Here is a 72,089-nt window from a genome sequence, read left to right on the forward strand (position 1 = left end):
CCAGGCCTCCTGTCTCAGAAAGGAGTGTATCACCCGAACCCCCACAGTCTAAATCTCACGGCCTGGAGACTGACCGGGAGAATCTGACAGAAATGGGGCTTTCATCAGAAGTTATTAATACCTTGCTGTCAGCTAGACACCCCTCAATGGTCAAAGTATATAACAGAGTTTGGACCCTGTTTACCTCCTGGTGCTCTAAAAATTCAGCAAACGTGGTTTCTCTGACTACTATCCTGCAATTTCTTCAGGAGGGCTTCAATAAAGATTTGAAGCTAAATACCCTTAAGGTGCAGTTCACAGCAATCAATGCCCAATTTCAAAATCGTTTCTCCAACCAGCAGTTGGTGAAGACCTTCTTCAAGGCTTTAAGAATCCTTAGCCCAGTATCTCAGGTACCCTCTCCTTCCTGTGACCTTTCAGTAGTGGTGTCGGCTCTTACAAAGCCACCATTTGAACCCATGCAAGAGTCGTCCATCAGATTTCTCTCCTTCAAGGCCTTCTTCCTTGTGGCAATCACGTCGGCCAGGCGCATAAGCGAGCTTCAGGCCCTCTCCTTCAAAGAACTATATTTGAGGGACCTAGGAGATTGTCTTCTACTACGTACCATGCCTAGGTTCTTGCCTAAAGTTCCTTCCTTCAGGAACATAAACCAAGAGATATTATTGGCAGTTATTTTCCCTCATAGCCAAGGTGAAAATCAGGAGAATTGGCATACACTGGACGTGAGAAGAGCAGTTCTCACCTATATTCAAAAGACAAAGGCTTTTAGGAAAGCAGAAAATATGTTCCTTCAACATGCTGCTCCTAATAGGGGGCAAAAAGCAAGTAAAGCCACTCTAGCCAGGTGGATTAGGTCAACTATTGAAAAATGCTATCATCTCATTGACCTTCAATCTCCTCTGCAGATCAGAGCACATTCCACATGCTCTACAGCTACCTCATGGGCAGAAGTCGGGCAAATCCCCCTGGATCAACTCTGCAGAGCTGCTACGTGGGCATCCGCATCAATCTTTGTCAAGCACTACAGGCTCGACTCACTGGCATCAGAGGGTTCTCTATTTGGCAAAAGAGTGCTTGAAATGGCGTCTGCTATCCCGCACATATAGCTATTGCTTGGCAAGTCCCATATGTGTTGTGCTGCCAAGGACGATCAGGAAAATGAAAATTTGCTCACTTAAATTTTTATTTCCTGGAGTGCGTGGGCAGCACATGCGTCCCCCCTGGCAGAACTTATGACTATTGCTTCGTAAAAATACGCTGGGGCCCGTTTGCTGGTACATACTTATAGGGGAAGTCTTAATTGTTTAATTGCTTAATGCTTATTGCTAATTAACCTGTCTCTGCTTGACTGTACTTAGGGGACTAAAACCCATGTGTGTTGTGCTGCCTACGGATTCTGGGAAATAAAAATTTAGGTGAGAACATTTTCGTTATCTCTTCCACTTTGCTGGTACTGTATTTGCTGCGGATTTTCTGCAACAAATTAGGTTGCGGAAAAACCGCAGTATTTACGCAACATGTGAAGTGACCCAAATAGTTACAAGTGCATGCAATTGTGCAAGCTACAGTATAGAATCTTCTTGCTGACTTTTAAAGGAACAGTGTCATCACAATTTTTTTTTTAATATGTTAAAGATGTTAGTGCTTTATTAAAAACGTTTATATTTATTTGTGTGTTTGTGTTTTACTTTTTCTTATTTTACACTTTTTCTTCCCTATGGGGGCTGCCATTTTTTTTTCCATTTCTGTATGTGTCGATTAACGACACATACAGACATGGAATACGGCAGCCACAGTCCCATAGGGACTGCGAACGGGGCCCGTTCCATCCACTAACATGTACGCCGTCTGTGTGAGAACTGCGCATGCGCCGCTCCCACACAGTCCAATTTGAAATGCGCGCCGTCCGGCGCCATTTTCCTGTGGACCGGAAGTCGCGGCCGGACAGTAAGATTACTACTTCCAGTCGCGGCTTCCGGACTTGTGCACTTGGACCAGCGGCAGCAGACGGAGCGGACGGGCCGGAGGGAGCCGCTGCGGCAGGAGCAGGTAAGAGATTTCTATGTATGTTCGTGTTTGTGTACTTTTACTACTGTATGTAAACCTACTACACTGTGTGTTAGCTCAAAAAATGGCGACACACAGTGTAGGAGGTTAGACCGTTCAAACCCCTCGTTTATCCCGGCACTAGCCAGGATAAAGGAGGGGGGGGATGCTGAGAGCTCAGTAGAGCGAGGGCTTTTTACCCAATTTTGCAGCATAAAGCAATGTGGTTGCTTTACCACATGCAATGCTGCAATTTTGGGAATAGCTCCATCTAGTGACCAGCAATGGGAAATATTATAAATTAGAATTAATTTATAATATTTCCTGACTCGTGAAAAAAATAAAAAAAATTTGAACAATGTTTAATCACCTACACACTAAATGTTTAATTAAAAAAAAACACATGTTTTTCTGGCAACACATTCCCTTTAAAGGGTGGAGATTTTGAGCCCTTAGCTTTAATTTATGTAAGGCCTCATTTACACGAGCGTGTGCGTTTTGATGCTCTGTATGCGTGTATGATGCTCTGCTGCGTGATTTTCGCGCAGCCACCATCATAGAGATGAGGCTAGTCGACGTCAGTCACTGTCCAGGGTGCTGAAAGAGTTAACTGATCGGCAGTAACTCTTTCAGCACCCTCGACAGTGAATTCAGATCACAATATTTAGCTACCTGTGAATAAAAACAAGACGTTCATACTTACCAAGAACTTCCTGCTTCCTCCAGTCCGGTCTCCCGGCCGTTGCCTTGGTGACGCGTCCCTCTCTTGTCATCCGGCTCCACCTCCCTGGATGACGCGGCAGTCCATGTGACCGCTGCAGCCTGTGATTGGCTGCAGCCTGTGCTTGGCCTGTGATTGGTTGCAGCTGTCAGTTGGACTGAATTTTCATCCCGGGAGGTCAGACTGGAGGAAGAAGCCGGGAGTTATCGGTAAGTCAAAACTTCTTTTTTTTTTTACACGTTCGTGTATATTGTGATCGGAAGTCACTGTCCAGGGTGCTGAACCAGTTTAACTCTTTCAGCACCGTGGACAGTGACTGTCTCCTGACATCGCGTACCGGAAATTTTTGGGCCGGGTTCGGTCAAAATGAGTTCGGCCGAACCCGGTGAAGTTCGGTGCGCTCATCTCTAATTTGACACTCTGTTTGGATGTTTGTAAACAGAAAAGCACGTGGTGCTTTTCTGTTTACATTCATCCTTTTGACAGCTCTTGCGCGAATCACGCAGTTCACACGGAAGTGCTTCCGTGCGGCATGCGTGGTTTTCACGCACCCATTGACTTCAATGGGTGCGTGATGCGCGAAAAACGCACGATTATAGAACATGTCGTGAGTTTTACGCAACGCACTCGCGCTGCGCAAAAATCACGCATTGTCTGCACTGCCCCATAGAGTAATATAGGTGCGTATATTACGCTTGTGTAAATGAGGCCTAAATCCAGTACTTATGAACAGATATAATAAAACAAGGACATAAGGGATAGAACTGAATCTAACATAAGTAGGGAAGATACAATATTATATTATAATATGGTATTTGAAATGTAAAGATATTTCTAGTTAGTAAAGGATGCCATCTTGTATTCCAATTCTGAATGTATTATTGTCCTTGATCTTTGCGTTAATTTGCTCATGTAAATACAATGTGCCCACCTGCTTCTTTCTTTTCATTAAAACCATAGCCAGCCTTGAGTTTGTACTTTCTTCTGTCACTTATGAAGAATTAAAAGCACTAGTGTATTTTCTTTGTAGTCTTCAATATAACCAATGAAACAAAGATAAAAATGCCATACTGTTTGGGGCTGTTTTCTCTATTGCAGTGCAGTGCAGAATGCAAACCATATTTCCATCATACTGTTGCTTTACTAGTAAAATAATACATTGCCTTGTAAATATTATTTTTACTCCTTTGTTTCATAAATAACATGTAATTATAATATTAAACAATGCATTATATAAAATATCTAGCTTTCACAATTGAACTTGTCCATCATCAACAATACTTGCTTCAGGAGAAAAGAAATAGGAAACAATGCTGGAGCTTATATGTATTATATTAATTGAGGCAGATTTAATAGTCAATTTAATAGTCGATTTGCAACAAATTTATTCGGACAAAATATAATTTGACGGCTGGTTTGCCTAATTTGGACCCCAAAGAATTTCGGGAAATTCGCTCACATCTAGTGTAAGGTAGTATGTTCTTTACTATGAACTGCCTCACAGAAGTATATGAGGTTTTCTGATGAGATTACCAGGTTGCAGTTCTTAAATGTTATGAAATTAGATGTGATCAATAACAGGTAGATCCTGAATGTCAGGGACACGCAGGACCCGCTGTCACCGAAGCCATCAGTCCTGCTGATCTGACAGATTCGGTTCTGAGCACAAGATCCAGGATACATAGAAGCTGTATCTCAAAAAGTAAAAAAAACATTTTTTTATCAAAACCAATTAAAAAGTTGGTTAACCCATTCGCACACCACGACATGCTATTACATCCTGGCGCGGGTGGGGGTGATGTATGGAGCGTGTTCCATACACTGCAGGTGTCAGCTGGGTTTTACAGCTGACACCCGGGACTAAAAGTAAAAAAGTTACACATATTTGGTATCGCCGCGTCCGTAACGACCCCAACTCTAAAGCTATTATGTTATATAACCTGCTCGGTGAACGCCGTAAAAAAATAAAATAAAACAAAAAACAATGGCAGAATTGCTATATTCTGTTTATCCTGCCTTAAAAAAAAATTGATAAAAAGTGATTGGGTCCCGGTGCTGCACTAAGTCTGACATACACTGCATTGTATTGTCACATGACACGTCACGTGTCAGTTTCAGTGCAGCGCCAGCACCGAACCAGAGAAGAACCGCCCGGGCCGGAAGGCAGCTACAGAGTTGCCGGGTGGTTTTAGACAAAGTATGGCCCTGGGCAAAGATAAAATTGGGGCTCAAATGCTGAATTACTGTATCAATAATGTATTCAATTCAGAAAGCTGATTTCTACCATGTCTAGGAGTGTTGCAAGCCCAAAGCATATGTCCCCCCTCTCTCGCAAAAAAAAAAAGAAATATATATATATATATATATACATATACTGTAACTAAATAATACCACCACACCATAACCACATAGTAACTGAATAATACCCCCATACTGTTACTGAATAATACCACCACACCATGACCACATAGTGAATAAATAATACCCTCATCCTGTTACTGAATAATACCGCCACACCATGACCACATAGTGACTGAATAATACCTCCATACTGTTACTGAATAATACCACCACACCATGACCACATAGTGACTGAATAATACCCCCATACTGTTACTGAATAATACTTCCACACCATAACCACATAGTGACTGAATAATACCCCCATACTGTTACTGAATAATACCACCACACCATGACCACATAGTAACTGAATAATACCCCCATACTGTTACTGAATAATACCACCACACAATGACCACATAGTGAATAAATAATACCCTCATCCTGTTACTGAATAATACCGCCACACCATGACCACATAGTGACTGAATAATACCTCCATACTGTTACTGAATAATACCACCACACCATGACCACATAGTGACTGAATAATACCCCCATACTGTTACTGAATAATACTTCCACACCATAACCACATAGTGACTGAATAATACCCCCATACTGTTACTGAATAATACCACCACACCATGACCACATAGTAACTGAATAATACACCCATACTGTTACTGAATAATACTGCCACACCATGATCACATAGTGACTGAATAATAGCACCATACAGTTACTGAATAAAAAAACACTAAACAAAGACCAATATTACCTCCATATAGTTATCATATAGTGGTAGATGTCAATTATAAACAGTAGCTCTGCAGACAATATAAGTGATTACAGCACATTTATATCCAGGGATTCACAAGTGATGTTTTCTCTGATTAGAGTCTTTAACTTTCCCTTTTTTTCTCCATCCGGCGCAGACTACCTTATTCCAGCCACGACTCCTCTCTGCAGAATTTGACACACAGATATGCTGGTTTCTCGCTTTTTTAGCATCAGTGCCCCATCGGTAACCATGCCAGACACAATTCCCCCAACCCAGTTTTAGATACACAGCCCTCCTTGTAGATAGTGCCACACAGCAATCCCCCCATTTTAGATACACAGCCCCCCAAAACATTTTTTTTACCTACCCAGCCCCGTTCCCGAGCTCCACTCCACGGCCTCCACACTGGAAAATTTGCAGACCAGCATGATGCAGTGACGTCATCACGCCATATGGTGCTATGGACGCCACCGGGCAGCCCAGCTCATAAATGTTATGTGCCAGGCTAGGGGGCGCCATCATGCCACGGGCCCCGTAGTGCCGGGCGCTTCAGAAACGCAAGGGGAGGGAAGCCAGCGCAGCGCCCCCTTGCTCTTGCTGGAGTGATGCACACTCTGCGATCGCACAGATCGCACACCCGAATAGCTGGCCCTGGTAATTATAAAGTTGGCGATACGCGTGGGGCTTTCTATCCCTTTTCTCCCCCATATAGCTTGAGACACAGGACATGCTGATCTGATGCCTAACTGATGCAACATTTTCACACACTCTTTTCAAGATTATATGCATTGCATGCCTGCTCTGGGGGCTTAGGTGAGTGTTAGGAGGTAGCTATTTGCTAGCCACTTATCATGGTGGTATTCCCCCTTCAGTGATCTATATATGGCATTCTTTATGCTATTTTAAATGTTTTTAACTTCTATGTAGTGTTTTTGTATTCAATAAACGGAATTTTTTTTGTATACTCATATGGCTATTCCTTGATAGTTATACCTTTTGCCTTATACATACCCATTTGTTTGGTTTTATTCATAGTAGTGTCTGGGGCAAATAGACAGGATACTCCTGGAATTGTCAGAGACAAAAGTTCAAAGGGATTTTTGTTTTTGCAAGAGGGATATACTGAATTCCTCAGTAGGAGAGCGTTTCTTGATGTTCTCCAAATCACAGATCTGGGCCAGAAATGTTGTCACTGCTAACGGTTCTTTCTAATTTAAGCCACAAATCATGTTTGACTAAACTTTTCCAGAGCAGCACTAAAAACTTTAAGATGCACAAATATATACATTAAGGGGATAAGCGTGGACCTAGACCTAGAAGGCAATACAAAGCCAACCGTTCCAAGAGAGAGGGCTTGAGAAAGTGTTGTACGCAAAACAGCTGATTCCTGACACTGTCTTCATCTCCCACCCCCACACCTTTTTTACAAGCATTAAAAAAAAATCTACGTACCGGGTGAGTGTGGCTTTTTCTTCTCTACATGCATGGTGGCCAACAGTTCAATGTTTTGCACAGTATGCCAGTCATAATAGATATATAATAATAAAAAATAAAAATAAGGGGGGGGGGGCATTTATACAGTATAAACCTTGTCAGCAATGATACTAACACTCTGAATGCTAATTGATAAGCCCGATCTACCAAAGACCATATATATGAAGTGTGAAGAGAAAAGGTATGAGTATTTTGCCATGAGTGTAAGATGTTGTAGAGACGTCATAGTTAAGTTTAGCTGATAGCAGCATGGAAATCCTCGTAAATGGTGGGAGAGGCATAAAGTCATACAAAGCATGACCTGCATCAGTATCAAATATTGAGCTATAGTGAGCAATAGCATAAATTTACATAATAAGTGATGGGATGGGGTGTGGGGTGGAGGGAGTTGAAGAGATCACAATGAGGGAGAAGCAATAGCACAATGCATAGTAGTACCTGGGTTGGAGAACGATGCAACAGCCAATAACAAAAATCATAGTTAATATTAAAACCAGACCTACCCATGAACACACGTCTGAAAGTGGTGTAACTATAAGTTAGACGCAAAATAGTGTCAAACGGCATTATGGGAAAGTCTGGTAGGGCTAAAACACGTATTATCGTAATGTGTAAGAGGCCATGTAGAACAAGGAAATTTATAGCGGACCCAAGAAGCAAACAAATGTCTATAGGAGTTAGCCGGAGAAGACATTGAGGCATGCTAGGAAAGCTCAGCACCCACGATGAAGTGAGCACATGTCCATCTGGATGAAAGTATAGCCACCTAACAGAAGACCTGTCCGTCTCTAGAAAAAGAAGCAAGGTGCAGCACCGGTAGGGGGCGAGAGAAGAGGAAAAAAAAAACAAGACTGTCCATTAATTCTTAGAATATATGGGCATGGATGACTGGATCAGGACAAGTTAGTTTGGTATGGAGAAATAGTTCCACTGCTTGACCTAGTGAGCAAGAACACAGACCATGGTAGTCAGGAATAAGCACTTCATGGTATGTTCCAATGAACAGTGCTCAAGCCTCCAAAGGCAGGCTGGCAGAGAGATCGGAGTGTGGTGATAATTGTCCACGTTGAATGGGGCGGTCACATTTCCTGGCCCGATAGAGTTGAGGAGAAGAACGGTCAGCAGACAGCCAATTAGGAACCAAAATTGGAAAAGTTCAGAGGAACGCCCTGCAGTGCATGGTACTGTAGTAATAATCCCTCCTGATTTCTCACTAGTACGACCTCCAGAAGACTGCTCGGTCTCCAGGTGTTCCAACCATGTCAAACTCACTGTGTTTCCTCAAAGAAACAATCAAGTGAAACAGATGACTCCAGCGATATGTTGCACTTAGATCATTAATCTTGGAGAGAACAGGTTGCAGCAGTAAAAAGAGTGCGGCTTGAGACATCACAGTATAGTTTAAGTTCAAATCCCTCAAGCAAAACCGGGCCATGCATCTAAGCTTCACTCAAAATACCTTCCTTGTTGCTGTAATAGTGCAATCTGCACAACACATCTCGAGGCTTAGCTGGGTCTGGGGAGCCGGCCTTGGACACCCTGTGTACAGTATCTATGATGTAGGATGCATCTAGAGGCCTGTGTTGAAAATGGTTGCCACATGGTTATGGAGGTCTGCTTGGGATATATTTTCAGGGAGCCCTTTCAGGCGCACAATGATAGCCACCCTCTGTTTACCTGATAATCTAGGAGTAAGGTTAGGGACTATATTTGAGAACAAATCTGCATCCCACTCTAAGGCCATTACCCGTCAGGTAGGTGGTGCAACCCCAGTAGAAGATGATCTAGTGGGCAGTTGGTCAAACTCACTTCTCAAAGTATCGAACGCCTGTTGCTGGTTCTGCTCTTGTTGTTGAACCCGTGGGCCCAGGTCATGCTTACTGCAGCTTTGATTGTACAGCAGGTGCCATGAAAGATGGTGGTGATGGACTGCCTCTGAAAATATCTGGAGTAGCTGCCAAGTACTCCAGGGGTGGAGGGAAAAGCAAAGAGGGAGGAAGAGGCGTCAAATTGTCTGAGTTTGAGCTGGCCACGGCTTCGCCAAATGAGCAAATATATCAGCCTATGCTGCAACTGTGGTCAATAAGCCATGTGGAAGAGAAAGGAGTTAATCATATACCTTCTCTCCTGCATCTGAACATCACCAGAGGCAGATATAGTCAGGGAATTAAGTAGTGATCACCCATTGCTGCGGAGCTCCAAAGGCACACGTCTTCACAACGTCATGGCTATGCTCCCCCCCCGCCAATATATTGTAAAATGTTACCCTGTGACCTGACATTCAGATTAAGACATGTTCCTGACTAGCTCCTCCAGGGCCTACATCATCCGAGGCATTCTGCTTGCTTTCCTGCAACCATTGACAGCCTGTAGACTGCTTCCATTAATTCCCTTTTCTAGGGGCAGCGTTCACTGCATAGAGCTGGCATTCTAGTTTAATGGTACTTGCTAAACTTGCAAGGCATGCTACACACTGCCAAGCTGTAGCATCATGTACCAGTGTGGCTACTGGTGGCCTGAAACCTACATAAATAGTCTTCACCTTAAAAAATAGATTAGCTACTGCATTCATGCTATGATCCGCCCATCTTTATTGAAGGACATAAAGAATTTAGCTGTAAAATCATCTCCATTATCCACCCTCCAGTAGAGAATAAATTATAAACAGAAGTTCTACCACTAAAAAAGGTTCTTCCAGTACTGAAAAATCTTCTGCCCAGAGGGTAAGGCAAGGGGTAAATGTTCCATAGTTTAGTCAGTGGGAGAGTCACAGGGATGTTACAATGGTGGGGACTTTAAATTCGTACTTTCATAAATTGTTTTATATTTGCCACCATTCGGAAAGTACACCCTGTAAAAGGTAGAACAGGCAATCTTCTTATCAAATGCTTTATTCACGAACTATCCTTTCCAATCCGAGCTGCTGTTATGTCACGTAAAACGCACTGTTTGACAGTCCAAATCCTACAACGTCTGTGGTTTAGACCAGAAGTCACTTTCATTATGCATTCCTTTGAGACTCACATTGAGCGTCTTACAAAAATGTATCGAGGTGTAGTGAAATCGACGTCCGGCTCACAAAGCAGTGCAGGCTATTTGACAAAGCGGCTGATGGAAAGTTTGGCAATAGATTACCTGTCCTACCTTTTACTGGATGTACTTTCAAGACAGCATATATGGACAGTGCTGCAGCCCACAGGCAGAGCGCTAGCTGATGATCTGCTCTTGGACTCGAGTGATCGGAAACTCCTGAAGTCATTGTCCATTTATACCGCCAGGAGCAGTGCAGGAGTCCCGGGGAAGAGCCTAACTGTTGCTCTGACTCCAGCGCTATGGAAGCTCCTGACGTCACTGTCCGTATATCTGCAGTCACGTCAGGAGCAGGGCCGTTGTTAGGGGGGCAAACTGAGAAAATTGCCCAGGGCCCCATCCTATCAGGGCCCTCTGTGAACTACAGCCACCATAGCGGCTGCTAAGAGGCCAAACATGAGGGAGCCCACGCCGCCTGGCACATAACATTTATGGGCCGGGCGGCACGGTCCCCCTCATGCCCGGTGATGTCGCTAGCACCGGGGGCATTGGCCAAGGTGCTAACGACTGCCACATTCAATTGTATCTGCATCCTCAGGACACTGATACATTGAATAGTGTAGGCTGCAGGCCACGTCAGGCCCGCAGCCTATAAGACACTGGGACGGATTCCCTGCGCAGGCCGACGTGATGACGTCATTGCGACATGCTGGCCTATGCAAGGGTTTTGTGGTACAGCGGGGGGACGGACGACGACTGTGTAGCACTATCTACAAGGGGGAGGGCTGTGTGGCACTATCTACAAGGGGGACTGTTTGTTGGGCACTATCAACAGGGGGCTGTCTATGGGGCTTTTTACTGTGAGCTGTGTGTGGCGCTATCTACATGGGGCACAAAGGGGGCATTATTACTGTGTGGGGGCACAAAGGGGGCACAGATACTGAGGGGGCACTTTTATTGTGTTGAGCACTGAGGGATTATTATTACCATCTGAGGCACTGTGGATTACGAGTTTCTTTAGAGGATGGGGTATAGGTGCTGGAAAAGCGAGAATCCAATATGTTGGATTGTGTCAAATTATGCAGAGACGAGTCGTGGCTGGAATAAGTCATCAGAGTGGTCTGGGATGGGTGGAGAAAAAAGGGAAAGTCAACGACTGATCAGAGAAAACATCCCATGTGAGTCACGGATATAAATGTGCTGTAATCACTTATATGGTCTTCAGAGCTCCTGTGTATAACTGGCATCTGCCACTATATGGTCACTATGTGGTAAAATTGGTCTTTGTATAGTGTTTTTTTTATTCAGTAACAGCATGGGGGTATTATTCAGTCACTATGTGGTTATGGTGTGGTGGTATTATTCAGTAACAGTATGGGGGTATTATTTAGTCACTATTTGTTTATGGTGTGGCGATATTATTTGGACATTGTCTAGTGTTGCTATTGGTCTTATAATAGTGCTGTCACGGTCTGTAGGTATGTGGACCCACTCGGTTGCACCTCCATAGCGGGCAGGCACCTGGCCAAACCACAGAGAACCCCAGCAATACAAAGTCCCGCACTAGGGTACCTGAATAGTCCAGACAGTGGCCGAGGCTTTGGCACAGATGGAGGTGGGTGCAGCAGGTTACGCCAGACGTGGCAGATGTCAATAGGTGCAGCACGTTGCGCCAGACGTGGCGGATCACACTGGACGTAACAGATGACACAGGACGTGGCAAACAACAACAGGTGCAGTAGACACTACTCCAACACTAGTAGGCACAGGAACAAGAACACAGCACGGGACACAGGAACAGGTAACAGGCCACGGGTAACAAATTGAACGGGAAAAGACTAAGGGACCGTTTGCAAGACAGACTTGGGTACACTAACAACGCTCAGGCAAGGATCAGAAGGGCAGGGCCCTTCTTATATTCCAGGAAATCATGTGTAGTTCATGATGATGATTGTTCACATGTGTGTGCGCTGTTCCTTTAAGACCGTGCATGAGCGGACCGGAGCGGAAGTGAATGCTGGCGTCTCCTAGGAAGGAGATGCGAGCCAGCGCTCACTGATGGACGCTACAAGTGCATTGTGTTCAGTAACCATATGCTGGTAATATTTAATCTGGTATAGTGATATTATTTAATTCTATATGTATGTAATTTTTTTTCGTGTGAAAGGAGGGACATATGCTTTGGGGCTTGCAGCACTCATAGGTAGAGATGAGCGAACTTATGAAAAGTTCGGTTCGGCTGGTTCACCGAATTTCATGAAAAAGTTCGATTCGGACCGAACTAGTTCTGACCGAACCTGTAATTCAAGAAAGCCACTAAAAATTGTGTATAACACTGTTTAAAAGCCCTAGAAGCCCTCTATAACACTCTTAGTTCACCCATGAGTGTATCCAAGTACTTTTGAGCTGTCTTTAAGGCAAAGTTAGTGTCAAAGTTACGCCAACATGTATGGCTATAGGAAAACGGATGGGACACGTTAAAAAAGGTACAAAAATTAACCATTTTTGGCGGCAGATGCCTGCCAGGGTTCATACATATAAGGTGGTAAAAGAAGAAGCAATGGCTTTTGACAAGCCCTCAAAAAATTTACCCTTTATGGTGGCAGATGCCTGCCCGGGTTCATCCATACATGGATGTAAAAGCAACAAGCAATGGCTTTTCACAAGCCCTCCAGGCCTGCTTGTAGCAGACGGCAGTGGAGGTGTATTGGTGGTAGTAGAGGTAGCCAACGGACAGCACGGGTGGTGGTAGTAGTAGTAGTAGCAGCACATTAAAAGACACTGGACAGTCACAGGACAAAGCCCTGTGGCGGGGCTGGCCTCAGGCCTGCTTGTAGCAGACGGCAGTGGAGGTGTATTGGTGGTAGTAGAGGTAGCCAACGGACAGCACGGGTGGTGGTAGTAGTAGTAGTAGCAGCACATTAAAACAGACTGGACAGTCACAGACAAAGCCCTGTGGTGGGGCAGGCCTGCTTGTAGCAGACGGCACTGGGGGTGGATTGGTGGTAGAAGTAGTAGCAGCACCAACAGCGGCACATTAAAAAAAGAGTGCACAGGACAGAATCCCGTAGTAGCAGGCGGCAGTAGCAGGCGGCAGCGGCAGCAGCAGCAGCAATGTCAGATCTAATCAGTGGCATCAGGCACAGGGGTTTTAAAATCCTCACTGATCCACGCTTGATTCATTTTCAGAAACGTGAGATTTTCCAAGCTGTTGGCGGACAATCTTATTCGCTTAGGGGCGACAAAGCCCCCTGCCGTGCTGAATGCCCTCTCTGACGCTACACTGGAGGGTGGACAAGACAGTACACGCATGGCAAACTGGGCCAGTTCTTGCCAATTAACCAATCTGCTGACCCAGAAGTCCATGGGGTCTGGGATCAGGATTTCTGATGGAGAAAGGGCACAGTCCAGGTACGAGTGAACCTGGTTGGTTAGGTGCTGGTGATGTTGAACATCCCTTTGGTGACTACGATGTGTGTCAGGTCGGGGTATTGGATGTAAAAATGTTGTCATCATATTTTCCAAACTGAATTGGCTGCTGCTGCTGCTGCCGCTGCTGCAGCCGCCTATTGCAGAGGTAGCTCTGCCAGAGGCGGTGGAACGATGAGACAGTGGGGAGCGGAGAGTGGCCCCCAGGTCAGAAATGCCTGCAGCAGGTGTTTGCCGATTGAAAGCTGTGACAAGCTGGCTGCATAGCTTCTCTCGATAATAAGCCAATTTTGCCTCCCTTTCTGAAGGCGCAAAAAACTCCCCCTTTCTGGCTTTATACCGAGGGTCTAAAAGTGTGGCTATCCAGTACTCATCTCTTTGCTTCATGCTAACAATACGACACTCAGCGCGCAAGCAACGAAGCATACAGCTCGCCATCCTGGCCAGCGTTTCAGAGGGCCCGGTTGGTTCCATCTCCGCCCCATACTGCCATGGTTGTCCATCATCAAGGTCGTCGTCAGACTCGTCATCATCATCACTGTCATGTTGTGCGGCTGCCTCGTCCCCTATCCCTTCCTGTGATTCCATTTCCAAATCCAGCTCCTCTTCAGGTCCTGTTTCCTCATCCTCATCCTCCTCCTCCTCCTCAACATCCATAGCCAGATGTGATCCTTCCTCCATCCTTTGCTGAATCATCGCTGTGAGCGTTTGCTACAGAATGAATATCCGCGGCATAACATTGTTCATTCCGCTAGCGTCACGGCTCACAAATCGTGTGGCCTCTTCAAAGGGCCTCAAAACGCGACATGCGTCTCTAACCAGCTGCCAGTGCCTGAGCTCGAAATTACACTGGCTCCAAACGCTGCCCGTCTGCTGCATCAGGAAATCATTTACGGCTTTCCGCTGTTCGTACAGACGGTCCAACATGTGCAGGGTAGAATTCCAGCGTGTTGGAATGTCGCAAATCATTCTGTGTTCTGGGAGATTGTTTTGACGCTTCAAGTCCAGGAGGGCGTGCTTAAATGCATACGAACGTCTAAAGCGAACGCAAACCCTCCTGGACATGGCCAGCATACCCTTCAAACCAACATATGACTTTAAGAAGCGTGTTATGACCAGATTGATCACATGTGCCATGCAAGGAGCGTGTGTCAGGTGACCTAGACGCAGTGCAGCCACAACGTTCTTCCCGTTATCAGAGACAACATTGCCCAGTGTGAGTTTCAGAGGAGACAGCCAGTGTGTGATTTCCTCCTTGATGCACAGCAGCAGCTCCTGCCCTGTGTGGCTTTTCTCTCCCAGGCTCAGCAGGTGTAAGACAGCGTTGTGGTGCTTCACCTTGCACCTATGAAAAGAGGAGGGAGGAGGAGTGGAAGATACGCTGTGTCCTGTCGGGGACGGGAAGACCTCCATTGAGGAGGGCAAGGAGGAGAAGTAGGAGGAGGAGGATGGTAGGCGCCTGGTGTCCGGAGTTGAACCAGAAAGATACAAGCGTGGAGGTGGTAATGCCTGGCATTGCTGCGGTGGTGCATCGGACTGCAAAATATTGACCCAGTGGGCCGTGAAAGACATGTACTGTCCCTGCCCATAGTTGCTGCTCCACGTGTCGACGGTGGCATGTACCCTGCTGCACACGGATAATTGCAAGGACTGGCACACCTTTTCCTTCACGTGCTTGTGCAAGGCAGGGACAGCTGTTTTGGAGAAGTAATGGTGGCTAGGTATTCGCCACCTAGGCTGAGCGCACGCCATCAATTGCTTGAAGCCGGCGGAGTCGACCTGGTGGTACGGCAGCGACTGCACCACCAACAACTTAGCCAGGTGTGAATTAAGCCGCACGACAAGTGGATGACTGGGTATATATTGTTGCCTATTGGACAACGATTCCGTAATGGATAACGGACGGGACGTAGGAGGAGCACTAGATGACAGTGATGATGATGACAATGAGATGGTGGATAAGGCCTGGCTACTACTTAGATGACAGGGACTCGGAGCAGAAGCAGCAGCGGCAGAGGGGTCTTCATTAGATGTACATGATGGTGGGGCATGTCGATTGTCCCACATGGCCTTGTGATGCCGCTCCATGTGTTTACGTAGTTCCTACATTGCTGCCCTGCCCACGCCTTACTTTCTGCTTGCAGATACGGCACTGTGCCATGTTTTCGTCCTCCGGGAAGGTACAGAAAAATTGCCACACGGCAGAGTACCGTAAAGAGGTAGTACCACGTCCACCACCACCACCACCACCACCACCCGAGCTTGCCCCTTGTCTGGCAGGATTTTTTCGGGAGCCTACACCAGTAGCAGCAGTGTCGCCGTCACCGGCTCCTGAGCTGACCCTACCGATTTACTTCTGCCCCTACCTCGGCTTGGCTGTTTATCACTGCCAGTGCCGCCACTACTACCCTCCTCCTCTGACGCCGTCATCACCTCGTCACCTGGTTCCCACGTCCTGTCTAAAACAACATCATCATCATAGCCCTCCTCATCATCCCCACCACTTCTGTCACTGTGTTGTGAATGTGATGTGACATCATGGCGGGCTCCATGCCCCCCCTCATTACTGCGTCTGCCACCACGGCTACCACCAACACCCCCACTACCACAGCTATGCGTCTCGGACACCGCTTCCACCTCCACTGCCGCAACACACTCCGTTGGCTGACTCGCGGAAAACAAATCATCATCACTATGTTGTTCAGTAGTATTTTCCTTCGCACCCGAGGAGATGTCTCTTAGGACTCTCAGGAAAGATGGCTTCCCGCTAGGAAGGGGGAGCGAAGACATAGATGATGTAATGGAAACGCTAGAAACACCTATATTACTACTGTCACGGTGCCAAGGAACTGTAGAGGATCTGGAATCCAACAACGAAACCTGGCTTGAAGCCAGATCGTCAGAGTCTTCCTGCTGAGATGACCGCGAGCCAGCCAACCAGTCCACAAAGGCCGTATTGTCTAAAATAACCCGCCCACCGGAGGAGATGGACAAGTCTGGCTTGCTGATACTGCTACTACTACCAGCAGGCACACGGCTGCTGCTACTAGTAGAACTGGGCACATGTCTTGTGCCAAAAATGCTGGTACTGGCACCAACAGATCCAACATTTGGACTGGAAGAGGACATGGCATGGGTGTTTTTTCCTCTACCCCGTCCTTTCACAACCTTTTTTTTACCAGACATTTCACTGCTGGAGTGCAGCAAGTTGAGTCAAAACCCCTTCCCCTACTAGAGGAATGAGGCCCTTATAAAATATTATTTGGACTGGCTGAAAATGAGTGACTGTGAATAGGTGGCAGTCAGTGTTTGCTGTGACTTGCATAATAGCACCAAAGGCACAGGTTGTACTTAATTAGCACGTTGAATTAAACCCTTAGACAAAAATTAGGCCCTTTAAAATTGTCATTTGGACTGGCAGAAAATCAGTGACTCATAAGGTGCCAGTCAGTCGGGGAATGCTGGGCGTTGTAGTACTACAAAGGCTGCCTATATTGCAAGTTGGATGCTAACCCATGCAACGGTGATGAGCCCCTTCTAAAAGCTTATTCACACACTGGCTTGGAAAATGGCAATTAATGAGAATTTCTATCAGCCACTGAGCACTCAGGGAATGCTTTGCGTTGTAGTACTACAAAGGCTGCCTGTATTGCAAGTTGGATGTTAACCCATGCAACGGCGATGAGCCCCTTATAAAAGCTTATTCACACACTGGCTTGGCAAATGGCAATGAATGAGAATTTCTATCAGCCACTGTGCACTTAGGGAATGCTGGGCGTTGTAGTACTACAAAGGCTGCCTGTATTGCAAGTTGGATGTTAACCCATGCAACGGGGATGAGCCCCTTCTAAAAGCTTATTCACACACTGGCTTGCAAATGGCAATGAATGAGAATTTCTATCAGCCACTGTGCACTCAGGGAATGCTGGCAGTTGTAGTACTACAAAGGCTGCCTGTATTGCAAGTTGGATGTTAACCCATGCAACGGGGATGAGCCCCTTATAAAAGCTTATTCACACACTGGCTTGGCAAATGGCAACGAAGAGTGGCAAATGGCAAATGGAGAATTTGTATTGCAATTTGGATGTTGAGAGTAGACTGTAGTGGATGAGCCCCTTCGATTGCTGGATTCCTGCCTTTTAGATTCCTAAAGCTTTCCCTTACTGCACAGAGATGCTATCCCTACAGCTCCTATCTCTAAAATGGCCGCTGAGCTCCGTGCATAGACTTTTATTGCAGGCTTGAGCCCGCCCCTATGCTGCCTCCCGATTGGCTGGGAGAGCCGTTTGCAAGGCATTATGGGGTAGCCTGATGTCAGGTGATATTTTGAAATCCTCAATTTTAGATCTAACATGTGGCAGGCGCCAAAATGTAGCCGGGTTCGGTCAAAACGGGTTCGGCCGAACGCGGTGAAGTTCGGATTCGCTGCGAACCGAACTTTTCACGATGTTCGGACCGAAACCGGGTTCGGTTGTCCCGGTTCGCTCATCTCTACTCCTGGGCGTAATAAAAATTAGTGATGCAGTTCTCTGCACACTGGCCTCTGAATTTACTGCACTGAATACAACAATGCAGCATTTGGGGCCACACTTAACTTTGCTCAGGGCCCTAGTCAGGAGCTTCCACAGTGCTGGAGTCCCTGTGCAGAGCACTAGTAGATGCTCTGTCCCTGGACTTCGGCCTTGGGAAAGCTCCTGACGTCATCGTTCACATATGGACAGTGACGTCATGTGTTTCCTATCGTTGGAGTAACCGAGCAAAGCATCAGCTAGTGCTCTGTCCGGGGACTCCAGCACTGCTCCTGATGTCACTTCAGGAGTTTTCCCAGGGCCGGTCCACGGACGATGTATCCCACTGTATGCCATATTGTAAGTTTGGGCCTCTTGTCAGAGGTATATGTCGTGGGTCTTCTCGACATATACCTCCGATGGAAGGCCTAAACGTTATGTGAATGGGGCCTTAAAAGTTCAAACTGATCTACTTTTATTGTTTCCAGCTTTTGAATTAAGAAGTGAAAAACACTAGTTTGTGGAAGATACTCTTTCATGTGTCATTTTCAATAAGGCCCCAAGAAAGTAAGATCCATTTTCTGGAAGCATAAAAAAAATTGAAAAACTCAATTGTGGCCACATGGCTGGGAAAAACATCTGCTGCCTTTTGTATAATATGAGTTTATCTTATAATATCAGTTCTGGATACAAGCAAGCTTTTCTACATGCCGACTATGGTCTAGCTCTTAATTTTTTAATCTTTGGATACCTGATAATATTAATGTATTCTATAACATTGTTAATACATACATTGGAATTTCTTTCTAAAGCATCCCTAGAAATCTCACATTGTTGTGTTCTTTGCTCTTTCTAGTTTATGGGATGTTGACATCCTTGCTTTGACAATTAGGCTAATTTGCATAATAGCTGTTGGTTTTTTTCCCGCTACAAAGCAGCTTCCCTTCAAATCAAAAATACAAATCCCTAGCAGAAATTAATAAACTATTTATGAGATTTCAAGCCGGTGGAGAAGATGTATAGTCATGCACAATGAAATCACTGTAAACAGTCTAGAACGACATTCATAATACATCTGCTCACAGACATTGAGGATGTTGTAAACCACATATTACAGACACAAGCAGCTTTCTTTTCTTTCTTTTCTTTTAAGTATGCTTTTTACAGCTCCATTAAAGAAACATTCCACGATCAGCTAATTCTATAATTTCCATTCAGCAATATTTTTAAAAAGAAAAGGCATCGGTTGGAGAAGCAGTCTCCAATGTCATCACTATAGATATAGCAAAGCTGGTTTTAACATGCTATCGTGATATCACACTGTATTATATATAGTTTTCTTTATAACAATGTATTCACAGTGCAAACATACTGGTAAATTACAAAAATGAGCTCTGCTACATCTGTAAACGTGATCTGGTAGAGAAATGGTATTTCAGCACTAATGTACGGACTTGTATGGTGTATTCCACCATTCACACCCGACAGGGGTTGGCTGGCAAATTTTAGCCTGGGGGACAAGCACACAGCACTGGCCCATGAGAAGTGGCCCATCCCTAACATGTTTACCTCTGCCTCCTGTATACTGCGGCAGAGGTAACTGGGCTTTATATTCAGCAACCGTTAAAAGACGGCAGCTGGTGGTGATGTTCTCACGTTGGGATCGCACACGAATGTACAATCCCAGATACATGAATGAGCTTTTAGCAACATAGGGATCAGGAACTAAAAACTATTAGTTCCTGATCCGGTGATTGATGTTATTCCAAATCCCATCTCACTATATATTACATAAAGGCTAGAGCCCTCCTTTACTATAGATAACATGCATGCAAGAGACCCCTCTCCCCCTTACTATATATACTACATGCATGTTAGAGACCCCTCCTTACTTTATATAGCATGCAGGCTAAAGACCCCTCTCCACCATTACTGTATATTATATGCCGACTATTACTATTATCAAGGATTGAAATCTATGAGGGGGAGGGAGAAATGTGCAAATTTTACTTTAGATGGTTACACCCCTTGCCACTCCCTTAAATATGTAAACCACACCGTCAACACAAGCAGGGAAACAAAAGTGGAACATAGAAACAACTAATCACATGTTCAAGGACAGGCATCACTTTTTCAGCCAGGGACAACAGTACGCTACCGCTATATAAGCACCAATATAACAAATAATGCCACAATACAATGACCATTTAGTGGTGAGATACCAGTTGTGCGCAGTGCTCTGCAGAATATTATCACGATACAATGACCACATAGTGTCAAATACCAGTTCTATACAGTTAGTCTGCAGGGTGTTATCAAAGAGTATTTATCACCTCTCCTGGTGCCAGTCTTAGTAAATACTTGTATTCCCCATGAAATAACGAATCTGGAACATCTTTTCTTGGAACTCTGCTTTATGACATTACTCTGTTATACCTCTCGGAAATGTATGAAAATTTTGACCACTAAGTGTTATCATTCCCCTTATCATAGGGCTGTGCCCCTGCATCACAAGAAAGCACCGAATGGCGGGGAAGGGAACCTAAGTTTTCCTTGCCTCGCCAGCACATTAAATTTTATCCACGTCCTAAGGACTCCTCTTGGTGTGTCCTAGGACCCTGGACTTAACTTGGTGAGGTCCTAAATGTCTACTGGTGGACCAGCCCAGGGGGCATAGCCCAGCCTGCCCCTGACACCCGGAGCATCAAGGATATCCAAGGAATTCCTAGGCACCACTTTATAGTGGTGCTGCTCCCAAACAGGTTCTGTACAAAGAAATGCAACACAGCCCGGTACAAGTGAATGAGGCTGAGCTGCAGTTCCTGTAACACACCTGGACGAAAGTGCTAAAGGTGCTGTTGTGCTGCACTAGTGCTGTGGACCCTTTGTTTATAGATCCACTTTGAAAAGAATGTAATGAGCCCATTGGTTCTTGATAAATCAGCTTTTTGGTGAACAAAGAGCCTTTAAACTTTTCCTACCGAGAAGCATTCTGCTGTCTATGTCCGCTTACGTATTCTGACCGATATATTATTCCAAAATACATTCTTTACAGTGGATTGCACGTAGAGCATTACTTTAACTTTGAAAATTAAAAGGTCCCAGTAGTTGGGACAACATCACAATCAAGATATCTAAAGAACACCAAGTGTGTTTAACAGAATGAAATAATTATACAGTATTTTACCATGCTAAAACATTAATTAGTAAATAAAAATATAAAATTTGTGTTTGAATTACATGTGTCAAAAATATACATAATCGGAGGTGTATAATTTTTTTTACCAGAAGTCTTAAATAGCCCCGCAGTTACTGTAAGTATTCAATTAGAGGCACCAATTAATAAAGCAGACAATGTGAATCCCTATAGCCACCGCACTCCATAAAGCTCAAAGGTCACATTTTGATAAATTCTCCTTATATGATGCAGTTCAGTAACTATAACAAAATAGAACGGCCTCTTCATCCGGCAAGCTTCCAGTTCATTGTAAATTCTGAATCTGTTTCCAGATTTTATAGGCAAAGCTACTGGGAGCTGGTGCTAGAAAAAGTCAATACACAAACCATATTTTTTTATGGGTAACTAAGGATCAATATTTTTTTAACTTTGTGGGACATACAAGTAGAACACAACATTATAAAACAGTTAAATTAGGCAGTTACTGTAGCTGTGGGACAATAGCACAGGTACAATGTACAATTGAGACGTTAATTATTTGGTTTGTGGAAAGCCATATTTCACTTAGTAATAAAGATGTTGCAGAGGAATATTTTGTTGAGTTGTACTTGGAATTCATTTCTTTACTGAAATGAATAAACTGTATTGTTAAATTCTATGTTAAATGATTTGTCTTAAAGGGGTTTTCCCACCACAGAAAGTGATGGCTTATTGATAGTATAGGCCATCAATACCTTACCGGTGGGGGTCTGACTGCGTGGAGCCCCATAATAATCAGAATGTGTTTGTTAATCACTGAAACTCCTATACAGTTTTTCCCTGACCAGCGATGCTACCGTCCACCTGCTGTGCAGGGAATTGTAGGATAGCCCCATTCACTTGAATGGAGATACAGTATATTGAAGTTCTCTATATGAAGGGAAATGCTAAAAGAACTATGTTGGTAAGATAGGCTGAGTTCTTAGAAGTCGGATCCCCATCGTTCATATCATTATGGCATATCCTAATATATTCTAATGATATACTATAAAATTAGAAGATAGAAATAACCCTTTACCATCAATATTAACTTTCATATACAGTAAGTAGATTGACTTTTCAATGCTATATTATTCATTTATATTTTGTTGCTAGACAACATTCTTTTATTTTATTTTATTTTTGCTCACATGCAATATTGTACCACGTACTATATAAACTAAAATTGTTGGATACCTAGGAAAAATATGCAGAAAGCAATGACTCTTTAAGCATAAAACAACTCTCTGGTTTCTATAAACTATTTATATTTAGTTTGGTACTAAAATTGTTAAAACTTTGTAATATACTTTTTTTTAAATACCGCTCATGCACTGCCACTGCTTCAGATATTGCAGTCAGTTTACCTGCAGTCCTATGTATAGTCACTGATGACATGCTGTGATATCACAATGAGATGTGCCAAATGATACTGACTGTAATACATTGACAAATTTGGCATTGTCCCATCGGTATGTTTGTTTATAGGCATGCAAATATAGCAGCTTATTTGAAAACATACATTCTACTCTCTTTATTTCACAAGTCTTGAAAGTCTGCTACATGGACATGAAACTGAATCACTCAAACAGTGACAATCCGGAGTGGAAAGGACGGCGTAGAATGGTGGGAAGGGAGATGTCTAAGAGCTGCCAGGAGGGATTTGATAGATGCTGATATCATCATGTAGTTCAAAGGAAGTCTTCCACACAGGAGAGATTGACTTCTGGTATACACATGAAAGCAAGCATTGGAGTGGTGGCACATACCGGACAACTTTCAAATATTGCAAAGAGGGCAATTTTATTCCCTGTTAGGCCACGCCTCTAACCCTGCCCACTCCCCGCCCATACACACCCGGTTCAGCCCAAAATGTATCATGCTCCCATAGTGCCTCCCCACAGTATAATGCTCTTATAGAACCCACACACAGTACAATGCCCTTATAGCTGCCCCCACGCAGTATAATACCCCATAGTGCCTTCCACAAAGTATAATGCCCCCACACAGTATAATGCCCTCCATAGCTGCCCCCATACAGTGTAATGCCCCTATAGATTTACCCATGAAGTATTAAGCCAACACAGATGCCCCAATACAGTATAATGCCCACACAAATTCCCCCATACAGTATAATGCCCCTTAGCTGCCCCCATACAGTATAAAGACCCCTTAGTTGACCCCATATAGTATAATGCCCATACAAATGTCCCCATAGAGTATAAAGCCTCATAGCTGCCTCATACAGTTTAATGCCCCATAGCTGCCCCATACAGTATAATGCTCCATTAGCTGCCTCATATGGTATAAAGCACCCTTAGCTGCCCCATACAGTATAATGCCCACTTAGGTGCCTCATACAGTATAAAACACCCTTAGCTGCCACCATACAGTATAATGTCCCATGGTGCCTAATAAAAAATTAATAAAATAAATAGTCACCTAGCCCCGTTCCTACGATGAGTGGATGAGATCCCTCTGGTCCTCCGGTCTGTACTATGAGTGGCCCAGCACAGACAGGCGCAATGACATCACTTTATCGTGCCTGTCTGTGCCCAGCCGCTCACGGCCGCTTCATACAGTTAATGCTGAAGCTGGGAACGGTCGGTTCCTTGCTTCAGCATTGGATACACAGGACGCAGATACAGTTGACACCGGGACAAATCCCCTGGCTGCCTGGGACAGTGGGACATAGCCCAGAATTCGGGACTGCCCCGCTGAATCTGGGACAGTTGGCAGGTATGGTGGTCAGACAGGGGATCACATGCTGTCCATAATGAAAGGGTTTCAAATGTATGGATGCAACTGTGCTGGGACGGGAAACACATTACCCTTCTAGAATATTGCTAGTGAGTCAGCATTATATGTCCAAATAAAATTCCTGTTGTGCTTCTTTAAGAAGCATTTAATAAAGAAATAGATTGCTTGTAAACCTGGAGAGAAACATGTATTTCCCGAAAAGCAAAAGATTAGATATTTTATTAAAGCACCACAAAGAAGTAATTATCTGATACTAGCTTTGGATGGTGAACTTGTAATATTGAAGATGATAAAAATAAGTATTGCTTGTTTCAGACCCGCTCCATCATAAACATCAACTCACCTTCACTTCACCAGATTGTTTGATAACTGACCCCACTTTATATAAAGCAATGCAATAAATGTTAAGGGTGCACAAAGCCAAAACTTTGTTAAAGATTATAAACTACACTTAACTTGCGTTCCCATTATATCTGAATTAAATAGCCGTATGATAAAATACAGCATCACGAAGAATGAAACAAAATCTTTAGATTTTTATAAGACTTCATTGTTTATTACTGAATGAAGAGATCTTTGACTAAAATAATAACTAAACTAAGTTATGTTGACTTAAAGCGACTGTCCAAAAGTGAGCATAAAAATGATATGTAAATCAGTAGCTGCAGTCAATGCTTACCTTCAAGGCAGGCATCAGGTTTATTGGGGTCCTGGAGCGGCAGACTCACAGTAGGCCCCCTGTCTATCCCACTCTTTAAAAAGCTGTCCAAGTTTAGCGCCAAAAGTTAACAATCTCAGAATCCTGTAATTGTCACAAGCATGAGATGGTCATTTACATAATAAAAATTATCTATGAGGACTGATCTAAAAAGTAAATTAGTTATGAACTAATCAATTAGAATTGTATTATTAAAGCTAGGTTCACGCCATGCTTGCTCTGTCAGTTATATCCAACTATTTTAAGAGACAAAAAAATTATGTATTCAGCGTTTAGAAGGAAAAACAAAAGGGGAATTGAACTGTATACCAAGCGGCATACTTTTGTTTAACCCCTTTAGGACACAGCCTGTTTTGGCCTTGTGGACACAGATGATTTTTTCAAATCTGACATGTGTCACTTTATGTGGTAATAACTCCATAACGCTTTTACCTATCGAAGCGATTCTGAGATTGTTTTCTCGTGACATATTGTACTTTATGTTAGTGAAAAAATTTGGTCGATAAATTCAATATTTATTTGTGAAACATTTCAAAATTTAGCAAATATTTGCAAAAATTACCATTTTTCTAAATTTAAATGTGTTTGCTTGTAAAACAGATAGTAATACCACACAAAATAGTTACTAGTTAACATTCCCCATATGTCTACTTTATGTTTGCATCATTTTTTTTCACGTACTTTTATTTTTCTAAGACGTTACAAGGCTTAGAACTTTAGCAGCAATTTCTCATATTTTCAAGAAAATTTCAATAGGCCATTTTTTCAGGGACCAGTTCAGTTCTGAAGTGGCTTTGAGGGCCTTATATTTTAGAAAGTCCCCATAAATCACCCCATTTTGAAAACTGATCCCCCTCAAAGTATTCAAAACCACATTCGGAAAGTATTTTAACCCTTTAGGCGTTTCACAGGAATTAAGGCAAAATAGAGGTGAAATTTACAAATTTCATTTTTTTTGCCGAAATTCATTTGTAATGAAAAAAAAACTGTAACACAGAAGGTTTTACCAGAGAAACGCAACTCAATATTTATTGCCCAGATTCTGAAGATTTTAGAAATATCCAACATGTGGCCCTAGTGTCCTAATGGACTGAAGCACAGGCCTCAGAAGCAAAGGAGCACCCAGTGGATTTTGGGGCCTCCTTTTTTTAGGAATATATTTTAGGCACCATGTCAAGTTTGAGGAGGTCTTGTGGTACCTAAACAGTCGAAACCCCCCAAAATTGACCCCATTTTGGAAACTACACCCCTCAAGGCATTTTTCTAGGGGTATAGTTAGCATTTTGACCCCACAGTTTTTTGCAGAATTTAGTGGAATTAGTCTGTGAAGATGAAAATCACCTATTTTTCTGTGGAAACATAGAATTTTTTAATTTTTACAAGGAATAAAGGAGAAAAAGCACCCCAACATTTGTAAAGCAATTTCTCCCGATTATGGCAATACCCCATATGTGGTCGTAAACTGATGTTTGGACCCACAGCAGGGCTCAGGAGGGAAGGAGCGCCTTTTGGATTTTGGAGCGCAGATCTTGCTGGATTGGTTTTCAGTGCCATGTCGGGTTTGCAACGCCCCGGAGGGACCAAAATAGTGGAAACCCCCCAAAAGTGACCCTATTTTGGAAACTACACCCCTCAAGGAATTTTTCTAGAGGTATAGTGAGCATTTTTACCCCATAGGATCTTTTTTAGAGCTAAGATGACCAAAAAACAGTGATTTTTGGCGCTTTAAATTCTTTATTTCTTACAGCGTTCACCGTGCGCAATGTTTTACTTTATTCTGCGGGTCGGTACGATTACGCCGACACCATATGTGTACAGTTTTTTTTTACGTTTTGCAGTGTTTGCACAATAAAATTACGTTTCTATAAAATAATTTATTTTCTGAGACACGCTATTCTGAGCCGTAACTTTTTTATTTTTTGGTCTAAAAAGCTGTGGGAAGTCTTGTTTTGTGCGGGACGGGTTGAAGTTATTATTGGTACTATTTTGGGGTAAATTTAACTTTTTGATCACTTTTTATTCTATACCTTGGGAGTGGTGGTGACCAAAAAATAGCGATGCTGACATAGTTTCCGTTTATTTTGTTTGCGGCGTTCACCGTGCGGAAAAATTAACATTATAGTTTCATAGTTTGGGTTGTTACGAACACGGTGATACCAAATATGTGTACTTTTTGTTAACGTTTTTATTTTTTCCCTATAATAAATGACTTATAGGAAAACAAAAACTTTTATTTTTAAACTTTTATAAAACATTTTTATTAACTTTTTTTTACTTTTTACACTTAATTTTTTTGTTTTATTTACTTTTCTTTTACTTTTTACACTTAATTTTTTGACCTGCAGCTCTGATTGCTGCTAGAATACATTACACTACCTAGGTAGTGTAATGTATTCCAACTGTCAGTGTGACGTCACAGTCACTCTGACAGTTAGTCTACGAGGATCAGCAGAGGCCTCCGGATGCCATCACAAGCATCAGCAGCCCCCACAATTGCATGGGGGCTGCTGATGTGCTACAAACCCCCTACATGCGGAGATCGCAATCGAGCCCCGCATGTAACGGCAACACTGATCGGCAACACTGGAGTGCCAGCTGTCGGGGACAGATGATCTCCAAGTTCCCGATGCACACCTTGTCGCCGACAGCCGAAGGTTGGTCCTGATGGGCTTCCGTAAATGGCAGACACGGAAGCCATTGTTTGGCTTCCGTTTGCCATACTAACTATCGGCAAACCCCGCGATTTCGGACCGGGGTCTGCCGATATGTTAGAAACCCCCAAAATTCGTCGATTGCAACCGATCGATGAATTTTAGGGGTTAATTCGCCGAAATCAGTGGAAAAGGACCGCTTTGTCGGCAAGAGTGGAGTGTCAGCTGTCGGCGACAGCTGACCTCCCAGTTCTCGGTGCACACTGTCGCCGACAGTGTGCAATGGGAAAAACTCAGTAACTGTACGTCCTCGTGCGGGAAGTAACTTCCCGCGACGACGTACAGTTACTTACTCGTGCGGATAGGGGTTAAGAAGCAAATGTTTTTATATATAATATAATTTTTATATATTTATATATATATATATATATAAAAAGGATGGTGGGGAAGCAGTACTCAAGTGAAAATGACTTTATCACCACATCATAAAACAGCAGCAATGTTTCACTCTCTCAGTAAGGGCTTTCAAGCAATAGAAAAACAGTGTATATAAGGAGCAGAAGCTCATTAACAATATAAGTGGTCAATTATCAAAAAAAATCAATGAATATAGTGCATATTGCCGTTCTCATCGCTGCACTGCGCATGTCCACTGATCAAAATTGTTCATTGGATACAACCAACCAGGGCAGGACAATATAAGTGGTCAATTATCAAAAAAATCTATCATACAATACAATCTCAACAGGTAATGTACTAATTAAAAGTATAATAGATACAGTAAAAAAGTGCAATGTGTCATATTCAAAACTTCATGTGTTATAAGTACGTAAAGATTATTAAAAACATTAAACTTAAGTGTTAAGTGTATAATTAAAAAAATCACACGTGTTATCCCCATATTATAATTAAAAACAAAAGAGCACTCACCACTACGCATTACACGTTGGACACCACATGAAATGAATACAGTGCATAGTGGAGGTTTCACCGCTGCACTGCGCATGTCCACTGAACAAAATTGTTCATTGGCTACAACCAACCATGTGATCCGGGTCAGTTGGAACACACAAGATATCGTGGGACTCAAAGAATTTTGCGCATGCATGGAGGTAATTGTATTACGTCACACAATCAAAAGAACGGGCGCATTACAACTAGAAATACATACCACCTTACTGCCATATTAGTTTAGGGAATAAATGCCCATTCTATTCCAGTGAACGGGATTATTTTTATCATGGGCATATCAACTATAGGAAGGTGTAAATCTTAGTGTCCACTTCCTATAGTTGATATGCCCATGATAAAAGCAATCCGTGTCAGACAGTTAATCAGTGTTGGACGCTGCCTTTCTGAGGGGGTGGTGGTGCCACTGAAACCAGTCGCCGCCACCCCATCCTGCAATAATTGTACCTGCGTCTATATAGCCAGCCAAGTACCATACCCGACCACTCAGCGCCTTACAATGACGCTAATTGGCGGGGCAGTCGCGCCGCTTCCGTTTTTGAAAGGCGCTGATTGACGGGGCAAGTCATTCTGCCCTGCCAATCAGCGTCATCGTTCAGCCCCAGCAGACATTCTCAGAAGAGAGCAGGCCTGCATTGACACAGGACGGCATGGGAATGGGATCAAGATGAGTATGTAAAGTAGTTTTTTTTTTCCACCTGAAAAGTGTGAGTGCCATTATCTACAGGGGGAGAGCTATATGTGGAGCACTATATACAGGGGGGCTATATGTGGGGCACTATATACAGGGGATGCTATATGTGGGGCACATTCAACAGGGGAGTCTATATGTGGGTCACTATCTACAAGATGGGGCTATATGTGGGTCACCATCTACAGGAGGGGCTATATGTGGGGCACTATATACAGGGAGCGCTATATGTGGGGCGCTATCTACAGAAGGGCTATATGTGGGGCACTATCTACAGGGGGCTATATGTGAGGCACTATATAAAGGGGGTGCTATATGTGGGGCACAATCGACAGGGGAGTCTATATGTGGGTCATTATCTACAGGGGACTATATGTGGGACACCATATACAGGGGGCTATATGTGGGGCACTATATACAGGGGGCGCTATATGTGGGAAGCTATCTAGAGGGGGGCTATATGTGGGGCACTATCTACAGGAGGCTCTATGGGGCACTACCTACGGGGAGCAGTGTGTGTGTGGGACACAGTGCTTGGTGCTTTTATAATCAGGGACACAGTGCATGATACTATTATAATCAGGGACATAGTGTATGGTGCTATAGTGTATAGTATATAATCAGGGACATAGTGTATGGTGCTACCTACGGGGAGCAGTGTGTGTGTGGGACACAGTGCTTGGTGCTTTTATAATCAGGGACACAGTGCATGATACTATTATAATCAGGGACATAGTGTATGGTGCTATTATTATCAGGGACACAGTGTATGGTGCTATTATAATCAGGGACACCGTGTTTGGTACTATTATAATCAGGGACACTGTACGTCGCTATTATAATTAGAGGTGCAGTGTATGGAACTATTATATTTAGGGGTACAGTGTGTGGCACCATGAGATTTTTATCTTCGTTTATAGGTACAGAAATATTTGAATAGTTGGGAGGGGTGGATTGATCCAATATGATGTTAGATGTTTTCTCTGCCGGAACGAAACAGTAAAATGACAAATTCAACTTTACACTATAAAATGACTTACTTTGCACTTTCCTACCCATATAATCCTGGCATTATTAGAAGCACCAAGTACCAGGTAAATGTCAAGGGTCTTCCCCATGAACTTTCCATGACTATTTTAGGTATCCTATAAGTCACAGATGAAATATGTTTTAAGACTAAAGCTAGAAAAACAAAAAAAACAAACAAACAAAAAAAAACACATTAGTTTATAAGTAGGCATGCTGGTGCTGTAGTCCCCTCTCTGTTGAACAATTGTTGTTAGTGCAGCAGACATCAGTGACAAGGTTATAGATGATTCTGTGCGTGCCCAGATTGGAAGATCACCAGTACAGACGCTTGTTTATTACTTTATTGTAAGCAGTTATGGCAGAAGTATATTGACAAAGAAAACATTTTTCCCTTGGGATTTTTCGGCAATTGTTTTCTACCTGACTGGTCTTTCTTGCTCTACTTTTTTACTCTCTCCTGTAGTGTATTTGCAATTTATTAGCTGTCCCTACTGTGTTTTTAGATACATGATTAACACTATGCTACTATCTTGTAACCTTTCCTTTTCGCCTGAAGATTTGCTAGCCAGAAATTAAACTGACCGTTCTGCTTTTCTCTGCTTATGAGGACAATGTAAATAGGCAAGAATGGAACCTATAGTGGTGATAGGTATGGGCACTTGTGACATTTATAGTCATAATATTCCATCAAAACAAAGATGATGTACTTTATGGTGCCAACATATTTTAGAATTAAAATGCCAAAAAGAGAAAAAAAGAGAAAACAGACTCAGCAGTTACGTATTGCTTTGCCAGACTTTTTAATTATGTTTGTCTGACTTGAAAATGGTAATGTTATCATTAGGTTTTCCTGTTCTTGTGCTTGTGCTGGTTTTCTGCATGAAAGGCAAGCTCAGAATTGTAATTTCCAGATTATGATTTCAATGCAAGGTATTACATTTCCTTTTTGATTTTTCCCCGGAGTCTTCTTGAATCTTGCTTCAGCATTTTTTTATCCTTATATAGATGGGTAAATGAAAAATTTGAGCTTAACTGTCCTAATCATGCTGATGAACGGAAGGTTACCGGAGTGTTAAGGATACCATGTCCCTGTAAACTGCTGCTGAGTTTGTTATGCTATGCTGATGGACAAGACTGCAGTTATATTCATAGCAGCCTTATGTAATTGTAAAGTCCCCAGAACGCCATGGAGGAAAATGTTCTTAATGTGCAGATTGGTTGGCAGAGTCTAAGGCACCCACAAGGTTTTCACCGGAACCCGCTGCAAGGCAGGTTGGATTTGGTTGCTTGGGACTCAGGTTGGGGCTGCAGAGTAAGATGTTAACCAAGAGGTGCACTTGAAGACTATACCAAAACAAAAAACCTGACAGACCAAGGGAGAAGTAACATGCATACACATTGAAATCCCAAGCAAAACTGAGAGACCAAGGCAGAGTTAAATATCCCGCCAAGGACCAGGATTAGATGCAGAAAGAGAGATAGAATTGGCTATGCATCACAAACCAGTAAGGACAGAGAAAACCCAGCAGCTAGACTAGTAATCTTAAAGGCTATGTAAACCAAGGGCCATTTGTATATTTATAACATCATTCACTGGCCATAAAAAAATATCAACTTAAAAGGTCCCCCCCCCCGTAGCTGCCCCCCACACAGTATAATGCCCCCATAGCTGCCCCACAGTATAATGGCCATCTAGCTGCCCCCACAGTATATTGCCACCCATAGTTGCCACATACAGTATAATGCCCCCTTTGCTATCCCATACCCAGCTTAATGCCCCCCATACAGTATAATGCCCGCATACATTTTTTTTTTAATAAGAAGTTGTATCAGGGTATTTTGTGTAACTTTGTTAGCGTAACTTTGTATCTTAGCGAACTATACAAAATTCCTTTTACTTTTTTAGATACAGCTGCTCTGTATTCACTATACAGAGTAGCTGTATCGTTCACTATTCACTGAATCCATCAGTCCCACGTTCATAACTTAGATGTGATAATTTACAGGTGAATATTGCTAGATATAGCTGCTCTGTATAGAGAATACAGAGCATCTGTATCTAAAAAAGTAAAACAAATTTTTAATAAAAAGTATTTACAAAGTTACACAAAACACACGGATACATCTTTTTATTTAAAAAAAAAAATTGCCTTTCAGAAGATTACATAGCCTTTAAAGTGATGGGCATTTCCCAACAAAACCCATCTCCAGTAAATTAGTAACCATTTCGATAGTCTCACTATTCTTGCAGTAAAGAATCCCTTTCTATGTCGATGGAGAAACCTTTTTTTCTCTAGATGTAGAGGATGCCCCCTTGTTATAGTTACAGTTCTGGGTATAAATAGATCATGAGAGAGATCTCTGTATTGACCTTTGATATATTTATACATAGTTATTATGTCACCACTAGTTTCGATGAATCTCTAAAAGGGATTGTAGTCCACCCATTCCATTTATTACTTTAGTTCTTTCTTTTGCACTGGTGTCCAAAACTGTACACAATATTCAATGTGTAGTCTGAACTATATTCTCGTTGTGTGCATCTATGCCCCTTTTGATGCACCCTACGAGCTTATTTGTATTGACAGCAACTACCTGACACTGGTTGCTACTAAGTTTACAGAGAAAAATTCCTAATTTTCCATGGAAATTTTACCTAGTGTTTCACGATTTAATCCCTTAACGACGTTCGACTGATATATCCGTCACGAGCGGGTGCTTGCTCCCATATCGTGATGAATATAACAGCCACTCGAATCTCGTGAGTACTGCCACTGTACTCAAGAGATCACACAGCTGGGCTCCTGTCGCAGCTGGGTTTATGTTGATCGCATCAGTTTAATCCCATAGATGCCATGTTTAATAGTGACCAGTGATGGGCTTACAGAGGGAGCTCCTACCTGTCACACACCCTAGATGCTGTGGCCTTGGTTGCCCATTGGCCGGTGGGTAACCATGGCCACAAAATCTAGGGTGTTTGACAGAGGAAGGGGCTCCCTCTGTAAGACCATCGGTTGATGGGTTATCATGGCTGCAGGGAACTTGTTATTGGAACCAGCTCCACCATGACTACCATCAGCAGCATGTTAAGAATATGAATAGTTTATGATTATTTTGGACTCCCTAATGCACACAGTAACGTCACAAGTAGAGATGAGCGAACTTATCAAAAGTTCGGTTCGGCTAGTTTGCCGAATTTCCCGAAAAAGTTCGATTCGGACCGAACTAGTTCGGACCGAACCTGTAATTTCCGTGCGCCGAGCATGCTACTGTCCAGGGTGCTGATAGAGTTAATGGGCTGCACTAACTCTTTCAGCAACCTTGACAGTACATGCTCGGCGCGCGGAAAATAAAATTTTAATGCAATAATAAAAATAAAAAAATACGTTCATACTTACTTTCCTCCTGTCCGGCCTCCAGCGATGACGTTTCATCCATGTCGCCGCTGCAGCCAATCATAGGCTGTAGTGGTGGTCACGCACGTCAGGATGACGTCAGAAGGCCGGCCTCCAGGGATGATGCTTCATCCCGCGTGACCGCCTCTGCAGACAATCACAGGCTGCAGCGGCGACATGGATGAAACGTCATCGCTGGAGGCCGGACAGGAGGAAAGTAAGTATGAACGTATTTTTTTTTTTTTTGGCATGTATGTATGTTGGCATGTATGTATGTTGTCATGTATGTATGTATGTATGTATGTATGTATGTATGTTGTCATGTATGTATGTATATATGTGCATGTATGTTTGCATGTATGTTGGCATGTATGTATATATGTGCATGTTTGTATGTATATTTGCATGTATATATTTGCATGTATGTTTGCATGCATGTATGTTTGCAAGTATGTTGGCATGTATGTATGTTGGCATGTATGTATGTTGGCATGTATGTATGTTGTCATGTATGTATGTATGTATGTATGTATGTATGTATGTTGTCATGTATGTATGTATGTATGTATGTATATATGTGCATGTATGTTTGCATGTATGTTGGCACGTATGTATATATGTGCATGTTTGTATTTATATTTGCATGTATATATTTGCATGTATGTTTTCAAGTATGTATGTTTCCATGTATGTATGTTTGTATGTATGTTTGCATGTATGTATGTTTGCATGTATGTATGTTGCCATGCATGTATGTATATATGTGCATGTATGTATGTTTGCATGTTTTTATTTTTGCATGTAAGTTTGCATGTATGTTTATATATATGTGCATGTATGTAATTATGTTTGCATGCATTTATGTTTGCATGTATATTTGTGCATGCTTGTATATATGTATGTATGTATCTTTGCATGTTTGTTTGTATGTATGTATGTTTTCATGTGTGTGTATATGCATGTATGTATGTATGATAGTTTGCATGTATGTATGTATGTATTTACATATGTGTGTATGTTTGCATGTATGTATATTTGCATGTATATATGTGCATTCTTGTATATATGTATGTAGGTATGTATGTTTGTTTGTTTGTTTGTATATATGTATGTATGTATGTTTGCATGTATGTTTGTTTGTATATATGTCTGTATGGCCATGTATGATACTGTCTGCTGGCGCCCTGTATCTAAGTCAACTTCGTGGCAGGCTTCTATACATGGTATAACAGTCAGTATCACACATTAAACTGAATCTAAGCCTACGACATGTTTTATTTCATTATTTATTTTTTTACAGGTTTGGTATTTGGACTACGTCGGTTTCGAGGACTACTTAGATGACGTTTTTTTTTCTGCAATAAAATGATTAATGAGGGTTGTGTTGGGGGTGCTTTATTTCAATAAAATATTTTATCTATATCTTTGTCTTTTTCTTTTCAAATTTTATTACTACTACTTTAGTAATGGCCGCTGTCTGAGTGACAACATCCATTACTAAGGCGAGGCTTAGTGTTAGCCGGTGCAGAGGCTAACACTAACCACCATTATTACCCCGGTACCCACCACCACCAGGGGTGCCGGGAAGAGCCAGGTACGATCCAGTACCCGACCATCTGTTGTGACGGTCCGGCTCTGGGGCAGCCGCAGGCTGGTATTATGAGGCTGGGAAGGGCCAAAAACAGTGGACCTTCCCACTCTTGTAATGCTAGGCTGCTGCTGCTGTGTTGTATCTGGCTGGTTATAAAAGTGGGGGGGGACCCCACGTCATTTTTTTAAATTATTTATTTATTAATTTTTAATTTTTTTTAAAAAAAGACATGGGGTTCCACCCAATTTATCATAACCAGCCACATGCAACACAGTGTTATTAGCCTGGGAATGGACAAAACCAGTGGCCCTTCCCACCCATGTAATGGCAGACTGCTGCGGCCTTGTATATGGCTAATTATTAAAAATGTGGGGGACCCGTCTATTGTTAAATTTGTTAAATTAAAAAAAAAAACGACGTGGGGGTCCCCCCCACTTTTATAACCAGCCCGATACAACACAGCAGCAGCAGCCTAGCATTACAAGGGTGGGAAGGTCCACTGTTTTTGGCCCTTCCCAGCCTCATAATACCAGTCTACGGCCGCCCCAGTACCCGACCATCACAACAGATGGTCGGGTACTGGATCGTACCAAGCTCTTCCCGGCACCCCTGGTGGTGGTGGGTACCGGGGTAATAATGGGTGGTTAGTGCTAGCCTCTGCACCGGCTAACACTAAGTACCGACTTAATAATGGACGCTGTCAATCAGCCAACTGCCATTTTCTAGGCACTAATAAAGTTTAAAAAAAAACACAAAGACAATTATTTTTTATTGAAATAAGAAATCCCCAACAAAACCCTCGTTAACTATTTTATTAAAATTTGAAAAAAACGTAGATCTACGCAGTAGTCCAACGAATCGAAGATGTAGTCCAATCGGTACATCAAAATCTTCAACAACATAAAAAAACAGTTATCAATGTGAACAATAACAATACTTCTACTCACCTACACACATATATACACGCACACACAAACAAACAACCATACACAAACACACACACATATATAGACAAACACAACAAGATATACACACACATAAACAGACAAACACACACACACATATACACAAACTCACACATATACAAACAAAAACACACTCATATACACAAACACACACACACATATACACAAACACATATACAAAGTTATACACAAACACTACAAGACATACACAAACACACACACAAAGAGACACACACACATATACACACACATATACACGAACTAACACATATACACAAACACATATACAAACAAAAACACACATACCCAAACACACACATATACCCAAACACACACATATACACAAACACACACATGTACAAAAACAGACCCATATATACACAAACACACACATATACACAAACACATGTACACAAACAGACCCATATATACACAAACACACACATATACACACAAATACACACAAACATATACACAAACACATATACACAAACACACCCATATATACATAAACACACACACATAAACACACAAACACACACCCATATACACACATATACACAAACACACATATACAAAAACACACACACACAAACATCTACACACACACACACAGTTCACAGCAGCACAGAGTATTTCAGGAGATGAGCGTGCAGATCTTGTGCGGGGTGGTGACTTGCCAATCATGTGAAGGTGTTATTGAGGACAGGAGTGGAGGAGAGGTAACAGACTGAGCTACGTAATGGTAAGAGCAGAGTTCACAGCAGCACAGAGTATTTCAGGAGAGGAGCGTGCAGATTTTGTGCTGCTGTGAACTCTGCTCTTACCATTACATAGCTCAGTTGTACCTCTCCTCCACTCCTGTCCTCAATAACACCTTCACATGATTGGCAAGTCACCACCCCGCACAAGATCCGCACGCTCATCTCCTGAAATACTCTGTGCTGCTGTGAACTCTGCTCTTACCATTACGTGGTGACTTGTGAAGGTGTTATTGAGGACAGGAGTGGAGGAGAGGTACAACTGAGCTACGTAATGGTAAGAGCAGAGTTCACAGCAGCACTGAATCTGCACGCTCATCTCCTGAAATACGCTGTGCTGCCTTAAACTCTATGGACACGTCACAATCCTGTTTCTTTTAAATGCTGCACTGTAGCGCAGCCTTATATAGTGGATCGAGCGGGTTCCCCAGCATCATTTAAAAGAAACAGGATCCTGACCTGTCCACAGAGTTTAAGGCAGCACAGAGTATTTAAGGAGATGAGCACGGCAGCCGGTCATTTTTCCGAGCCGTGCTCCCATTATTAAATATATTCCCTGTAATGACGGGTGGCTACATGTGTGCACCCGTCATTACGGCAGCGTTGCTAGGCGACGTCAGTAAATAGTTACTGTCCAGGGTGCTGAAAGAGTTAACTGATCGGCAGTAACTGTTTCAGCACCCTGGACAGTGACTACCGATCACAATATAGAGTAACCTGTAAAAAAAAAAGACGTTCATACTTACCGAGAACTTTCTGCTTCCTCCAGTCCGGTCTCCTGGCCGTTGCCTTGGTGACGCGTCCCTCTCGACATCCGGCCCGACCTTCCTGGATGATGATACAGCCCATGTGACTGCTGCAGCCAATCACAGGCTGCAGAGGCCTCTGCAGCCAATCACAGGCTGCAGAGGCCTCTGCAGCCAATCACAGGCTGCCGCATCAAAAAAGAAGGTCGGACTGGAGGAAGAAGAGGGACTCGTCACCAAGACAACGACCGGGTACGTATGAAATGCTTTTTATTTTATTTTTAATCAGCAGCCTCTTTTCTCTATCAGTGATTGATAGAGATAAGTGGCTGCCGATTTGTATAATATTTTTGACCGGGTTCGGTCAAAACGGGTTCGGCCGAACCCGGTGAAGTTCGGATTCGCTGCAAACCGAACTTTTCCGGATGTTCGGACCGAAACCGGGTTCGGTTGTCCCGGTTCACTCATCTCTAGTCACAAGTGATAAAATGTGCACAGTGATGTCACAGTACAGTGATAGGGCAGACAGTGATGTTACAATAGTGTGGTAATGCACACAGGAGTTACAACACAAGGATAAGGTGCAGTTTAATTTCAGGCATAATGCACACCGTGATGACACAGTACAGGGATAATCTAATTAGTGACATTACAGCACAGGAATTATACAGTGATATTGCAGTACAAAGATGCCACAGTACAGGAATAATTCAAAATGAAACTTCGCAGAGAAGGGATAATGCACATAGCAGTAACCATGGGGCTCCATAGTAAACACCATTTTCTATCATACATAGACATCACTAGTTGTTGGGCCCCATAGCAGCTACAATGACTGCTACCCTGATGGTTTTGACCATGAATGTGTATGAAAATGTGTGTAATGTGCATGAACATATGTGAGTGTGTTTTGTATGTAATGTGTATGAATATTGGTGTAATGTGTATGTACGTGTGTGTAATGTCGTGTGTGAGTAATGTGCGTGTAATATGTATGTATACATGAGTAATGTGTATAAGTATATGCATGTGTAATTTGTATATATGTGTGTAATGTGTATGTACATTGGTATTATTTATTTATGTGTGCATACAGGTGTGTTTAATGTGTGTATGTATAATATTAAAACCAACTGCTTATTATTGTGTAGTTCCCCCTCTTGCCACAAGTCCTATGAAGGTATCCTGTGTTATGTGGCATCAAGATGTTAATAGCAGATACTTTTAATCTTGTGACTTGCACATCCTACAGATACTTAATCGGATTGAGATCTGGGGAATTTAAAGACCATGACAACAGGTTGAACTTTTTGTCTTGTTCCACAAACCGTTCGTGAATAATTTTCGCAGTATGGCAGGGTGCGTTATCCTTCTAAAAGATGACATTGCTATTAGGGTATACCGTTGCCATAAAGGGGTATACTTGGTCGGCAAAAATATTTAGGTAGGAATAAAAAGGTATAAAAATGAGTAACATGGATGTATTGAAGATAATGTCCAGCACTCGATCCAATAAAATACCAAACTTTAATTCATCACTTTAAAAACAAGGTAAAAACATAAAAATGAGAAGTTACTCGGGGAAAAATGCAAAGGCTCTTTTGTCTTCATGTATAAAAGTTTTATTTCATAAAAATTCTGGCTCGAAATGCGTAATTTTGTGCACTACTTTTTATGCAATAAAACTTTCGTACATGAAGGCAAAAGAGCCTTTGCATTTTTCCCTGAGGAACAGCGCCACAGAGAGAGTCTCAGAGTAACTACAAATTTTTATACCTTGTTATTCCTATTGAATTACCGCCTTCCTTCAAGAATACGGGGAACGACTCAAGGCTGACAGTTCCATGGATTGGATACATTGACTATAACATGTGTTCAGTAGTTGTGCCTCACTGCACAACTAAAAAAGGAGAGCATAACAGCAACACCCCCCACCCCCCCCATCGAACAACCCAAGGTCCCCACACATGAAGCACTTCTATTTCTTTTTTTGTCGCTCTTTCTAACGAAAATATTTAGGTATGTAGAAATGGTTAAAACTAACATCCACATGAATGTCAGGACCCAAGGATTCAAAGCAGTACATTGTCCAGAGCATTACACTGCCTCCGCTGGTTTGCCTTCTTCCCATAATACATCCTGGTGTCACCTTTTCCACAGGTAAGCAACGTGCACGTACTCGGCTGTCCACATAATGTAATTGCTCCATGGTCCAGATCTAATGATCCCATGCTTATTTTATGTGCTCTGGGCCATCGATAGAGGTCAACATGGCCACTCTGACCTGTCTGTGGCTATGCATCCCCAGGCGCAGCAAGCTATGATGCACTGTGTGTTCTGCTGCCTTTTTAACATAGCTAGCATTAACTTTTTCAGCAATTTGTACTTCAGTAGCTCTCCTGTGGGATCGGGCAAGACAGACTAGCCTTTGCTCCCCTTGCACATGAATGAGCCTTGGGCACCCATAAACCAGTCGGCGGGTTTGTAAGTTGCCGCCTAGGTCGTATATGGCTCTTTACACAAATGTTGAGTCAAAGATGGTATGAAACTTGGTATGAAATTTTTGCAACACAACTCCTATTTTTAGACCGGTGCCAATGGTGCACACGGCCACACAATAACTTCACAATCTTCCCAATGTGGGAGGCACTTGTTTGGACATGGCTCAGGCAGGCATGTATGATGGCTGGGTTGTTGTTCTGTCACAGACAGGACCAAGGGCGCATCTTTCTAATGCAGGGGTTTGGTCTAGAAATTAAAGCCTAGCAGGCTGCAAGATAGCTTGCTGCTTTACTTGTTGCTCGTGGACAGGCTCTTACCGAACCCACCACTACTCATGAGACCAGTAATCCACTCCAGGACCTCTGCCACAGGCCCAACCATTACCTCTCCAACAGATTCTTAGAGATTTCACAGCAATATTCTCTCTCTTCTCTAGCACAGAACACAGCCCACTCCTCTCTTCTACCCGTCACTCAACACTTAACTGGCAGTAACAGCAGCATTTCGTACATTAGGCGCTGCCACTCATCACTCGATGGCGCGGTGAATGCGGTCAAAATGGCATCCGGGCCGTACATCCCGGTGCCAACAAGTTTAGGAGCCAGCCAGCCAACCAACATTTGTCGTGCCTCCAAATGAAAAATCAATACATCACAGTACAACATAATACAGATTAAATACAGGCTGAGTGGTCACAACTACAAACTATTGTACGACATGTGCATGGACTAATCAAAGGTCTTCTGCAACGCCACCTAGGCTGGAAAAACAGCAGATAACAGCACATGGTTAAAGACACAGTGCACAAATGATCATATAAGCAGGGGTACAATGCCACTAAGGGCTTAAAATGCACTAAAAATCCTCTTTAAATCTTATAAATACCATCCCCACACTTTACAGGTTCACTAATTGTCCTTTCTTGAATCACTTTTGGTAGACATTAACCACTGTAAACCAGGAACCCCCCACAAGACTTGCTGTTTTGTAGATTCTCTGGCCGAGTCGTCTAGCTATCACAATTTGGCCCTTGTCAAAGTTGCTCAGATTCTTATTCTTGCCCATGTTTCTTTCTTCCAACACATAATTTTAAGAACACATGCACAGTTGTTCACTTGTTGCCCCTTGTACCCAGATAATCAATGTTATTCACTTTACCTGTCAGCGGTTTTAATGTTATGGCTGAATGGTGTATGTGTGTAAGGTGTGTTTGTACAGTAATGTGTGTGTAAGCAAAGTATATACAGAATGTGTGTATCATATAATGTAGCCGTACTATACAGTATATTTGTACGGTGTAGCAGTACGTTTGTGTGTGGTTTAGCAGTACTACAGATTTGTCCACCATCTCTATACCCTACATACCTCGAGATGCATGATGCATGATGTTAAACGAAAATATTTTTAAAAAAGTATGCCTTCGAATTAATGCCTTCAATGGATGCCATCAGTTGACCATAGACTTCTATGTTAAAATAAATATTTACCTTTTTTACTGGATGGCTGTGACGGATACTATCTGTTGGTCATCCATCGGCCATCTGTCGCCCATAAAATGCAATAAAACATGTTGAAAAAAAAAGTATATGTTAGCGTCATTTTTTTTAAATTTACTAGATGGTGCGAGACTGTATTGAATCGGTATTATGAGAAATGGTATAATTTAATGCAATTAAGGAAAGTTAAGAGTGGACACATCTGTAAGTTTGTATATTGTATGCGGTACAATTAATGTGTGCGGTATGTGTGCGCTACATTTTATTGGGAAGGGTACATTTTATTAAGTTCTTAGGTGAAGAAATGCTTAGCTACAGCTCTGCAATACTACATGATTTCCATCAATAACGACCACGTCATCTAAGTTAGAAATAGGGGGTGCCCCCCTGTAACGTCGCAACGTTCCCGATGGTTGGCATTGCAGCCTGCGGGCCTGGTGAAGGCCCACAGGTCTGCCATCTTTTTACTCCTTTACTTATGAAGCCCTGTTTCCGGCTGGGCTTCATAAGAGATTGTAATTATAACGATATGTACTGCAATATATTAGTATTGCAGTATATCATGCAAGTGATCCAACGATTGCTATTCAAGTCCTCTAGGGGGACTACTAAAAAAAGTTAATTACAGTAAAATAAAGTTTTTTTAATATAAAAAATATTAAAATATATTAAAAGTTTAAAAAAAAATCACTTTTCCCATTTTCCCCCGAACACAATGTAAAAACAAAATGAACATAACTGATATTGTCGCGTCCGTAAGTCTGAACTATTAAAATATATCATTATATAACCCGCACTGTGAACACTGTAAAAAAAATAGTTAATTAAAACGCCAGAATGCTCTTTTTTGGTCAGTTCATCTCCCATAAAAAATGAAATAAAAAGAAAAATGAAATAAAAAGTGATCAAAAAGTCTCATGTACCCCAAAATTGAATCAATAGAGACTATAGCTCGTCTCGCAAAAAATAAGCCCTCATACCGCTCAATCGACGTAAAAAAAAAAGTTATGGCTCTCAGGACATGGCGACAAACCACAAATTTTATTTTTAACAATTAGTTTTTTCCTTGTAAATGTAGTAAAACATTTAAAAAAAACTATATAAATTTGGTGTCACCATAATCGTATTGACCCGCAGAATAAAGTTAAAATGCTGTTTTTACCGCAGAGGGAACGCCATAAAACCAAAACCCCCCCCCCAAAAGATGACGAATCGTGGATTTTTTCCCTATTCCAGTCCACTTTTTTTTTTTGCCAGTTTCCCACTACATTATATGATACAATAAATGGTGCAGTGAAAATTGAATACTGGTACTGCAAAAAACAAGCCCTATTAGGGCTATATCGACGGAAATATAAAAAACTTAAAGGGAACATATCACCATCATTTCCCCTATTAAACCAGCAGTACCTGGTGGAAGTGGGTGAAAAATCTTTTTTAACTAGCCTATAATTATCTTCTAAGTAGGTTCTGTACCTACTTACTATTCAGTTTTTTTTGTGTTCCTGCACTAATGAGCATAAAAGGGTCATATCTTGTTTTAAAAAGAGTCACATCTTCATTCCTCAAGCCTTTCTGAGTTAACCCCGCCTCCTTACTTTTGATTGACAGCTCCTCACCACCCCCCAACACACATGAAATTCCGCGCTTTTGCATCGATGTCCTGTTCTGCTGCGTGCGCACAACAGGACCCTATAGCGGCACATGCTCAGTAACTAGATTTGAGGTCCGGACGAAGTAGAGGGAAGGGTGTCTGACCATACATGACGGGCGCATGCGCACTCAGACATCTCAGACGAGATTTTGGCATTCATGGCGGGTCAGTTTTTGGAGGTGGGCGGGCACAAGAATTGGAGAGAACGAGACTGCCGGATTATTACCATAAAAGATGCAAAATGTTTGCAGCCCGTTATTTAAGGTCAGAGGAGGAGTTTAGGAGAGGGGATTACGGCAATGAAGCATTGACAGCAGCGGCCAGCGAGGGGTGAGTAGAGTTCAATAGATAAAATGCTGGTGACAGGTTCCCTTTAAGGCTTTTGGAATGTGGGGAGAAAAGAACTGAAGTGAAAATTCGAAAAGTGACTGCGGCGGGAAGGGGTTAAGGGCTTTAGCACTGGGACAATTAATTGTTTAACATATCCACTGTTATATCTCCCTAAATTTTGGATAATCACTGAGGGACACTTATGATTTATTGAGTTAAAGATCACAAACACACTTAAATAGTTACCCATAACCATGGCACCCTGGCCGCCTGTGATTGGTTGCAGCAGTCACATGGGATGAAACGCCATCCCTGGAGGCCGGGCTGGACGCAGAAGCAGAGAGTTCAGCGTAAGTATAATCTTTTTTTCCTGAGTTTCGTTTTTCGCAACATAAATTGACATGCTGCGGATTAAAAAAATTGCACTGCAGGTCAATTTATGAGTTTTTTTATCGTGTCTTTTACGCAGCGTGTGGATGAGATTTATTCAAATCTCATCCATTTTGCTGCTACTGTATTATGCTGCAGATTTTCCGCAATAAAATCCGTTGCAGAAAATCTGCAATATTTACGCTATGTGTGAACCCGGCCTTGAGGTACAAATTGCATTAATAATGACTTAATGTTCACTATGTGGTATAATATGCAATTGGGACAAGACAGATGCTTTCTTGACAAATATTGTAGATGTACTTATTCAAATCTGTTAATTAGGTAATACATCGTAACATTTAGGGTATGTTAACACGCACACGTCCGATACGCCTGAAATTACGGAGCTGTTTTCAGGAGAAAACAGCTCCGGAATTTCAGACGTAAAGGCAAGTGCAGGTGTTTTTCGCAGTGTCCATTATGGACGTAATTGGAGCTGTTTTTCTATGGAGTCAATGGAAAATGGCTCCATTTACGTCCCAAGAAGTGACAGGCACTTCTTTGACGCGGGCGTCTTTTTTACGCGCCGTCTTTTGACAGCGGCGCGTAAAAAAAATGACCGTCGGCACAGTACATCGTAAAGCCCATTGAAACAAATGGGCAGATGTTTGCAGGCGCATTGGAGCTGTATTTTCGGACGTAATTCGAGGTTAAAACGCCCGAATTACGTCTGTAAATAGGGTGTGTGAACCCAGCCTTAGGGAGTAAAGGTAGACAGAAGGATTTGGAATAGTAGGGACCGTCCCTCCAAAAGATGTGTTATGTCTACTGTGCAGAAACCGGTCAATGAAATATTGGAAACATTTTAAAATGTTTTGTAGTGCTATGAAAATTACATGTTCGGATGAATGAGTGCCAGCAACACCACAGAGCAAATCCTTTCCTATCTTTCCATATCTGGCATTTATGTTGTCTGCATTATACTGGGAAAGTATCACACGCATATAATCAGTCAGTATCTGCACAATTGGTTAAAAAAGAACATAGCTACTTTCTCCCAGAATCAACAACACACATGCTCATGGGTTGTGTGTGGTATTGCAGCCATGGACATAATTATCAAGGTAGCATGCACAGCCTGTCATTCAAATCGCACATCAAAGCCCTTAGGAATCTTTTCCGCCTCCACCGCAAAAACATTTCTAGAATCCGCTCCTTTCTTAACCCTGAGTCAAGAAAAATTCTAGTACATGCCCTCATCTCCAGCCTTGACTACTGCAACATCCTTCTTTGCGGCCTCCCATCTAACAAAATTGCACCTTTCTAATCCAAACTCAACTCTACTGCCAGGTTAATCCACCTCTCCCCTAACTTTACCTCTGACTTTTCCCTCTGCCAATCCCTTTACTGGCTACCCATTGACTAGCAAATCCAGTTCAAAATATTAACAATGACATACAAGGCTGTTCTCCGTTCAGAACTTGTCCTCTTTATTCAACTCTGCCCAAATATCCCGATACCTCACCACTTGTAATCTCCGGTCATCACAAGAATTTCTGCTCTGCTCTCCTCTTCTCTGCTCCTCACGTCATAGTCTACTAAATTTCTTTGGTTCTTTCTCCCTACTTTGGAACTCTCTATCCAAACATGTCAGATTCTCTCCCAACATCCAAACCTTCAAAAGCAACCTGAAGAACCACCTCTTCAGAAAAGCTTACACCATGCAATAACCCGGTTACCACTACTCAACTGGATTAACAGCTTCTAAGGTCACCTTCTTTCTCCTTTTCCCTTCCATTGTAGATTGTAAGCCCTTGCGGGCAAGGACCCCTCTCCTTTTAAACCAGTCTGTCAATTGTTATGGTACTTATTGTTTTTATTGTTTAATATCATGTACTTAAAGCCAACATCATATGTATAGTGCCCTGGAATTAATGACGCTGTAAAATAAATTACTATAATAATGGGGCTCAACAACTGAGGGAGACTATTTCCACTTAGATAGGAGGTTCTGTTAGTGATTTATATGATGGATGCAAAGGGGCATTTTACTAGGGAGCCCCATGGTTACTCCCGCTTTGTGAATTATCCCTTCTCTGCGGCATTACTTTTTACACTATTCCTATGCTGTGACATCATTGTAGACTCACATTGAGCATCTCATAGGAATTCATACTAAAAGAGACTTCCGGTCCACACAGCAGATAATCTAGGAATCAGCCGGTCACAGTTCGTCGGGATATTTTGGCAACAAAGAGCCCGGTAAGAAGATGACATGCCCTACCTTTTACAGGGTGTAATGTACAAACAGGGGCCGCAATACAAAAAAAAATATCACTGGAGTGTCTCTTTAAAGGGACATAGGCAGGAGAGGGAGGGGGAATGCAGGACCTCCATACATCCTCATCCTATGCACCCCATTACATCTCTAGCTAACTGCACCTCGGCAAGTGTCCCGACTGTCTTTCCTAGCTATGCCTCTAAATATTGACAAAAGTAAATTAGGATCAATTTTATACAGTTTCATTCAAGTATTATATTTGATAAGAATATTTCCAAAAATATTAGTAGATTAAAGATGGCAGGGAGCAACAATTTATTTAAGCTACCCATTTCTTTGCACTTTGGCTTTTCTTTTGAATCTTGACACACTCTACCATGATGATCTTTAAACTTGACCTGTTCTCAACTAAAAAAAAAAAGTGCTAATGAATTTTCTAGCTATATGGGCACTTTTTTTTGGAACCAAAGCCTCATAATAATTTCCCTTGAGTTAGTATGAAATCAAAGTACAGAGATTTATATGAAAGCCTTGCCCTATAGTACAAGCAATCGAAATATTAAATAAAAAAGAATGAGTGACATTTAACTGTAGGTCTGCACAACTCTACTTTTTAATAATATGAATCTGTATTAAACCACACTGTAAAATCCCAGATGTGTTACTCACAGTTCATAGATCAATCAGCTTTAAGACTTATGCTCAAACTCTTCCATACAATTCAAATAATTGTATCCATCAGTTTTCCAGTATATTTTATATTTCAGCTCAAAGTTTAAAATTAGATTATTCGTTCATACACAATAAACTGGTATTGTTCAAAATATAAAACATAAAAAAAGCTTTACCTTTTATTGTTGCTCACCAATCACCAGTTGAATGAATAGATAGATGCATTTTTTTTTAACTCAACCATCTAGGGCGGGGGTACAGCATTTGTTAGGGTATGTTCACACGCAGAGTCAAAAACATCTCAAAATATGGAGCTGTTTTCAAAGGAAAACCGCCCCTGATCTTCAGACGTTTTTTAAGTAACTCGCGTATTTCGCAGCGTTAACGCAGCGTTTTTTACGTCCGTTTTTGGAGATGTTTTCAATAGAATCTATGAGAAAACGGCTCCAAAATCGTCCCAAGAAGTGTCCTGCACTTCTTTTGACGAGCCATCATTTTACGCACTGTATTTTGATAGCGACGCGTAAAATGACAGCTCGTCTGCACAGAACATCATAAGACCCATTGCAAGCAATGGGCAAATGTTTGGCAACATATTGGAGCAGTTTTTTCAGGCCTAAATCGAGGCGTAAAACGCCTCCATTACATCTGAAAAGAGGTCGTGTGCACATACCCTAAGGGGGCGGCGCAGCAGCTAAGAACTGCTGTCTGACTTCCACGTAATAGCAGGTGTTGTCTGTGCTGATATCTCAGTAAAACTCCTTGTGCTACTTTAAAATCTCCCCCTCCAGCCCCCTTCCCTACTCTTCACACAACCTCTCCTCCTCCTCCTGCTGCTGTTACCAGTCGGGACGTGAGGGAGGTAGGGGGAGGGGAGACTGTTTGCGGGCACTGTGTTTGGTTGTGAGCAGGAGACATGCTCCCACCCCATCAAGCTTCTGAACTCCCTTCCCAAATATCCTACATAAAAAGTAAGTACGTGTGTGTATACAATGTGTACTTTATATGTGTATAATGTGCTTATGTGTATGTATATGATGTGTGCATGTAATGGGCGTATTCTTGTGTGTCTGTGATGTGTACGTGTATCTATAGTGTGTGTGATGTGTACGTGTGTGTATATATATAATATATATATATATATATATATATATATATATGTATATAGTGTGTGTGTGTGTGTGTGTGTGTGTGTGTGTGTATTTATATATATATATATATATATGTGTGTGTGTTCATATGTATATATATATATGTGTGTGTGTGTATACGTGTTTGTGTGTGCATGTATGTGTATATGTGTGTGTGTGTATATATATATATATATATATATATATATAGTGTGTGTGATGTGTACGTACGTGTGTGTATGTATGTATATATATATATATATATCAGTGTGTGTGTTGTGTTTGTGTGTGTGTGTGTGTGTGTATATATATGTGTATATATATATTAGTGTGTATGTTTGTGTATATGTGTGTGCATATATATATTATAGTGTGATGTGTACATGTATATAAAGTGGATGTAAGTGCCGAACGCTATAGCTGTAGTATTTATTTAATTCATAGTTTAACCCCTTAATAGCGAAGGTGTTTTAAACCTTAGTGACCAGAACAATTTTCGCAGTTTTGCTATTCACAGATGTAACGCAGTATAAGGCCTCATTTACACGAGCGTATTATACGCGCGTGCGACGCGCGTGCTTTTCACGCGTGTCGTACGCACCTATAATAGTCTATGGGGCTGTTTAGACGATGCGTGAATTTTGCGCTGCGTGAGTGCGTTGCGTAAAACTCACGACATGTTCTATATTCTTGCGTTTTTCACGCAACACGCACCCATTGACTTCAATGGGTGCGTGAAAACAACGCATGCCACACTGACGGTCCTGCGTTGCATGCGCGAAAATCACGCAAGAGCTGTCAAACTCCTGAATGTAAACAGAAAAGCACCACGTGCTTTTCTGGTTACAAACATCCAAACGGAGTGTCAAATTCGAGATGAGCGCACCGAACTTCACCGGGTTCGGCCAAACTCGTTTTGACCGAAAGCGGTAAAAAATGTTCGGGTACGCGACGTCAGGAGACAGTCACTGTCCACGGTGCTGAAAGCGTTAAACTGGTTCAGCACCATGGACAGTGACTTCCGCTCCGAAAATCCATGAACCAGTAAAAAAAAAAAAAAAGTTCTGACTTACCGATAACTCCGGTCCGACCTCCCGGGATGACAGTTAAGTCCAAGTGACAGCTGCAGCCAATCACAGGCCAAGCACAGGCTGCAGCCAATCACAGGCTGCAGCGGTCTCATGGACTGCGGCGTCATCCTGGGAGGTGGGGCCGGATGACAAGAGTGGGACGCGTCACCAAGGCAACGGCCGGGAGCCCGGACTGGGGGAAGCAGGAAGTTCTTGGTAAGTATGAAAGTCTTTTTTTATTCACAGGTTGGTGTATATTGTGTTCGGCATTCACTGTCGAGGGTGCTGAAAGAGTTACTGCCGATCAGTTAGCTCTTTCAGCACCTTGGACAGTGACGGGCGTCGACTAGCCTCATCTCTATGATGGCGGCTGCGCGAAAATCACGCAGCCGCGCATCATACACGGATGACACACGGAGCTGCCAAGTGCCTTTTGCGCGCGCAAAACGCAGCGTTTTTTGCGCGCGCAAAACGCACACGCTCGTGTAAATGAGGCCTAATATATATATGTGTGTGCCTAAGGCCTCATTTACACGAGCGTGTGCGTTTTGCGCGCGCAAAAAACGCTGCGTTTTGCGCGCGCAAAAGGCATTTGGCAGCTCCGTGTGTCATCCGTGTATGATGCGCGGCTGCGTGATTTTCGCGCAGCCGCCATCATAGAGATGAGGCTAGTCGACGCCCGTCACTGTCCAAGGTGCTGAAAGAGCTAACTGATCGGCAGTAACTCTTTCAGCACCCTCGACAGTGAATGCCGAACACAATATACACCAACCTGTGAATAAAAAAAGACTTTCATACTTACCAAGAACTTCCTGCTTCCCCCAGTCCGGGCTCCCGGCCGTTGCCTTGGTGACGCGTCCCACTCTTGTCATCCGGCCCCACCTCCCATGATGACGCCGCAGTCCATGAGACCGCTGCAGCCTGTGATTGGCTGCAGCCTGTGCTTGGCCTGTGATTGGCTGCAGCTGTCACTTGGACTTAACTGTCATCCCGGGAGGTCGGACCGGAGTTATCGGTAAGTCAGAACTTTTTTTTTTTTTTACAGGTTCATGGATTTTCGGAGCGGAAGTCACTGTCCATGGTGCTGAACCAGTTTAACGCTTTCAGCACCGTGGACAGTGACTGTCTCCTGACGTCGCGTACCCGAACATTTTTTACCGCTTTCGGTCAAAACGAGTTTGGCCGAACCCGGTGAAGTTCGGTGCGCTCATCTCGAATTTGACACTCCGTTTGGATGTTTGTAAACAGAAAAGCACGTGGTGCTTTTCTGTTTACATTCAGGAGTTTGACAGCTCTTGCGCGAATCACGCAGTTCGCACGGAAGTGCTTCCGTGCGGCATGCGTGGTTTTCACGCACCCATTGACTTCAATGGGTGCGTGAGTGCGCGAAAAACGCACGATTATAGAACATGTCGTGAGTTTTTTTCTGCGCACACGCGCTGAGCGCAATTCACGCATCGTCTAAACTGCCCCATTGACTAATATAGGTGCGTACGACATGCGTGCAAAGCACGCGCGTCGCACGCGCGTATATTACGTTCGTGTAAATGAGGCCTAACTCTGTATGTGTTTTATGTATCGATGTGAATTTTGCACTGTTTTCTTGGGACATGTAGTGCTTCCTTTTTGTGGTATATATGTATAGGTAACATTTTTGCTACTTTTTTTATAGCCGTGGAAAGACAGAAAAAAAAAGAACAATTTAGATTTATTTTTTTATTATTTAAAATGTAACAGTTTGAAAATAAAAGTAATTGTATCATACAAATGGATTGAAATATATTTTTTCATTTATCCTGATCATAAGGACACCTGACTTGGAGGTGTAGTTTATTTTTTTTTACCAGAAATATAGTATAAAACACAAGTGCCCCTTTTTTCAATTGCGCACTAAAATGTCTTAATTTAGTTTTTTACACCATGGTATTAAAGAGGCTCTGTCACCAGATTTTGCAACCCCTATCTGCTATTGCAGCAGATAGGCGCTGCAATGTAGATTACAGTAACGTTTTTATTTTTAAAAAACGAGCATTTTTGGCCAAGTTATGACCATTTTTGTAGTTATGCAAATGAGGCTTGCAAAAGTCCAAGTGGGTGTGTTTAAAAGTAAAAGTCCAAGTGGGCGTGTATTAGGTGCGTACATCGGGGCGTTTTTAATACTTTCACTAGCTGGGCGCTCTGAAGAGAAGTAACATCCTCTTCTCTTCAGAACGCCCAGCTTCTGACAGTGCAGATCTGTGACGTCACTCACAGGTCCTGCATCGTGACGGCCACATCGGCACCAGAGGCTACAGTTGATTCTGCAGCAGCATCAGCGTTTGCAGGTAAGTCGATCTTACCTGCAAACGCTGATGCTGCTGCAGAATCAACTGTAGCCTCTGGTGCCGATGTGGCCGTCACGATGCAGGACCTGTGAGTGACGTCACAGATCTGCACTGTCAGAAGCTGGGCGTTCTGAAGAGAAGAGGATGTTACTTCTCTTCAGAGCGCCCAGCTAGTGAAAGTATTAAAAACGCCCCGATGTACGCACCTAATACACGCCCACTTGGACTTTTACTTTTAAACACACCCACTTGGACTTTTGCAAGCCTCATTTGCATAACTACAAAAATGGTCATAACTTGGCCAAAAATGCTCGTTTTTTAAAAATAAAAACGTTACTGTAATCTACATTGCAGCGCCTATCTGCTGCAATAGCAGATAGGGGTTGCAAAATCTGGTGACAGAGCCTCTTTAATGTATGGGTAATAGACTTCAAGTCCAATAAATAATGGTAAAAAAACATTGTGTTCTACAAACTAGTCACTCTAAAGTCTATATCTAGCGGTTCAATTTCTGTTTTAACCCTTCACACTTTTTACAGAATTTGTCCAAACTTGGGCCAAAAAAATGTTAATTGAATTTTTTTTTACAAAAGTGGCATTTTCTTAAACCATTTTGAAACACCATATGATATATTGGTAAAAGTGACACCTTTCCACATTCTGCTATTTCTCCCGTGATGTGTATCTAATCTATTATATGGACCCGTTATAGGGCATATCATAGAAGGAGTCCATTTTGGCTTTTGGAGGCCTTTTTACGGCAGAGCTGATTTTAGGGAACCACGCTATATTTGCAGTGGTACTGCAGGTCATTTTGACAAGTATAAATTTCCTGCTAATATTCATCTAGGGGTATAGTGAGTATTTTTAATATGTGGAAAGAAATAAAAAATAGGTTTTTCCAGAAAATACAGTATTGCTGCATTTTTACAGTGAAACATTATCCAATAAGTAACCGTCCCCTTTGGTTCTCCCTACAAAAACAGTGTGAAAGTCAATGAGTTAATAATGTGGGTAATATCACGGTCTTTGTCTTCATAGATTCTAAAGGCCGATGTGTAGCCTGTGCCGCTCTCACAGAGCTTGTAGATTTTATCCACATATGTTGCTCTCTTTGAGGGGATGTACTGGCAGAATGAGAGCCTGCCTTTTTAACTCAATAGCGATCCATCCACCGCTGGTTTTTTTTCGGGGCTGTACACCGGCATAAATGACTCCTCCAAAGTTTTTATCAGGGGCCTTATTTTATATAGGCGGCCACGGCCTGGATCACTATGGGGGGGGGGCTGGTGATTGTCGTTAAAATGAAGGAAGCGCATTAGCACTTCATAGCTGCCTATCTGCTTCTGGTCATAACGGCTGGAAAAACAGTTGTGGCATGTGTAGGGCTTGTTGCCCAATATGACCGGATTGAGGGCTTTTTCACTAACCCCATGTTGAGGATGAGCCCCAATTTTTTTTTAAGTTCGCCAGTATTTGTAGGGGTGCCACTGCTTTGCATAGGAGGACGTTGGCTTTTCAGCAAAGAATTGGCGAGCATACAGATTGGTTTGGTTAACAACCAGCTCCAATAGTTCATCTGTAATGAATATTTTAAAAAAATCGAGGACTGTAAAATTTTCCACATTAATATTTTTCCACAATATTTATTGTGTGGCAATAAATTCTGGGATATTAGGGGAAAATGACTCTGTGGGTACCCACTCAATATATTTTGGGTGAATAGAGTGGGCCGTGTTTTGTGGTACTTCTGCGACATGTCCTGTGACTCTGCACGACACTTGAATTGCAGAAAGCATATCACTGTCGTCGCTACCACTGATAGACAACATTTCTACCTCAGACGCGGTTTCTGTATCGCTTTCATTTGAGTCCGAAATTAACATGGCGTATGCCTCTTCCACCATGAACCTTCTATGGGCCATTGTAATTACACACACGTACGACAAAGACTGTAACCAGACGCACACACAGACAAATCATATTTTTATTTTTTTTTCACAGACAAAAATACACGGACGTCACAAAAGCACGCGTCACACAAAAAACTGATGTCGAACAAACACGTAGGCTATAAAACTTTTTTTTAACATATATTTTTTTTAACTTCACACACGTACTTCACACACGTACGCTACACAAAAACCCTAGGCTAAACCTAGACTAACCCTAGACTAACTCTAGAATAGAACCTAGAATAACCCTAAGGGCACGTTCACACGTGGCGGAATTGCTGTGGAATTCTGCTGCGGACAGTCCGCAGTGGAATTCTCCAGCGGACGTTTTTTACATTTGTTTCTATCCATTTTTAGGAAAGTTAGTGCAGACGTTGCGGAAAACTCCCCTGCGGACCATAGGCTGTGGTGCAGAATTTTCACTCCACAGCATGCACTGTCTGTTGTGGAGAAGAAGCAGAATTTCACTGCGCATTTCAGCCTTTGCAATGCTAAAACTGAAATATGTGGCAAGTACGCTGTGATTTCTGCAACGTCTGAACTACCTGTCAAATATGCAAATGTTGGTGCAGATTCGTTGCGTAAATGTCCCAAATCTGCCCCAACATTTGCAGAGGAAAAACTCTGCCACGTGTGAACGTGCCCTAAGGATAACCATAGCCTAGGTATACAATTGAAGTTTATTTAAAGTTTATATATTAGATTTTTTGTAATTTAGTGTCTTTGGTGTCACAGTAAAATTCTCTCTCTGTCTCTTCTCATACAGAGTAACAAGTGTGAGAAGAGACAGAGAGACAGGTAGGAGAAACACTTCGTTTTTCATTTTGTGATCACTGTGAATGGTTCTCACAGTGATCACATGAATGGAGACCACTGTTATTGGTCTCCGATCATCACTCTGAAGCCAAGGCTGTTGCTAACAGCCTTGGCTTCAGAGGCAGATTACCTGATGACCGGGAAAACCGCTCCGATGCGGCCCCTCCCTCCCAAACCACTCAGATGTGGCACTTGCTATTGAGTGCCGCATCTGAGGGGTTAAAACTGATCGGAGACCACTGCTAGTGGTCTCCGATAGTTGCCCTGAAGCCCGATGCTTCAGGAGATCCCCGCGAAAACCGCTCCGATGCGGTCCCCTCCATCCCAAACGACTCAGATGCGGCCGGCACTTGCTATTGAGTGCCGCATCTGAGGGGTTAAATACGATCGGACACCACTGCTAGTGGTCTCTGATAGTTGCCCTGAAGTCTGAGGCTGTTACTAACAGCCCGGTCTTCAGGAGATCCCAGCGAAAACCGCTCCGATGCAGCCCCCTCCCTAGCAAACCACTCAGATGCGACACTTGCTATTGAGTGCCGCATCTGAGGGGTTAAATACGATCGGAGACCACTGCTAGTGGTCTCCGATCATTGCCCTGAAGCCCGAGGCTGTTACCAGCAGCCCGGTTTTCAGCAGCACCCCGCACGATGCGGGGAAAGTTCTTCTGAAGTGCCGACGTGAAAAGCCGACACTTCAGAAGAACTACCCTGAACGGCCGACATAAAAACACTATACGCCGGTCGTTAAGGGGTTAAATACTGCAGATTTTGCCAAAAGTTTTCGTTGGGGAAAATCCGCAGCATAAGAGCATAAGGGCTTGTCCACATGTAACGGAATTTCTGCAGAACATTTCTGCAGCAATTCCGCAGAAACTAGCAGAAATTCGGCTGAGGAAATACCGCACCATTTCCTGCGTATTTTGCTGCAGAAAATGGTGTGTGTTTTGCTGCGTTTTTCACAATGTTGGGGGATGGTGACATCTCCTCTGAAAAACGCAGCAATTCAGTCCACTTTCCACAGCAGGAATTAATAGTTACTTAGATGTGATAGATTACAGGTGGATATAGTCTACTACGTGACGTTTTCTGCCATTTTACTGCCGCCGCGAGTTACCTCGCAAAGGGGCCTACTAAGTCTGTGTCGCCCAAGGGCCCACATAAACCTGGAGCTGGCCCTGTATATACCTATCACTATAAACTTTTCTATTATACAATATTCAGCTGATGTGGCCATACTAATGGCGGATTGGTGATTTGTTGTGTGACTGCACTGACAATTGTTACTATATAGTTTCCCGATATATGCTGGGACCTTATACAATATTTACACCACCCCTTCGGGCTGGTTTACTGTGTGTGTTAAGTATGCTACTTATTAATAATAGTCATTTTCCAAGTTGATGCTGTGTACTGTAATATTGGATTGTTGATTTTTGTACTTTGAGATTTTTTTGTGTCTCTTGACCACCACCATATGCTTTCAGTTTGTGTGATTTTAGGTGCAGATGGCAGTCAAATGTGATACTTGTATTAATAAAGATAAATTTTTGCATTGTGTATATACAGTACATCATGTTCCAAATTATTATGCACATTGGATTTAACTGTCATAAACATTTAATTATTTGTTTTTCAATTAAACTCATGGATGGCATTGTGTCTTAGGATCATTGTAATCAATCTCAGAACCTGTGATAATTAGTTTGCCAGGTGTGCCCAATCAAAGGAAAACGACTTAAGAATGACGTTCCACATTATTAAGCAGGCCACAGGTTTCAAGCAATATGGGAAAGAAAAAGGATCTCTCTGCTGCCGAAAAGCGTGAAATAGTGCAATACCTTGGACAAGGTATGAAAACATTGGATATTTCAAGAAAACTTAAGCGTGATCATCGTACTGTGAAAAGATTTGTGGCTGATTCAGAGCACAGACGGGTTCGTTCAGATAAAGGCATAATGAGGAAGGTTTCTGCCAGACAAATCAATAGGATTAGTCAGAGCAGCTGCTAAAATGCCATTGCAAAGCAGCAAACAAGTATTTGAAGCCGCTGGTGCCTCTGGAGCACTGATAGCAACACCGCAGAAGACATTCCTCCCGATCTGACCCTCTTAGACTTTTATCTTTGGGGTCATCTGAAGGCAATTGTCTATGCTGTGAAGATACGAGATGTGCAGCAACTGAAACTACCGATACTGGAAGCCTGTGCTAGCATTTCTTCTGCGGTGTTGCTATCAGTGTGTGAAGAGTGGAAGAAGAGGGTTGCATTGACAATCCAACACAATGGGCAGCACTTTGAACACATTTTATAAGTGGTCAGAAACTTGTAAATAACTCATGAAAGAATAAAGTAACGTTAAAACCAAGCACACCATTGTTTTTCTTGTGAAATTCTCGATAAGTTTGATGTGTCACATGACCCTCTTCCCATTGAAAAAACTAAAGTTGGATACAAAACCGCGTTCCAAATTATTATGCAAATGTTATTTTTCGCTGATTTTCCTAAATAGTCGATGCAAATGACAGTCACTATAATCTTCAAGCCATCAACCGTTGGAGTATAATGCAACTTTTATTGAACAAATCTCCTAATGATAACAGATTTTTTTTTAGAAGTAAAAAACTCAAAATGCACTGTTTCACATTATTATGTACAACAGAGATCAAAACATTTTAAAGGTTGTAAAGATAACTAAAATGGTAATTTGTTGAATTTGCAGCATCAGGAGGTCATATTTACAGAAATCAAAAGCTCTTTCAATCAAAAAAAACTTAGCAGGCCAAGTTACATGTTAACATAGGACCCCTTCTTTGATATCACCTTCACAATTCTTGCATCCATTGAATTTGTGAGTATTTGGACAGTTTCTGCTTGAATATCTTTGCAGGATTTCAGAATAGCCTCTCAGAGCTTCTGTTTTGATGTGAACTGCCTCCCACCCTCATAGATATTTTGCTTGAGGGTGCTCCAAAGGTTCTCAATAGGGTTGAGGTCAGGGGAACATGTGGGCCACACCATGATTTTCTCTCCTTTTATGCCCACAGCAGCCAATAACACAGAGGTATTCTTTGCAGCATGAGATGGTGCATTGTCATGCATGAAGATAATTTTGCTACGGAATGCACGGTTCTTCTTTTTGTACCACGGAAGAAAGTAGTCAGTCATAAACTCTACGTACTTTGCAGAGGTCATTTTCACACCGTCAGGGACCCTAAAGGGGCCTACCAGCTCCCTCCCCCTGATTCCAGCCCAAAACATGACTCCGCAACCTCCTTGTTAACGTCGCAGCCTTGTTGCCACAGGATGGCCATTCACCAACCATCCACTACTCCATCCATCTGGACCATCCAGGGTTGCACGGCACTCATCAGTAAACAACACGGTTTGAAAATTATTCTTCATGTATTTCTGATCCCACTGCAACCGTTTCTGCTTGTGAGCATTGTTTAGGAGTGGCCGAATAATAGCTTTATGCACACTTGCAAACCTCTGGAGGATCCTACACCTTGAGGTTCGAGGGCCTCCAGAGGCACCAGCGGCTTCAAATACCTGTTTGCTGCTTTGCAATGGCATTTTAGCAGCTGCTCTCCTAATCCTATTGATTTGTCTGGCAGAAACCTTCCTCATTATGCCTTTATCTGAACGAACCTGTCTGTGCTCTGAATCAGCCACAAATCTTTTCACAGTACGTTGATCACGCTTAAGTTTTCTTGAAATATCCAATGTTTTCATACCTTGTCCAAGGTATTGCACTATTTCACGCTTTTCGGCAGCAGAGAGATCCTTTTTCTTTCCCATATTACTTGAAACCTGTGGCCTGCTTAATAATGTCGAACATCCTTCTTAAGTTGTTTTAATTTTATTTGGGCACACCTGGCAAACTAATTATCACAGGTTTCCGAGATTGATTACAATGATCCAAAGAGCCCTAAGACACAATACCATCCATGAGTTTAATTGAAAAACGAATAATTAAATGTTTATGACACTTAAATCCAATGTGCATAATAATTTGGAACACGGTGTATGTATATATATATATATATATATATATATATATATATATTTGATAACTGGGAAGGCTCCTTCAATGGGGTTGTCCAGGATTAGAAAAATATCTCTGCTTTCCTCAAAAAACAGCACCATGTCTGTCCACAGGCTGTGTGTGGTATTGCTGCTCAGCCTCATTCACTTCAATGGAGCAGAGCTGGAATATCATAAAATGTGGCACTGTGTTTGGAAGAAAGCAGCCGCGGTACTCTAATCCTGGACAACGCCTTTAAGTTTTTACTAGCATAGTAAGGTTAGTTGGATGATTATATTATGATCAAGAAGTAACTTTTATTTTCACATTTACACAACACAGGGAGATTAAATCCGTTAATAGTCTAATAAATGTATATTTACGGAGAGTGCACCTTATCATTTGTTACTCTGCTTTTCATTGTTTAAACTGACTGATCGCTATACCTTACGGCAGGACTGGAATGTTGATAGTCACAAGTGGATGATTTCAGGAAGAATGATTGCGCTACTTAAACAATAAGACGCAGTACAAGCAAGATGTCAATGCTGTCTTAATATTTTATGTGTGGCTGCAGTGGTAAGGAAATATGAAATAACAACAGGTTTTCTTATCTTGGATGAAAGTTGCTAAAGTTTGCTAATAATTTATATATCACATGTGCTTAGACTTATCAAACATTATGACATCTTAATTTGAACGCTAAGGGTAGTGTATTTTAAAATTTTCCTGCCATTCAAATACATTATGCACATCAATTTCACATAGTCAACTTTTGGAAAATTGAAGTGAATAATTGGCAAATCAATTCACCTATCGTATTCTATTAAACGGCATATTTTTTGGGCCAGTCAATCAGATTGTTTGATATATAGATATATAGCGTAGGATCTTTAAAAGTGAAGCATTTATTTGCATCATAAGGTCTGTCGGTAATGACTACATTCAGTGGTGTAACTACCGCTGTAGCAGCAATAGAGGCTGCTACGGGGCCCGCTATAAAGAGGGAGCCCGTGCCACCCGCCAGCACAGGTCCCCCCATCCCCGATGGTGTCACTAGCAGCCGCTATGGCGGCTACAACGGTAGTGACGCCACATTCAATAGTATCTGCATCCCTAGGTCGCAGATACTATTGTACACTATGGCGAGAATGGGGTATCGCCCTGCTCTGCCATTTACTAGGCAACAGGATGTTCGGCCTGCAGCCTATCAGTCGCAGGGACAGGATCCCTGTGCAGGCTGGCGTGATGATGTTACTGGATCATGTAGCCTACTCAAAGATCTAGTCGCCGTTGTGGAGCAGCTCCGTTCATCACGTATAATTTTTATTTGTTTGGGGGGCTGTATGGCACTATCTACAAGGGGGAGGTGGGGGCTGTATGGCACTATCTACAGGGGGCCGTATGGCACAATCTACAGAAGGGCTGTATGGCTCAATCTACAGGGGACATTATCTATGAGGGGGGCTGTGTGTGGCACCCAGGGAAGGGGGTGAGGCCCAGTCAAAAGTTTGCTATGGGGCCTAGTGTTTCCTAGTTAAGCCCCTGACTACATTATTGTAAAATCATTTGATACGTCACTTATTACACGTCTTCCCATTTGTACCAGAGTCCTCTGAAGAGGCCTACCTTTTCATACCTCTGATGTGACGCGCTTAATTATTTGGGCCCAGGTGCGACTACAAACTCAGTACCTCCTATGGATATGCCACGGATAACAATTATTTGCTATTAACAACATAGGAAATGGAACAAGAATTAAAAAAAAAACACTACTCCACATATGTTAACCTGTGTTGCTTATTATGTCAAATAATAAAAGTGCCGAAAAACGCGTCATATGCATGCCGTGTGAACAGGGTCTTAGGATGAACTGCAAATATATAGTGATTCAGACTCCTTAAAAAATATTATTATTTGACCTCAGCTGTTTGTAAAGAAATGGCCTGAATATTTTTGATAGAGCCTGCCGTTAGATACAGGGCCCAGCAGACAGGATCACACATGGTGATACTCCTGATCTTCTTACACTTCAGAAAAGAGGACCCCCAGCTGGTTCTTTGACAGTTTTCATGTCCACAAAACTAAACAAGTGGCCTGAGTTCTTTATCCATAGAAGACCCCAGTACTGGCAGATTAGTAGTATTACATTCTGCTGTTCTGATCATCAAGTATAAAAGTGAAGCCTATGAAAGGGAAGTTTTATTTAACTGCTAACAATATTAATAGCTTGTAATATAAATTCACAAACATGCTGATTGATGTTGTTTGATAGGGCAGCATATTATCCATTAGTATTACAAGAAATTAATAATACATTATCTAAAGAGCAGGACTAGCAAACCTGCCGTACTGACATCTATTGTGTGCACTGGAAATGGGAAGGGAAAGGGGCTGCCAGTTGGAGTGCTGACAGGGATACGAGATGTGTTGACAGATGGGTTGGAAGGTTTGCCTGTGAGTTTGGTAGCACGGGATACAGGTTACAGGTAGCATGAACGGGGAACACTCGGAACTGGAAAACACTTAGGAGACCATTTGCATAGACATACTAGGATAACGACAACAAGTCTCAGGCATTGGAGGGAGGAGCACAGCCCTTCTTATAGTCCAGGGTGCTCTGGGAACAATCAGCTCAATCTCCCACCTGTGTGCGACCTGGCCCCTTGTCTAGACTGAGCTCGCGAGCACACCCTGGTTGTCACTGTGGAACAGGATGGCCGCATGTGCAGACATCTCTGGAGAGAAGGGTGTCGATGAAAGGAGTGTGTGGTCAGCGACCACAGACGTTACAGTATCCCCCCTTTTACGCCCCCTCCTCTTGGGACCAGAACAAGAGAGAAACTTCTTAATGAGGGTAGCAGCATTGAGATTCTCCTCTGGCTCCAGGACCTCTCTTCTGTACCAAACCCCATCCAATCTACTAAATAAAAGGTTCTTCCTCTTACTTTTTTGGTGTCCAGGATCTCCATAACCTCAAATATCTCAGAAGAACCGCTGGGGGCAATTGCAGGGCTAAAAGTCTTAGAGTAGCGGTTCAGGACCACAGGTTTCAGGAGAGAAACGTGAAAGGAGTTGGGGATCTGGAGGGTAGGAGTCAGCCGAACTTGTAGGAGACCGGGTTAATCTGTTGCAAGAACTCGAAGGGTCCGAGGAACCTGGGAGCAAACTTGTAAGATGGCACCCTCAGCTGGACATTTCTGGAGGGCAACCAGACCTTGGCACCTGGAGAAAACTGGGGAGGTTCTCTTCTCCTTGTGTTTGCATTACGTTTCATGCGGTTCACCGCCAGCAGAATGGAGGATCGGGTCTGCTGCCTGATCCGCAGGAAGTCTCTAAAAGCAGAATCAGCTGCGGGCATTTCGGACATAACGGACACCGTGGGAGTCGTGGGTGTTGACCGTAAATTATGAAGAAAGGTGTATTTCTTGTGGACTCGCTAGTATGATTATTATACGAGAACTCGGCCCAAGGAAGAAGCTGCACCCAGTCATCATGCTGCTTGGAGATGAAGTGTTACATAGTTACATAGTTAGTACGGCTGAAAAAAGACACATGTCCATCAAGTTCAACCAAGGGAAGGGAAAAGGGAAGGAAAAATTTCTACACATAGGAGCTAATATTTTTTTGTTCTAGGAAATTATCTAACCCTTTTTTAAAGCCATCTACTGTCCCTGCTGTGACCAGCTCCTGCGGTAGGCTATTCCATAAATTCACCGTTCTCACTGTAAAGAAGCCTTGTCGCCTCTGCAGCTTGAACCTTTTTTCTCCAGACGGAGGGAGTGCCCCCTTGTTTTTTGAGGGGGTTTTACATGGAACAGGATTTCACCATATTTTTTGTATGTGCCATTAATATATTTATATAAGTTAATCATGTCCCCCCTTAGTCGTCTTTTTTCAAGGCTAAATAGGTTTAATTCTTTCAATCTTTCCTCATAACTTAAATTCTCCATGCCCCTAATTAGCTTCGTTGCTCTTCTTTGTATTTTTTCCAACTCCAGGGCATCCTTTCTATGAACTGGAGCCCAGAACTGAACTGCATATTCTAGATGAGGCCTCACTAATGCTTTGTAAAGTGGTAATATTACATCCCTGTCCCGCGAGTCCATGCCTCTTTTAATACACGACAATATCCTACTGGCCTTTGAAGCAGCTGATTGACACTGCATGCTGTTATTGAGTTTATGATTTACAAGTACACCCAGATCCTTCTCAACAAGTGAATCCGCCAGTGTAGCTCCCCCTAGGACATATGATGCATGCAGGTTGTTGGTACCCAGATGCATAACTTTACATTTATCTACATTAAACTTCATCTGCCAAGTGGATGCCCAAACACTTAGTTTGTTTAAATCTGCCTGTAATTCATGAACATCTTCCATAGTCCGAACTATATTGCATAGCTTGGTGTCATCTGCAAAAATAGGTAGTTCTCCATGATTTGGTTGATCCTCTCGACTTGACCATTGGACTGAGGATGGTAGGCTGAGGAAAACTCCAACTTCACACTGAGGAATCCGCACATGGCTCTCCAGAATTCCGAGGTGAACTGAACCCCCGATAAGACATAATATGCCTAGTCAAGCCGTGCAGGTGGAAGATGTGTTGGATGAAGATGGCGGCCAGTCGAGATGCAGAAGGTAGACCGGTCAGCGGAATAAAGTGAGCCATCTTCGACAATCGGTCCACCACCACCCAGACCACACTGCATCCCGCAGAGGGAGGCAGGTCCGTGATAAAGTCCATAGCAATTTGTTGCCAGGGGCATCGGGCACAGGCAGCGGCTGGAGCAGGCCCACCGGTTTGGAGTGGGCAACTTTATTTGCTGCGCACACCATGCAGGAGGAGACAAAGACTGTGATGTCTTTGGGCAGCGTGGGCCACCAGAACTGACGAGTGATCAAGTCTCGGGTCTTACGGACACCCGCGTGACCTGACAGTTTGGAACTGTGTCCCCAGTAGAGGATTCTACTTCTGTCTGCCAGATGCACAGAAGTCCTCACCGGGGGAATGTCTCTAACTTGCAGAGGGTTGACAGGGATGATGCAGGACGGATTAATAATATTCTGTGGAGACTCCATAGTGTCCTCTGTCTCGAACGACCTGGACAAGATAACGGCCCTCACATTCTTGTCGGCCGGACGTAGTGAAGCTCAAACTGGAACCGGGCAAGGAACAACGACCCACTGGCCTGACGGGGATTCAGTCGTTGGGCCATCTGGAGATAAGTGAGGTTCCTGTGGTCCATAAATATCAAGATGGGATGAACTGCGCCCTCTATTAGATGTCTCCACTCCTCCAGAGCCAATTTGATGTCCAGTAACTCCCGATCCCCAGTCAAGTAGTTGCGTTCTGCGGAAGAGAAGAGCTTGTAGTAATAGCCACATACCATTGACTTGCCCTTGTAACCTCTCTGGTTCTTGTCTCTCCCAGATAGGGTTCGCCCATAAAAGGGCCCTGCCAGTGAGGAGAGAGACGATGAACGCGACCCTTGCGCCATCAGACAAGAATGAACTTGCATACAGACTAAAGTGGATCTGGCACTGGTTCAAAAATCCACGGCAGGTCCTTGCATCTCCATCATAGCGGTCAGGAAGCGGCAAATAAAATTGGGGATCAGCACTGCCAGGAGGTGTAGACGGAGGATCAGTACTGCCAGGAGGTGTAGTAGGAGGAACGGCAGCTTGTACCTCCAGCCGACGTGCAATAATGTTCAATGCCTGGAGGAGTTGGTCCTCTCGAGACCGGAGGTCTAGCATATCTGCCCGCATCTTCTGTGAAGTCGTCATGGTCCTGGATTGACCAGTGGGGTCCATGGCCTGAGCCTACTGTCACGTTGGCTATGTGGACCCACTGGGCCGTACCGCCTTGACGGTATGGCAGCTTGCCAACAGGACATAGATCACAGTATATAGTTCATATAGTGTACCTTTGGTAGCTCAGACAGTAGCAAGACAGGCTCGGCTGGGACTAGGCAGTAGGCAGGTGCCAGGCGTGGTGCGGTAGGACTGGCATGGTACACAGCACATCATGACTTCAGCTCAACACGGCACTTGACCAGGATAGCACAGGATACAGGTTACATGAACGGGGAACACTGGGAACTAGAAAACACTTAGGAGACCATTTGCATAGACATACTAGGATAACGACAACAAGGCTCAGGCATTGGAGGGAGGGTCACAGCCCTTCTTATAGTCCAGGGTGCTCTGGGAGCAATCAGCTCAATCTTCCACCTGTGTGCGACCTGGCTCCTTGTCTGGACTGAGTTCGCAAGCACACCCTGGTGGTCACTGTGGAACAGGACGGCCGCACGTACAGACCGCTCTGGAGAGAAGGGCGTCGGCCAGATGGAAGGAGTTCATGGTAAGCAGCCACAGATATTACACTATGTAACTCTCCATGGTAAACAGAGGACAAGTTCTCTAGTTGGGTATGGGAAAGTGTAAATTATCTAAAGATTGTTTAATAGGAAAGCGGGTTGTTGGGAATGAATATCATCTTTGAGATTATATAAGCTACTATAATACTCCCAAAATTGATCCACAATCTCCTCCGGGTGAATTATTTTTTGCCCCGAACTAGATTTAATTAATGCGATCCGCTGCCTTGCTTGTCTAGATTTCAGCTGTATGGCTAAAAATTTGTCTGGTTTGTCAGAGTGTGCGTAAAATTTTTATTTGTATTTGTGCAGCATGTGCTCATGAGCGTTTAGTAAGCCTAGTCGGAGGTCATCGCGTAGGGTCTGAAGTTCCCTAGAAACAGTACCAGAAGGAGACCGTTTATTGAATTTTTCTAGGTCTGCAATTTTGGAAATAAGTAGAGAAGATTCAAGATTGCGTGTTTTTTTTAATATGGGCAGCAGCTTGCAGGAACAACCCTCTCATGTAGGCTTTATATGCATCCCACACCGAGAAAATACTCGGCGTGGAGTGCAAATTAAAGTCGAAATAGTCTTGAAGACTAGTGGCAAAATTTGATCTATGTCCGGAGTAATTGGATTGAGTCATTTAGGCGCCATAAAAAAGTCAAGAATCCCTGCATTAAATCTGATATATCCACAGAGATTGGTGCGTGATCAGACCACGTAATAAGGTCAATCTTTGCGTTAGAGGTTTTATATAGGTCATGCCTACCCACTAAAAACACATCTATTCTAGAGTAAGAAGAATGCCTAGTAGAGAAAAATGTGTAGTCCCTCTATGAACCATGTAAACACCTCCAAACATCCAGATATCCCTCCCTAATAGTCAAACCATGAATGGATGAGGAGCGTCTGCTGGCAATCAAAGAGTCAAGATCATGAAACATAACATCATTGAAATCCCCACCAATCAGGACAAGGCACTCTACTACCCTCTTAATCTTGGCGAACATCTGTTAAGTTCATAAATAATGATAAGATATCTTCCTTGTTTATCTGGAATGAAGCGCACCAAAGTGAATGCTACATTAGAATTGATAGCGATTAAAACACCCCTTTTTTTACTAGCCATGGAAGCTAAAGACACATGTGGAAATTTAGGATGATTACAACTAGGGGTCTTCTCACTATGAAAGTGGGTCTCTTGAGCAAACAAAACATCACATTTCAATGATAACACCTCTTTCCACATGAGGTTTCATTTAGGCCATGTTCAGACGTGGCAGAATTTTTCCGCTGCAAATGTTGGTGCAGATTCGTGGCAATTACACAACGAATCTGCACCAACTTTGCATATTTGACAGGTAATTCAGACGTTGCAGATATCACAGCGGACTTGCCGCAGATTTCAGTCTTTGGATTGCAAAGGCTGAAATCTGCAGTAAAATTCCGCTTCTTCTCCGCAATGGATTGGGCATGCAGCCTAATTTCCGCACAGTTATTTTATGCAACATCTGAACTAACTTTCCTAAAAATGTATAGAAAGAAATGATAAAAACGGCTGCTACAGAATTCCACTGTGGACTGTCCACAGCGGAATTCAACAGCAATTCCGCCACATCTGAATGTGCCCTTATAGGGACTGTTGCGACCTCTCACATTAATAGAAGACACTGTGACAAGCATCTAAGAACACTTAAGAATTGCATACTTCGTGATCAATGTATAAGGAAACATAACATTACCCACAATCTGAAGGATTTAACAAAGATTGAGATATAGAGCATTGGCATACCCGGTAAGGTCAATGGATCTAAAAAAAACAAGAGTGAGGAACACAAAAAAGAACATACAGCAATACAAGTAAACAAAATAAAAAAGAAAATCAGAAAGAACAAGACTGGAGTCATCCAGGTCAGCCGGTGAACTGGGTTTTACTCTTTTGTCGGGGTGAGCATCGAGCTCAATAGAAAGTCAGCCCATCTTTAAGTGTGGCTTCCACTACCACGGGTCAGCAAATTAGTTCACTTAAGTGCCCTATGAGTGGTTTCCTCGTTTTCCAGCAGTCTTCAATTCATAATGGACTTTCCTAGGAGAAACAGGAGCAGTGATGGGATTAAAGCTTGATAAAGCAATATTCCTTATGTAACAAAGATGAACCGTCTTCCACCGAGTTCTGCGTATGTAACGCGCCTTGTCGATTAATAATAAACTTTGTTGGAAATCCCCACTTGTAAGCGTTAGCGACAGTTTGTAGAGCGTTCATCACAGGAGAAAACGAACGACGGGCTTGCAAGGTGGCAGCTGAAAGGTCAGGAAACAGCAGAACTGAGGCTAAGGATCAGGCAATGAGGCCATTTTGCGCACTGCCTGAAATAAATGGTCTTTGATATGATAAAAATGCACTTTCGCTAACACATCTCGAGGGGCATTTTCTGGTACAAACTTAGCTTTAGGAATACGATGAGCACGGTTTATGACAAAATCAGCATTAGTAGCCGAGGGAAGGACTCTAAACAGATTTTGCAGGAACACCGTTATATCTGAAGGTTAACATCCTCAGGAATACCCCGGAACTTGATATTATTCCTACATGATCTGTCCTCTAGGTCTGTGACCTTATCTTTGAGCCATATGTGTCATCCTCAACAGCGTTATGGGCATCGACAAGCTTATTGTGAGCGATGGAGAATTCACCCATTTTGTTTTCTAGGTGTGAGGTGCGGTTCATCTACGTCCATTTGTAGCCCATGTAATAATTTCCCCATGTCAGAACAAAGTGTAAAGGATCTGCCAGGCACAGCTTCTGTGTATACGCCCATAGGTAATCAGTCTGCACCTGCTTCTATGTCTGTGAGACTGACTCCATCTTCCACCACTCAGGATGGCAGGCTTAGGAGTGGGAGAGCTTATCACAGCCTGGCCAGACGGAGCTATCTCCTGCCCTCTGTCTATTTATACCTGCCTTTCCTGTTCCTCCTTGCTTGTGATTCTTCTCGTGTGGTTTCCTGGCCCTGCTGCAGCTTCTGAACTATTTGACCCTGCTTCATACTGACCCTGGCTTACTGACTACTCTCCTGCTCTGCGTTTGGTACCTCGTACACTCCTGGTTTGACTCGGCTTGTTCACTACTCTCCTGCTCAGCGTTTGGTACCTCGTACACTCCTGGTTTGACTCGGCTCGTTCACCACTCTTGTTGCTCACGGTGGTCAGTAACCGGGTCAGTAACTCATCAGGGGTCTCCCCCTTTTTCTGTAATTTTGGGTTTAATCCACGGTTCTCCTCCGTTTCACCTGGTAGTTCCAACAATCCCGAGGTAGAGGTCGTTCATCGGGAACTGTGCACAGTCTGGGCCCAGGTTCAGAAGAACCTAGAGGCGTCCCAGAGCATACAAAAAACTCAGGCAGATAGAAGACGTTCTGCTAACCCCTTGTTTATGGTCGAGGATCTGGTGTGGTTATCGTCTAAGAACTTGCGCCTTAAGGTCCCGTCCAAGAAGTTTGCTCCCCGGTTTATAGGGCCGTATAAGGTCATTGAAGTCCTCAATCCTGTCTCCTTCCGACTGGAGTTGCCCCCATCTTTTCGAATACACAACGTGTTTCATGCCTCCCTCCGTAAACGCTGCTCCCCGTCCTTGGCTCCCTCGAGGAAACCTCCTGTCCCCGTTCTCACCCCTGAGGGGGTGGAATTCGAGGTGGCCAAGATTGTGGACAGCAAGATGGTCCAAGGCTCCCTCCAGTACCTGGTCTATTGGAGAGGATACACGCCTGAGGAGAGGACTTGGGTACCCACCCGGGATGTTCACGCTGGGGTATTGGTCAGGAAGTTCCAGCTTCGTTTCCCCAATAAACCAGGTCCACCTAGAAAGGGTCCGGTGGCCCCTCATAAAAGGGGGGGTACTGTAAAAGATCTGCCAGGCACAGCTTCTGTGTATACGCCCATAGGTAATCAGTCTGCACCTGCTTCTATGTCTGTGAGATTGACTCCATCTTCCACCACTCAGGATGGCAGGCTTAGGAGTGGGAGAGCCTATCACAGCCTGGCCAGACGGAGCTAGCTCCCACCCTCTGTCTATTTATACCTGCCTTTCCTGTTCCTCCTTGCTTGTGATTCTTCTCGTGTGGTTTCCTGGTCCTGCTGCGGCTTCTGAACTATTTGACCCTGCTTCATACTGACCCTGGCTTACTGACTACTCTCCTGCTCTGCGTTTGGTACCTCGTACACTCCTGGTTTGACAAAAATAGAAGAAGAGGGGGGAGGAATCCTCCAGCTCACCTGACACTACGGATGTGTGTCTCAGCAGCGCCCGGAATCTCGTGTCGGCACACGTTGAGGTACAGAGGAAGAGAAAGGAGTTGTTCCAGCGCTGTATGAAGTGGTTAAAATGGAAGCAGGTTTCCAAGTTTAATTAAATTCAATTAAAATAGTCCAGAAGAATAGTCCAATGTGAGGGTAAGCGGGCGGTGATGTCCTCAAAAGCCTACGCGTTTCGGATGCTCCTGCATCCTTAGTCTTGGCTGTGGTGTCTGTTTTTGAATAGCGCGCGTTGTCTCGTATTTATCCCGGTTTGTATAGTACAGCTGATTGCTGAGTGCGTTCCACTGTTGTTATCTCTGTGGAACGCAAGCCGGAAGTAAGGATGGTTGCTGCCCATTCTTTTATTTGTGTTTTCACTTGCGTATTCTCAACTGGTGACAGCATTAATATCGTAATCTAGAGTATAGGGTTATGTAAGTTCAATCTAGCCTGAATATGTTATATATTTCAGATGGCGTTTTGTTGTGTGGAATGGAAACTATATCGACGGAAGACGCCGTCACTTTGCCTGTTCATTATTATCCAGATAGCTATCTGACAGACGATGGTGCACATAAGGTTTGGTAAGTATTTATTTATTTCTAGAATTTCAAACAAATTACTTGGGCAAAGTTGGTGTGCATAGTCCTATAGGTGCCACAGTAATTATACTTTGAATTTATAGGATGATGTATTTAATACTGTCAATAATGGTACGCTGTTGTTGTTATATATTGTGATGATTGAATGTAGAATTTAGGCAGTGTTGTTTAATCGATGTTAAATTCTGGCTTAACGAAGGACAGAGACAGGCGCTTATTTTTAATGATGAGGATGTGACCAGGGAGGGAGGTGAGGGTAGGACAACAACTGGAGCAAAAAATGGTTAAAAACCTAATTGGTGATTGTGACTAACGAAAAAGTGGTTTAAAAATATGAACAGTGATGTACATGACAAAAAGCACATGTTATGCATGTACAGGCTGTAAATATGCGGGCAAGGAGTCCTGGAGTAATATGGTAGTAGATGGTCTTCAATAATATATTATTTTATTGAAGTTTTTATTATTGTAGTTGTTATTGTTTGTCTTGGTCTTGGTAACTACGAGGGGGGGCTAGGAGATCTATATATTAATACTGGAACATTAGGTCTCTTCTAAGATTTAAGCCATCTGGATATCTAGTTTTTAATCTGTAAATCCAGAATGCCTCCCTCAGGTGGGTTTTATGTTTAAGGTCACCTCCCCTTTTTGGGGGGTAGATTTTTTCAATAGCGTAGCAGCGTAAATTTTTTGTGTTACGATTGTGTTGTACAATAAAATGTTTTGATACATTGGAGATGTTAGTGATATTAATATTTCTCACGTAACTAAGATGTTCAAGAATTCTTGTTTTCAGTTTTCTGTTTGTACAACCCACGTATTTTAGTTGACATTCAGTACATTCTATGACGTAGATTACGGATTCGCTGTTACAATTGATATAATTCTGGATGCTGTATGTATCTGTTTGTGTAGAGTTACTCGGTTTTCGGTGGGTCTGGGTAGAGATTGTTTGTCCCTCTTTTCCGTTTAATTCAAGATCTAGAAATACGATATCAGTGCTATCAAATTTGTAGGTGAATTTGAGGTTGCAGTGATTTTGATTGAGGGTTTCTACAAAGGCCGGAATAGTGTCAGTGTCTCCTTTCCAGATTAGTAAAATATCGTCAATATACCTCCCATACCATTCAATGCAGTGGCCATATGTATTATCGGTGGAAAAAATGTAGGACTGTTCCCACCAGGACATGACTAAATTGGCTATCGATGGAGAGAACTTGGCTTAATTCTACAACAGAGTAACCAGTTTATGCAAATCAAAAAATTAGTCACCATGTAAGACCTGCTCTTTTGCCCATCCAACTAAAACTTTCAGTAACTCTACACAAACAGATACATACAGCATCCAGAATTATATCAATTGTAACAGCGAATCCGTAATCTACGTCATAGAATGTACTGAATGTCAACTAAAATACGTGGGTTGTACAAACAGAAAACTGAAAACAAGAATTCTTGAACATCTTAGTTACGTGAGAAATATTAATATCACTAACATCTCCAATGTATCAAAACATTTTATTGTACAACACAATCGTAACACAAAAAATTTACGCTGCTACGCTATTGAAAAAATCTACCCCCCAAAAAGGGGAGGTGACCTTAAACATAAAACCCACCTGAGGGAGGCATTCTGGATTTACAGATTAAAAACTAGATATCCAGATGGCTTAAATCTTAGAAGAGACCTAATGTTCCAGTATTAATATATAGATCTCCTAGCCCCCCCTCGTAGTTACCAAGACCAAGACAAACAATAACAACTACAATAATAAAAACTTCAATAAAATAATATATTATTGAAGACCATCTACTACCATATTACTCCAGGACTCCTTGCCCGCATATTTACAGCCTGTACATGCATAACATGTGCTTTTTGTCATGTACATCACTGTTCATATTTTTAAACCACTTTTTCGTTAGTCACAATCACCAATTAGGTTTTTAACCATTTTTTGCTCCAGTTGTTGTCCTACCCTCACCTCCCTCCCTGGTCACATCCTCATCATTAAAAATAAGCGCCTGTCTCTGTCCTTCGTTAAGCCAGAATTTAACATCGATTAAACAACACTGCCTAAATTCTACATTCAATCATCACAATATATAACAACAACAGCGTACCATTATTGACAGTATTAAATACATCATCCTATAAATTCAAAGTATAATTACTGTGGCACCTATAGGACTATGCACACCAACTTTGCCCAAGTAATTTGTTTGAAATTCTAGAAATAAATAAATACTTACCAAACCTTATGTGCACCATCGTCTGTCAGATAGCTATCTGGATAATAATGAACAGGCAAAGTGACGGCGTCTTCCGTCGATATAGTTTCCATTCCACACAACAAAACGCCATCTGAAATATATA

The sequence above is a fragment of the Rhinoderma darwinii genome, chromosome 1 (assembly GCF_050947455.1).
Source record: "Rhinoderma darwinii isolate aRhiDar2 chromosome 1, aRhiDar2.hap1, whole genome shotgun sequence".
Lineage (NCBI taxonomy): Eukaryota > Metazoa > Chordata > Amphibia > Anura > Rhinodermatidae > Rhinoderma > Rhinoderma darwinii.